Source organism: Rhinoderma darwinii, unplaced genomic scaffold (assembly GCF_050947455.1).
Source record: "Rhinoderma darwinii isolate aRhiDar2 unplaced genomic scaffold, aRhiDar2.hap1 Scaffold_114, whole genome shotgun sequence".
Classification (NCBI taxonomy): Eukaryota; Metazoa; Chordata; class Amphibia; order Anura; family Rhinodermatidae; genus Rhinoderma; species Rhinoderma darwinii.
In genome coordinates, this window is record NW_027461951.1 from 478,798 (window position 1) to 550,886 (window position 72,089).

Below are 72,089 nucleotides of genomic sequence, written 5' to 3' on the forward strand. Positions count from 1 at the left end.
GTACAGACAGTAACATCAAGGGATCCTCCAGGAGCAGAATCCATATATGGACAGTGACGTCAGGGGCTCCCTCCAGGAGTGGAATCCCCAGCCAGTGCAATGCCAGTGTTCTGGCCTAGGATTTTGGCATCTTAAAGCTCCTAACGTCAGTGTCCATTTATGGACAGTGTTGTCAGGGGCTTCCCTAGGAGCAGAATCCCCAGTCAGAGCGCTGCTAACGTCAGGGGCTTTCCGAGCCTAGTGCTTAAAGTAACGCTGTGCCCGGGGAGTTCAGGTGATATATCCCACTCTATGCCTATACAGCCTTCCGTTGGAGGTATACGTAGAGACTTCTCCCAACGCATACCTCTGACGAAAAGAAAAAATTGAATGTGAACATACTCCAAGAAGCCCACAGCTCTGAATAAATATGGCGCAACTTGGGTTGTCAGTGCTGCACAAACTGACATCTACACCAGTTAGCATAGATGTCAGCTATAATATCCGCAGGTGTAAATTAAATATGTCATGCAGGAGATCTGCTCTCCCGCTGGTCCCGACTTACTAGCTGAAAAGACGCGAAAACAGCATAATGTCTCAAAAAGCTAAAATTTTTACTCAAAACGGGCATGCGCCAAAATTTCCCATTACATTACTTTACAATATCATGTATTATAAAGACATTTACTTTTGAGCTACTTTGACTAAATCGTTAGCAAATAGAAAAAAAAAACACCAAGGAAAAAGATGTAATTAAAAAACTACGGCCTCCTCCATTTCCCCTCTAGCCGTCCTTTCCATCTCCAAAATGGTGTGTTTTCTGCCATTTTAGGTAGAAAAATTTATATTTGCTCACCATTTAGGCAAAGTAGCAGGAGGGTATATTATGCAGCTTCTCAAACTCTACCTTGAAGAGCTGTGTGGTTTGTATTTTAATAGTAACTTTTTAATCTAAATGTACTTTTTACTCTGCCTGACTTGGTATTTATTTCTTCAGAGTTTCAAGCTCACATTGACTTGGTCCTCCCCTATAGGACCTCTCTATCTGTTGAACTAAGTATCATTACAAAAACTTATCTGAATCTGATTCTTAAACATCTAGTTACTACTTCTGATCATACAGTACAGTCAGCCAAGCATACCAAGTTACCAAGTTCAATCACACAATATTAAAATGAGTAAGGAGCATGGATACATATCAGCATTAGATACACATGGGTAGAACTTACCATTGTCAAACCTTGTTCTTAAAGCTTAAAAAAATGTTTTCAATTTATTAAAGATCATATCCGACTACTACCATAACAATTGACAGACATCAGGGGCTCCTTCCAGGAGAGTAATCACTAACCAGAGCATTGCCGACGCTCTGGCCATGGATTCCTGTGTTTTTAAACTCCTAACATCACTGTCCATATAGTGAAAGTGACATCAAGGGCTTTCCCAAGTCATGAGTTCCCGGCCCGTGAGTGCTTGCGATGCTCTGGCCGGGGACTCCAGAGTTTAAAGCCAAATATGGATATTTAAAGCCATATATGCACAGTAAAGTGAGAGGCTTTCTCTACAAGCGTAATTCCCGGCCACAGCGCTGCCAACGCTCCGACTTGGAATTCTCACATTACAAAGCCCCTAATGTTACTGTCTATGTACAGACAGTAACATCAAGGGATCCTCCAGGAGCAGAATCCATATATGGACAGTGACGTCAGGGGCTCCCTCCAGGAGTGGAATCCCCAGCCAGTGCAATGCCAGTGTTCTGGCCTAGGATTTTGGCATCTTAAAGCTCCTAACGTCAGTGTCCATTTATGGACAGTGTTATCAGGGGCTTCCTTAGGAGCAGAATCCCCAGTCAGAGCGTTCCTAACGTCAGGGGCTTTCCGAGCCTAGTGCTTAAAGTAACGCTGTGCCCGGGGAGTTCAGGTGATATATCCCACTCTATGCCTATACAGCCTTCCGTTGGAGGTATACGTAGAGACTTCTCCCGACGCATACCTCTGACGAAAAGAAAAAATTGAATGTGAACATACTCCAAGAAGCCCACAGCTCTGAATAAATATGGCGCAACTTGGGTTGTCAGTGCTGCACAAACTGACATCTACACCAGTTAGCATAGATGTCAGCTATAATATCCGCAGGTGTAAATTAAATATGTCATGCAGGAGATCTGCTCTCCCGCTGGTCCCGACTTACTAGCTGAAAAGACGCGAAAACAGCATAATGTCTCAAAAAGCTAAAATTTTTACTCAAAACGGGCATGCGCCAAAATTTCCCATTACATTACTTTACAATATCATGTATTATAAAGACATTTACTTTTGAGCTACTTTGACTAAATCGTTAGCAAATAGAAAAAAAAAACACCAAGGAAAAAGATGTAATTAAAAAACTACGGCCTCCTCCATTTCCCCTCTAGCCGTCCTTTCCATCTCCAAAATGGTGTGTTTTCTGCCATTTTAGGTAGAAAAATTTATATTTGCTCACCATTTAGGCAAAGTAGCAGGAGGGTATATTATGCAGCTTCTCAAACTCTACCTTGAAGAGCTGTGTGGTTTGTATTTTAATAGTAACTTTGTAATCTAAATTTACTTTTTACTCTGCCTGACTTGGTATTTATTTGTTCAGAGTTTCAAGCTCACATTGACTTGGTCCTCCCCTATAGGACCTCTCTATCTGTTGAACTAAGTATCATTACTAAAACTTATCTGAATCTGATTCTTAAACATCTAGTTACTACTTCTGATCATACAGTACAGTCAGCCAAGCATACCAAGTTACCAAGTTCAATCACACAATATTAAAATGAGTAAGGAGCATGGATACATATCAGCATTAGATACACATGGGTAGAACTTATCATTGTCAAACCTTGTTCTTAAAGCTTAAAAAAAATGGTTTCAATTTATTAAAGATCATATCCGACTACTACCATAACAATTGACAGACATCAGGGGCTCCTTCCAGGAGAGTAATCACTAACCAGAGCATTGCCGACGCTCTGGCCATGGATTCCTGGGTTTTTAAACTCCTAACATCACTGTCCATATAGTGAAAGTGACATCAAGGGCTTTCCCAAGTCAGGAGTTCCCGGCCAGTGAGTGCTTGCGATGCTCTGGCCGGGGACTCCAGAGTTTAAAGAAAAAAATATGGATATTTAAAGCCATATATGCACAGTAAAGTGAGAGGCTTTCTCTACAAGCGTAATTCCCGGCCACAGCGCTGCCAACGCTCCGACTTGGAATTCTCACATTACAAAGCCCCTAAAGTCACTGTCTATGTACAGACAGTAACATCAAGGGATCCTCCAGGAGCAGAATCCATATATGGACAGTGACGTCAGGGGCTCCCTCCAGGAGTGGAATCAGCAGCCAGTGCAATGCCAGTGTTCTGGCCTAGGATTTTGCCATCTTAAAGCTCCTAACGTCAGTGTCCATTTATGGACAGTGTTGTCAGGGGCTTCCCTAGGAGCAGAATCCCCAGTCAGAGTGTTGCTAACGTCAGGGGCTTTCCGAGCCTAGTGCTTAAAGTAACGCTGTGCCCGAGGAGTTCAGGTGATATATCCCACTCTATGCCTATACAGCCTTCCGTTGGAGGTATACGTGGAGACTTCTCCCAACGCATACCTCTGACGAAAAGAAAAAATTGAATGTGAACATACTCCAAGAAGCCCACAGCTCTGAAAAAATATAGCGCAACTTGGGTTGTCAGTGCTGCACAAACTGACATCTACACCAGTTAGCATAGATGTCAGCTATAATATCCGCAGGTGTAAATTAAATATGTCATGCAGGAGATCTGCTCTCCCGCTGGTCCCGACTTACTAGTTGAAAAGACGCGAAAACAGCATAAAGTCTCAAAAAGCTAAAATTTTTACTCAAAACGGGCATGCGCCAAAATTTCCCATTACATTACTTTACAATATCATGTATTATAAAGACATTTACTTTTGAGCTACTTTGACTAAATCGTTAGCAAATGGAAAAAAAAAAACACCAAGGAAAAAAATGTCATTAAAAAACTACGGCCTCCTCCATTTCCCCTCTAGCCGTCCTTTCCATCTCCAAAATGGTGTGTTTTCTGCCATTTTAGGTAGAAAAATTTCTATTTGCTCACCATTTAGGCAAAGTAGCAGGAGGGTATATTATGCAGCTTCTCAAACTCTACCTTGAAGAGCTGTGTGGTTTGTATTTTAATAGTAACTTTGTAATCTAAATTAACTTTTTACTCTGCCTGACTTGGTATTTATTTGTTCAGAGTTTCAAGCTCACATTGACTTGGTCCTCCCCTATAGGACCTCTCTATCTGTTGAACTAAGTATCATTACTAAAACTTATCTGAATCTGATTCTTAAACATCTAGTTACTACTTCTGATCATACAGTACAGTCAGCCAAGCATACCAAGTTACCAAGTTCAATCACACAATATTAAAATGAGTAAGGAGCATGGATACATATCAGCATTAGATACACATGGGTAGAACTTATCATTGTCAAACCTTGTTCTTAAAGCTTAAAAAAATGGTTTCAATTTATTAAAGATCATATCCGACTACTACCATAACAATTGACAGACATCAGGGGCTCCTTCCAGGAGAGTAATCACTAACCAGAGCATTGCCGACGCTCTGGCCATGGATTCCTGCGTTTTTAAACTCCTAACATCACTGTCCATATAGTGAAAGTGACATCAAGGGCTTTCCCAAGTCAGGAGTTCCCGGCCAGTGAGTGCTTGCGATGCTCTGGCCGGGGACTCCAGAGTTTAAAGAAAAAAATATGGATATTTAAAGCCATATATGCACAGTAAAGTGAGAGGCTTTCTCTACAAGCGTAATTCCCGGCCACAGCGCTGCCAACGCTCCGACTTGGAATTCTCACATTACAAAGCCCCTAATGTCACTGTCTATGTACAGACAGTAACATCAAGGGATCCTCCAGGAGCAGAATCCATATATGGACAGTGACATCAGGGGCTCCCTCCAGGAGTGGAATCCACAGCCAGTGCAATGCCAGTGTTCTGGCCTAGGATTTTGGCATCTTAAAGCTCCTAAAGTCAGTGTCCATTTATGGACAGTGTTGTCAGGGGCTTCCCTAGGAGCAGAATCCCCAGTCAGAGTGTTGCTAACGTCAGGGGCTTTCCGAGCCTAGTGCTTAAAGTAACGCTGTGCCTGGGGAGTTCAGGTGATATATCCCACTCTATGCCTATACAGCCTTCCGTTGGAGGTATACGTAGAGACTTCTCCCAATGCATACCTCTGACGAAAAGAAAAAATTGAATGTGAACATACTCCAAGAAGCCCACAGCTCTGAATAAATATGGCGCCACTTGGGTTGTCAGTGCTGCACAAACTGACATCTACACCAGTTAGCATAGATGTCAGCTATAATATCCGCAGGTGTAAATTAAATATGTCATGCAGGAGATCTGCTCTCCCGCTGGTCCCGACTTACTAGCTGAAAAGACGCGAAAACAGCATAATGTCTCAAAAAGCTAAAATGTTTACTCAAAACGGGCATGCGCCAAAATTTCCCATTACATTACTTTACAATATCATGTATTATAAAGACATTTACTTTTGAGCTACTTTGACTAAATCGTTAGCAAATAGAAAAAAAAAACACCAAGGAAAAAGATGTCATTAAAAACTACGGCCTCCTCCATTTCCCCTCTAGCCGTCCTTTCCATCTCCAAAATGGTGTGTTTTCTGCCATTTTAGGTAGAAAAATTTATATTTGCTCACCATTTAGGCAAAGTAGCAGGAGGGTATATTATGCAGCTTCTCAAACTCTACCTTGAAGAGCTGTGTGGTTTGTATTTTAATAGTAACTTTTTAATCTAAATGTACTTTTTACTCTGCCTGACTTGGTATTTATTTGTTCAGAGTTTCAAGCTCACATTGACTTGGTCCTCCCCTATAGGACCTCTCTATCTGTTGAACTAAGTATCATTACTAAAACTTATCTGAATCTGATTCTTAAACATCTAGTTACTACTTCTGATCATACAGTACAGTCAGCCAAGCATACCAAGTTACCAAGTTCAATCACACAATATTAAAATGAGTAAGGAGCATGGATACATATCAGCATTAGATACACATGGGTAGGGGGCGTGGCAAGCAGCGAGACCGGACGGACTCACTCACAGGGAGCTCCTGATCAGCGAGCCTCATACCGGGTAATCCGGACCTCTTCCACTGCAAACCCGGGGCCCCCATCGGTGTCACGGTCCTCCTCGCCCCTCGCTGATCACTTTGACGCCGGTCTCAGCCGCCTCGGCCGACTTCTGGTTTTGCGGCCTGCTGGCGGGACCGAAGCCGCGGCCTCGATTTGTACAGCAGGCGCGGCCCGGAACGGTGCGGGCCTGACAAGTGACCGGAGACCTGAAGAGTGCAGGGCTACTTCCTGGTCCCCGCCTCCGGCACTCAGCCGCATAAGAGCACGTCCCAGAGGATCGGGGAACTCCACTGAGACGACTGGGGCCGCCAGTTTAGTCTCCTCTCAGCCTGGACGTCTTTAGGGGTCGGTGAGTAGCCTCAGGGAGGCAACTGATTGTGCACACTCCAGCTGCAACATACACAGCACCAGCCTCACGCCCAACCTCACCTTACCTCACCCAAGCCCCATCCTCACCTTTCATAACTCCAGCTACACCAGCCTCCGCCTGGACATTGAAGTCCGCCAATTGAATTAAAAAAAAAAAAAGTAAAGCAGGTTTCCTCCAATTAAAGGGCCCTCGACCCAATTTTTTTTCAGGTGCTGGTCCGTCGATCAGTACCGACTGTACCTGCCGGAACTCGCTTAGAAATGACCCCCTCTGCAGAGCCAGAGGGGTATCAAGGGACAGCTCAACTTCTCCGGTGTCAAGCTAAGATTACCGCAGCGATACCAATCGCTTCTTCTACACGCACTTCAAGACCACCGACGAATATGTAATATACTTACAACAGTGGCGAGCTTAAATAGAGAAAATTCTTCCGCTACGATATCTTCTTAGTTAATATGGGTAAAATCGGTCCGAAACAAACAGCTACGGTTTCGGGCCCACATCCGCAAACTCCACAAGCAGAGATGGACAAATTTGTAAAAAAACAAGGGGGAAAGTCGAGTCACTCCAAGTCAATCTCACCCTTAAAAGCTACGCAAAAACGGGGAGAACCCGAGCTGGAGCAAATGAGTGAAGACGACCAAAATATAGAGGATAAGGAACTTCCAGTCTCAAGATCCTTTATGAAGCGAATTTTAGCTAAAGCACTTGAACCACTTGCCAACGATCTTTCTGAAATCAAACAAGAGCTCTTACAAGTGGGTAATAGAGTCGATGCACTGGAAAAGACGCAAACGACCTTGCTTTCCTCCTCTTCTGATCTTACAACCTGTCTACAGTCACAAGAAGGACACATTAATAAAATGTATTCCATACTAGAAGACCATGAAAACAGGGATAGGAGAAACAACCTGCGCATCAAGGGACTGCCTGAGTAAATTGCCAACGAAGATATTCTTACCGCTCTGACCGAGACGTTCCGGAAATTCCTAGACCCTGAAGATTACCCAAACCTAGTTATTGAGAGGGCTCACAGGTCACTCCGACCAAAGCCATCCCCCTCAGATCCCCCGAGGGATATTATTTGCAGAATATTGGATTACAGAATTAAAGATCGCATCATACAGAAAAGCCGACTCTCAACAAACATACTCTATGGAGAGGCCCAAATTGCTATTTTCCAGGACTTGGCTTCCACCACTTTATACAAACGTAGGCTCCTGAAACCCTTTACGTCTACATTGAGACAGAGGCAGATCCCATTTCGTTGGCTCTTCCCGTTTGGTCTCTCCTTCTCTGTTAATGGAAAGAGATTCACAGCTAGATCCTCGTCATACATCAGAAATATCTGCTCTGAACTTGACATATCTCTGGAGGCTTATCCCGACCTAGAAATGGTGCATGACGCTGCTCGTCTTCAACATATCCCTCAACTACCTCAATGGGAAACAGTTCAGGCACCCGAAGGTCAAAGGGCAAGACGGCGATCCCACAAAGCTCCAAGGTCCCCTTCATTGTCGGACCCTTCTTGAATATAAAGTATTTATTGTCTTATGCTCCAATCAACAGATTACACCCAGAGGTATCCTTTCAAAGGACTGTACCGAGTGTGAACGGAGACTAGTTTTTTATGTGGTTATTTTGCATAGCTAGTCTTAATTGAATCTGAGATTTAGCCAAATCTGTGTTTTTCTTTTGTTTTTTTGCATTTATTACCGGTTTTCTGGAATACATATATGTGATACTATATAGAGACGTCTACTCGATGCAACTCATACCTGCTTTGCTTACGCAATATTGATGTCGACTAAGTTACATTTTGTTTCTTCTATTAGGGTTTATATATGTAGGGGGATTTATATCCACAGTCAGAAGATTACTCACCTCATATATAAGATATATCTACTTCGACCAATTCGAGAGCCTCAAAAAGCCCTAGGTACACTCAGTTCATTCTGTTCACCCAAGTGCCTATACCTGATTAAATACCACCATTCTGTTAACATTCACCTAACATTTTCTCTATTGCTCTTCTACGTCAAATGACGATTGTTCACTTGCATCATCTGTTCATGGTGACACGATTCACCGATGATGCATTTACAGTACTGATACAAGATACCCTAGTTATAGCTATGTTACTTATTCCCCTGTCCCATTTTCTAGGACACATCCCCGAGAGAGACCCCGCTCTTTACGGATCCAATTTGCAACGTCATTATGACTGACTCACATATAACATGGTCAATAGTTTCTTATAACGTCAGAGGCCTAAACTCTCCGGTCAAACGATCACAAATACTTCAATATCTTAAAAACACAAAAGCAGACATTATATTGTTTCAGGAAACCCATCTACGAGCCCAAAAATTGCCATCTTTTCATAAATCATATTACAATACATGGTTTCACTCGCATTCCCCGTTCAAAAATTCATGTGGAGTTGCAATAGCCCTTGCTAAACATGTACCCTTTGTCTTACAAGATTCACTCTCTGACAGCGAAGGCAGATATATATTCATAAAGGGTCTCTTAGCGGGATCCTTAGTTACGTTGGGTAATCTATATGTAACTAATATCAATCAGGCGTCATGGATCCCATCCGCACTTGACACAGTTAGGCCCTTTATGGAAGGTATATGTCTGGCGGGGGTAGACTTAAACGTGGCTCTGGAGCCGGACCTCGATTCTTCTACAAAGAAATCCTCGCTTTCACACAGAGCCCTTTCGCGAATTAAAAAATCACTGCAATCCTTCCCCTTAATCGATACCTGGCGATATATGCACCCAAATGCGATTGATTATACGCAATTCTCATCTCCGCACAATTCGTATCATAGACTAGACTACCTCTTTCTTCCTCTTTCGTTATTGCCTAACATTGTGGAAGTACGAATTCTGACCGCTATACACTCCGATCACTCTCCCCTACTGCTCCGAGCCTCGCTGACTCACAGACTGGCTGGACAAAAGGCATGGTCCCTGAACGAAAGTTTACTCAACTCAGAAACAAATAAGAAACGTGTTGCCTCGGCTATACTATCTTATTTCCAAATCAATACTATAGAGCAATGTCCTATGCCGGTGATCTGGGAGGCCCACAAGGCAGTGATTAGAGGTGAATTCATTTCTATTGGCTCGTATCAAAATAGCAGTAGAAGACGGAAACTTTCGGCGTTATATGAGGAAATATCTCAGCTGGAGAGGCAACACAAAAATGTACAAACACTAGATGTCCTCGCCTCGCTCACGGTCAAAAGACAGGCCTAAAAGATTTACTCAATAAGCAGTCTGCCAAATTCTATTCTAATTGGAAAAATCAAATATTCATACGCGGAGATAAAGTCTCCAAACTCATGATTTCGTTGATAAAGAAGAGGAAATCCAGGTCTTATATTCACTCCCTGAAATTGCCTAATGGTTTGAAAACTAGCGACACTGATCTGATTTCAGAGGCTTTTGTAAATTATTACTCCTCCCTCTATCAAATTCGATCTCAAGAGACTGATGGAGAGCGGAGCAGTAGGAAACAAATCATTAACTCATTTCTTGCGTCCCTAACTTTGCCCCAACTTTCCCCTACACAACAAGCCACTCTGCAGAAATCGGTCACGGAGTCTGAGCTCCAGTCTATCCTGTCGAAGTGCCCTTCGGGAAAAAGTCCAGGACCAGACGGACTTCCCATACATTACTATAAAGTATTTCAGAAAGAACTACTACCTCATCTCCTTGGTTTGTGTAACTCTATACTACAAGGTTCTAGCTTTCCTAGACAGACTCTAGAAGCGCATATTACCCTGATTCACAAAGACGGTAAGGACCCTGACTTATGTAGTAACTACAAACCTATCTCACTTTTAAATACTGACCTAAAAATATTCGCAAAACTCTTAGCCAATCGATTAAGTCCGATACTACCGGACTTGATTGCTCCGGAACAAGTGGGATTCGTTTCCGGCAGGGAAGGGAAAGATAACTCTCTACGACTATTGCATTTACTACAGTTAGCTAAGGAGAAGAACAGATCTATGACATTCCTGAGCACTGATGAAGAGAAGGCCTTCGACAGGGTAGACTGGACCTTTATGGAAGAAACCTTAGACCGATTTGGAATTCCTAAAATTTTCACCCAAGCTATACTACAAATGTATATCACCCCAACAGCTAAACTCCGTATTAACGGAACCCTCTCATCTAGCTTTCAAATCCTAAATGGAACTAGACAAGGCTGCCCGCTATCACCACTTCTGTTTGTCCTTGTGATGGAGTCATTAATCCAAACTATCAGACAACACCCAGATATAAAAGGTATCACAACTCAATCAACACATCACAAGACAGCAGTATTTGCAGATGATTTACTCATAATCATGTCTGACCCGATTTCAGAAATACCGGCAGTCCTCGAAATTTTTTCTAAATTTAGTGCTCTGTCCAATTTCAAAATCAACGCAGAAAAATCTGAAGCCTTAGGGATCAATGTTTCTAACTCTACGACACGATTACTAGAATCCCGATATCCAATTAAGTGGCCTCCAAAATGCATTACGTACTTGGGAGTCAAATTGTGTAAACATTGGCCTGACCACTTCGCCTTAAACTATCTCCCTCTCTTGGCCGGCACTAAAGTCATTATAGAATCCTGGTTAGCTCCCTTTATTTCCTGGATGGGCAGGAAAAACTTGATTAAAGGGTTAATCCTCCCCAAATTTAACTACCTATTCCAAATGTTACCTATTCACATTCCACAATCTTACTTCACGAAACTTCGCTCAATGATATTTCAATATATTTGGAATGGCAGGCACCCCAAAATTAGTGCAGAGACGCTTTCACTGCCTAAATCCCTGGGAGGAATTGGGGCTCCTGATTTTAAGAACTATTACCACACGGCTTCGATATCCAGGACTGTAGACTGGTTTCGGAAACCGGAGAATAAATTATGGGTCTCAATTGAGGAACTCCTAGCCCCTGTTCCTCTCAGAGCATTGCTACTTGCACACCCAGACAGCATAACAAACCTTTCATTTAAAAATGCTCTGACCAAGTTAACAATAAAATCACTCTCTCTCTTTAGGGACCTACTGGTTCCCACACCATCCCCACTGACACGTATCTCAGACTTGGTGGATTTATACCAAGAGGGTTTGGGAAGTCACACTAGTAACCCTTCGGTCATATTGACTGATACTCTAGACTCCATACTAGCTGATGGGACGATCATATCCTTACAGACTTGGACCGAAAATCCAAACCTTCCGAATCTCCATTTAATGCACTATATGTCCCTAAAACAAGCAAACCTACCATACCTCACAGCAGGTTCCTTGGAAAGACCCTTGACTATCTTTGAATCCTTCCTCGGACAAGTAAAAAACCCACGGAAATTTGTTTCTCAGATTTATAAATTGTTAATTAATAGTAACGTCCCTTTCAAAAGATCATATATCGCACTCTGGAAAAAGGATCTCTCCATTACCTTAAATAAAAAAGATACAAATATCCTTTACAGGAATTCCCATGTTCCCTCCCAGTGTATTAAAACACAAGAAAACTCTTATAAGTTAGTGTCACGATGGTATACCACACCGGATAAAACACATCTCTGGTACCCTTCCATCCCAGACACATGTTGGAGATGTTTGGGGGAAACCGGATCTTACATCCATATCTGGTGGTCATGCGCTAAGATCCAACGTTATTGGATACCTGTATTAGATCTTATAGCAAGAATCTGTGACATCTCAATCCATCTCAATACCCCCAGCTACCATCTTTCTTAACCTTCCATTGGCAAAAATAAGTAAATCCACAAACACTCTCGTTAAACACCTCTTATCGGGGGCCAAACTTCTCATCCCCCCAAACTGGAGATCGATGCAAGTCCCCACGCTCTCTCAATGGATAACCAAGGTAGAGCAAATTTACTATATAGAAGAAATAGCAGCACTCTCTAACCGCTCATATACTAAATTTATAGAGATCTGGAGACCCTGGACAATATTCCGCTCCTCAGATCAGTTCTTGGACGTAGCCTTGAATACACAATAGCCAGATCCGATGGGTCACCTTGTTGGATTTGTTAGTTTGCGACTAAGTTGTATAACTGTAACCGATATTTCTTGTCTTAGAAAAAATTATCTTGTAAATCTCTCTCAACCCCTTCCCCTCCTACTCCCTCTCGTTCATTTTTCCCCCTACCCTCCCCCCATTTGGCCCATTTACAACCGAGTACTATTATTATACTCTTATAATGTATTGTTCCAAATTTGTATCTTAACCTGAATGTTACAGCATAGCTGCGTATGCAATGTTACACTGTATAAATTGACACTTATCATTTGCTTGATTGTACCTTCATATGCTGTTAAATCAACCTTTTGCTATTCAGTTGTATGATTCACTTTTGTTTAAAACAATAAAAAGAAAATTGAAAAGAAAAGATACACATGGGTAGAACTTATCATTGTCAAACCTTGTTCTTAAAGCTTAAAAAAATGGTTTAAATTTATTAAAGATCATATCCGACTACTACCATAACAATTGACAGACATCAGGGGCTCCTTCCAGGAGAGTAATCACTAACCAGAGCATTGCCGACGCTCTGGCCATGGATTCCTGGGTTTTTAAACTCCTAACATCACTGTCCATATAGTGAAAGTGACATCAAGGGCTTTCCCAAGTCAGGAGTTCCCGGCCAGTGAGTGCTTGCGATGCTCTGGCCGGGGACTCCAGATTTTAAAGCCAAATATGGATATTTAAAGCCATATATGCACAGTAAAGTGAGAGGCTTTCTCTACAAGCGTAATTCCCGGCCACAGCGCTGCCAACGCTCCGACTTGGAATTCTCACATTACAAAGCCCCTAATGTCACTGTCTATGTACAGACAGTAACATCAAGGGATCCTCCAGGAGCAGAATCCATATATGGACAGTGACGTCAGGGGCTCCCTCCAGGAGTGGAATCCCCAGCCAGTGCAATGCCAGTGTTCTGGCCTAGGATTTTGGCATCTTAAAGCTCCTAACGTCAGTGTCCATTTATGGACAGTGTTGTCAGGGGCTTCCCTAGGAGCAGAATCCCCAGTCAGAGCGTTGCTAACGTCAGGGGCTTTCCGAGCCTAGTGCTTAAAGTAACGCTGTGCCCCGGGAGTTCAGGTGATATATCCCACTCTATGCCTATACAGCCTTCCGTTGGAGGTATACGTAGAGACTTCTCCCAACGCATACCTCTGACGAAAAGAAAAAATTGAATGTGAACATACTCCAAGAAGCCCACAGCTCTGAATAAATATGGCGCAACTTGGGTTGTCAGTGCTGCACAAACTGACATCTACACCAGTTAGCATAGATGTCAGCTATAATATCCGCAGGTGTAAATTAAATATGTCATGCAGGAGATCTGCTCGCCCGCTGGTCCCGACTTACTAGCTGAAAAGACGCGAAAACAGCATAATGTCTCAAAAAGCTACAATTTTTACTCAAAACGGGCATGCGCCAAAATTTCCCATTACATTACTTTACAATATCATGTATTATAAAGACATTTACTTTTGAGCTACTTTGACTAAATCGTTAGCAAATGGAAAAAAAAAAACACCAAGGAAAAAAATGTAATTAAAAAACTACGGCCTCCTCCATTTCCCCTCTAGCCGTCCTTTCCATCTCCAAAATGGTGTGTTTTCTGCCATTTTAGGTAGAAAAATTTCTATTTGCTCACCATTTAGGCAAAGTAGCAGGAGGGTATATTATGCAGCTTCACAAACTCTAACTTGAAGAGCTGTGTGGTTTGTATTTTAATAGTAACTTTTTAATCTAAATTTACTTTTTACTCTGCCTGACTTGGTATTTATTTGTTCAGAGTTTCAAGCTCACATTGACTTGGTCCTCCCCTATAGGACTTCTCTATCTGTTGAACTAAGTATCATTACTAAAACTTATCTGAATCTGATTCTTAAACTTCTAGTTACTACTTCTGATCATACAGTACAGTCAGCCAAGCATACCAAGTTACCAAGTTCAATCACACAATATTAAAATGAGTAAGGACCATGGATACATATCAGCATTAGATATACACGGGTAGAACTTATCATTGTCAAACCTTGTTCTTAAAGCTTAAAAAAGATTGTTTAAATTTATTAAAGATCCTATCCGACTACTACCATAACAATTGACAGACATCAGGGGCTCCTTCCAGGAGAGTAATCACTAACCAGAGCATTGCCGACGCTCTGGCCATGGATTCCTGGGTTTTTAAACTCCTAACATCACTGTCCATATAGTGAAAGTGACATCAAGGGCTTTCCCAAGTCAGGAGTTCCCGGCCAGTGAGTGCTTGCGATGCTCTGGCCGGGGACTCCAGAGTTTAAAGCCAAATATGGATATTTAAAGCCATATATGCACAGTAAAGTGAGAGGCTTTCTCTACAAGCGTAATTCCCGGCCACAGCGCTGCCAACGCTCCGACTTGGAATTCTCACATTACAAAGCCCCTAATGTCACTGTCTATGTACAGACAGTAACATCAAGGGATCCTCCAGGAGCAGAATCCATATATGGACAGTGACGTCAGGGGCTCCCTCCAGGAGTGGAATCCCCAGCCAGTGCAATGCCAGTGTTCTGGCCTAGGATTTTGGCATCTTAAAGCTCCTAACGTCAGTGTCCATTTATGGACAGTGTTGTCAGGGGCTTCCCTAGGAGCAGAATCCCCAGTCAGAGCGTTGCTAACGTCAGGGGCTTTCCGAGCCTAGTGCTTAAAGTAACGCTGTGCCCGGGGAGTTCAGGTGATATATCCCAGTCTATGCCTATACAGCCTTCTATTGGAGGTATACGTAGAGACTTCTCCCAACGCATACCTCTGACGAAAAGAAAAAATTGAATGTGAACATACTCCAAGAAGCCCACAGCTCTGAATAAATATGGCGCAACTTGGGTTGTCAGTGCTGCACAAACTGACATCTACACCAGTTAGCATAGATGTCAGCTATAATATCCGCAGGTGTAAATTAAATATGTCATGCAGGAGATCTGCTCTCCCACTGGTCCCGACTTACTAGCTGAAAAGACGCGAAAACAGCATAATGTCTCAAAAAGCTAAAATTTTTACTCAAAACGGGCATGCGCCAAAATTTCCCATTACATTACTTTACAATATCATGTATTATTAAGACATTTACTTTTGAGTTACTTTGACTAAATCGTTAGCAAATGGAAAAAAAAAACACCAAGGAAAAAAATGTAATTAAAAAACTACGGCCTCCTCCATTTCCCCTCTAGCCGTCCTTTCCATCTCCAAAATGGTGTGTTTTCTGCCATTTTAGGTAGAAAAATTTATATTTGCTCACCATTTAGGCAAAGAAGCAGGAGGGTATATTATGCAGCTTCTCAAACTCTACCTTGAAGAGCTGTGTGGTTTGTATTTTAATAGTAACTTTTTAATCTAAATGTACTTTTTACTCTGCCTGACTTGGTATTTATTTGTTCAGAGTTTCAAGCTCACATTGACTTGGTCCTCCCCTATAGGACCTCTCTATCTGTTGAACTAAGTATCATTACTAAAACTTATCTGAATCTGATTCTTAAACATCTAGTTACTACTTCTGATCATACAGTACAGTCAGCCAAGCATACCAAGTTACCAAGTTCAATCACACAATATTAAAATGAGTAAGGAGCATGGATACATATCAGCATTAGATACACATGGGTAGAACTTATCATTGTCAAACCTTGTTCTTAAAGCTTTAAAAAATGGTTTAAATTTATTAAAGGTCATATCCGACTACTACCATAACAATTGACAGACATCAGGGGCTCCTTCCAGGAGAGTAATCACTAACCAGAGCATTGCCGACGCTCTGGCCATGGATTCCTGGGTTTTTAAACTCTTAACATCACTGTCCATATAGTGAAAGTGACATCAAGGGCTTTCCCAAGTCAGGAGTTCCCGGCCAGTGAGTGCTTGCGATGCTCTGGCCGGGGACTCCAGAGTTTAAAGCCAAATATGGATATTTAAAGCCATATATGCACAGTAAAGTGAGAGGATTTCTCTACAAGCGTAATTCCTGGCCACAGCGCTGCCAACGCTCCGACTTGGAATTCTCACATTACAAAGAACCTAATGTCACTGTCTATGTACAGACAGTAACATCAAGGGATCCACCAGAAGCAGAATCCATATATGGACAGTGACGTCAGGGGCTCCCTCCAGGAGTGGAATCCCCAGCCAGTGCAATGCCAGTGTTCTGGCCTAGGATTTTGGCATCTTAAAGCTCCTAAAGTCAGTATCCATTTATGGACAGTGTTGTCAGGGGCTTCCCTAGGAGCAGAATCCCCAGTCAGAGCGTTGCTAACGTCAGGGGCTTTCCGAGCCTAGTGCTTAAAGTAACGCTGTGCCCGGGGAGTTCAGGTGATATATCCCACTCTATGCCTATACAGCCTTCCATTGGAGGTATACGTAGAGACTTCTCCCAACGCATACCTCTGCCGAAAAGAAAAAATTGAATGTGAACATACTCCAAGAAGCCCACAGCTCTGAATAAATATGGCGCAACTTGGGTTGTCAGTGCTGCACAAACTGACATCTACACCAGTTAGCATAGATGTCAGCTATAATATCCGCAGGTGTAAATTAAATATGTCATGCAGGAGATCTGATCTCCCGCTGGTCCCGACTTACTAGCTGAAAAGACGCGAAAACAGCATAATGTCTCAAAAAGCTAACATTTTTACTCAAAACGGGCATGCACCAAAATTTCCCATTACATTACTTTACAATATCATGTATTATAAAGACATTTACTTTTGAGCTACTTTGACTAAATCGTTAGCAAATGGGAAAAAAAAAACACCAAGGAAAAAAATTTAATTAAAAAACTACGGCCTCCTCCATTTCCCCTCTAGCCGTCCTTTCCATCTCCAAAATGGTGTGTTTTCTGCCATTTTAGGTAGAAAAATTTCTATTTGCTCACCATTTAGGCAAAGTAGCAGGAGGGTATATTATGCAGCTTCTCAAACTCTACCTTGAAGAGCTGTGTGGTTTGTATTTTAATAGTAACTTTTTCATCTAAATGTACTTTTTACTCTGCCTGACTTGGTATTTATTTGTTCAGAGTTTCAAGCTCACATTGACTTGGTCCTTCACTATAGGACCTCTCTATCTGTTGAACTAAGTATCATTACTAAAACTTATCTGAATCTGATTCTTAAACATCTAGTTACTACTTCTGATCATACAGTACAGTCAGCCAAGCATACCAAGTTACCAAGTTCAATCACACAATATTAAAATGAGTAAGGAGCATGGATACATATCAGCATTAGATACACATGGGTAGAACTTATCATTGTCAAACCTTGTTCTTAAAGCTTAAAAAATGGTTTACATTTATTAAAGGTCCTATCCGACTACTACCATCACAATTGACAGACATCAGGGGCTCCTTCCAGGAGAGTAATCACTAACCAGAGCATTGCCGACGCTCTGGCCATGGATTCCTGGGTTTTAAACTCCTAACATCACTGTCCATATAGTGAAAGTGACATCAAGGGCTTTCCCAAGTCAGGAGTTCCCGGCCAGTGAGTGCTTGCGATGCTCTGGCCGGGGACTCCAGAGTTTAAAGCCAAATATGGATATTTAAAGCCATATATGCACAGTAAAGTGAGAGGCTTTCTCTACAAGCGTAATTCCCGACCACAGCGCTGCCAACTCTCCGACTTGGAATTCTCACATTACAAAGCCCCTAATGTCACCTTCTATGTACAGACAGTAACATCAAGGGATCCTCCAGGAGCAGAATCCATATATGGACAGTGACGTCAGGGGCTCCCTCCAGGAGTGGAATCCCCAGCCAGTGCAATGCCAGTGTTCTGGCCTAGGATTTTGGCATCTTAAAGCTCCTAAAGTCAGTGTCCATTTATGGACAGTGTTGTCAGGGGCTTCCCTAGGAGCAGAATCCCCAGTCAAAGCGTTGCTAACGTCAGGGGCTTTCCGAGCCTAGTGCTTAAAGTAACGCTGTGCCCGGGGAGTTCAGGTGATATATCCCACTCTATGCCTATACAGCCTTCCGTTGGAGGTATACGTAGAGACTTCTCCCAACGCATACCTCTGACGAAAAGAAAAAATTTAATGTGAACATACTCCAAGAAGCCCACAGCTCTGAATAAATATGGCGCAACTTGGGTTGTCAGTGCTGCACAAACTGACATCTACACCAGTTAGCATAGATGTCAGCTATAATATCCGCAGGTGTAAATTAAATATGTCATGCAGGAGATCTGCTCTGAAAAGACGCGAAAACAGCATAATGTCTCAAAAAGCTAAAATTTTTACTCAAAACGGGCATGCGCCAAAATTTCCCATTACATTACTTTACAATATCATGTATTATAAAGACATTTACTTTTGAGCTACTTTGACTAAATCGTTAGCAAATGGGGAAAAAAAAAACACCAAGGAAAAAAATTTAATTAAAAAACTACGGCCTCCTCCATTTCCCCTCTAGCCGTCCTTTCCATCTCCAAAATGGTGTGTTTTCTGCCATTTTAGGTAGAAAAATTTCTATTTGCTCACCATTTAGGCAAAGTAGCAGGAGGGTATATTATGCAGCTTCTCAAACTCTACCTTGAAGAGCTGTGTGGTTTGTATTTTAATAGTAACTTTTTAATCTAAATGTACTTTTTACTCTGCCTGACTTGGTATTTATTTGTTCAGAGTTTCAAGCTCACATTGACTTGGTCCTCCCCTATAGGACCTCTCTATCTGTTGAACTAAGTATCATTACTAAAACTTATCTGAATCTGATTCTTAAACATCTAGTTACTACTTCTGATCATACAGTACAGTCAGCCAAGCATACCAAGTTACCAAGTTCAATCACACAATATTAAAATGAGTAAGGAGCATGGATACATATCAGCATTAGATACACATGGGTAGGGGGCGTGGCAAGCAGCGAGACCGGACGGACACACTCACAGGAAGCTCCTGATCAGCGAGCCTCATACCGGGTAATCCGGACCTCTTCCACTGCATACCCGGGGCCCCCATCGGTGTCACGGTCCTCCTCGCCCCTCGCTGATCACTTTGACGCCGGTCTCAGCCGCCTCGGCCGACTTCCGGTTTTGCGGCCTGCTGGCGGGACCGAAGCCGCGGCCTCGATTTGTACAGCAGGCGCGGCCCAGAACGGTGCGGGCCTGACAAGTGACCGGAGACCTGAAGAGTGCAGGGCTACTTCCTGGTCCCCGCCTCCGGCCCTCAGCCGCATAAGAGCATGTCCCAGAGGATCTGGGAACTCCACTGAGACGACTGGGGCCGCCAGTTTAGTCTCCTCTCAGCCTGGACGTCTTTAGGGGTCGGTGAGTAGCCTCAGTGAGGCAACTGATTGTGCACACTCCAGCTGCAACATACACAGCACCAGCCTCACCCCCAACCACACCTTACCTCACCCAAGCCCCATCCACACCTTTCATAAATCCAGCTACACCAGCCTCCGCCTGGACATTGAAGTCCGCCAATTGAATTAAAAAGAAAAAAAAAGCAAAGCAGGTTTCCTCCAATTAAAGGGCCCTCGACCCAATTTTTTTTCAGGTGCTGGTCCGTCGATCAGTACCGACTGTACCTGCCGGAACTCGCTTAGACCTGACCCCCTCTGCAGAGCCAGAGGGGTATCAAGGGACAGCTCAACTTCTCCGGTGTCAAGCTAAGATTACCGCAGCGATACCAATCGTTTCTTCTACACGCACTTCAAGACCACCGACGAATATGTAATATACTTACAACAGTGGCGAGCTTAAATAGAGAAAATTCTTCTGCTACGATATCTTCTTAGTTAATATGGGTAAAATCGGTCCGAAACAAACAGCTACGGTTTCGGGCCCACATCCGCAAACTCCACAAGCAGAGATGGACAAATTTGTAAAAAAACAAGGGGGGAAGTCGTTTCACTCCAAGTCAATCTCACCCTTAAAAGCTACGCAAAAACGGGGAGAACCCGAGCTGGAGCAAATGAGTGAAGACGACCAAAATATAGAGGATAAGGAACTCCCAGTCTTAAGATCCTTTATGAAGCGAATTTTAGCTAAAGCACTTGAGCCACTTGCCAACGATCTTTCTGAAATCAAACAAGAGCTCTTACAAGTGGGTAATAGAGTCGATGCACTGGAAAAGACGCAAACAACCTTGCTTTCCTCCTCTTCTGATCTCACAACCTGTCTACAGTCACAAGAAGGACACATTAATAAAATGTATTCCATACTAGAAGACCATGAAAACAGGGATAGGAGAAACAACCTGCGCATCAAGGGACTGCCTGAGTAAATTGCCAACGAAGATATTCTTACCGCTCTGACCGAGACGTTCCGGAAATTCCTAGACCCTGAAGATTACCCAAACCTAGTTATTGAGAGGGCTCACAGGTCACTCCGACCAAAGCCATCCCCCTCAGATCCCCCGAGGGATATTATTTGCAGAATATTGGATTACAGAATTAAAGATCGCATCATACAGAAAAGCCGACTCTCAACAAACATACTCTATGGAGAGGCCCAAATAGCTATTTTCCAGGACTTGGCTTCCACCACTTTATACAAACGTAGGCTCCTGAAACCCTTTACGTCTACATTGAGACAGAGGCAGATCCCATTTTGTTGGCTCTTCCCGTTTGGTCTCTCCTTCTCTGTTAATGGAAAGAGATTCACAGCTAGATCCTCGTCAGACATCAGAAATATCTGCTCTGAACTTGACATATCTCTGGAGGCTTATCCCGACCTAGAAATGGTGCATGACGCTGCTCGTCTTCAACATATCCCTCAACTACCTCAATGGGAAACAGTTCAGGCACCCGAAGGTCAAAGGGCAAGACTGCGATCCCACAAAGCTCCAAGGTCCCCTTCATTGTCGGACCCTTCTTGAATATAAAGTATTTATTGTCTTATGCTCCAATCAACGGATTACACCCAGATGTATCCTTTCAAAGGACTGTACCGAGTATGAACGGAGACTAGTTTTTTATGTGGTTATTTTGCATAGCTAGTCTTAATTGAATCTGAGATTTAGCCAAATCTGTGTTTTTCTTTTGGTTTTTTGCATTTATTACCGGTTTTCTGGAATACATATATGTGATACTATATAGAGACGTCTACTCGATGCAACTCATACCTGCTTTGCTTACGCAATATTGATGTCGACTAAGTTACATTTTGTTTCTTCTATTAGGGTTTATATATGTAGGGGGATTTATATCCACAGTCAGAAGATTACTCACCTCATATATAAGATATATCTACTTCGACCAATTCGAGAGCCTCAAAAAGCCCTAGGTACACTCAGTTCATTCTGTTCACCCAAGTGCCTATACCTGATTAAATACCACCATTCTGTTAACATTCACCTAACATTTTCTCTATTGCTCTTCTACGTCAAATGACGATTGTTCACTTGCATCATCTGTTCATGGTGACACGATTCACCGATGATGCATTTACAGTACTGTTACAAGATACCCTAGTTATAGCTATGTTACTTATTCCCCTGTCCCATTTTCTAGGACACATCCCCGAGAGAGACCCCGCTCTTTACGGATCCAATTTGCAACGTCACTATGACTGACTCACATACAACATGGTCAATTGTTTCTTATAACGTCAGAGGCCTAAACTCTCCGGTCAAACGATCACAAATCCTTCAATATCTTAAAAACACAAAAGCAGACATTATATTGTTTCAGGAAACCCATCTACGAGCCCAAAAATTGCCATCTTTTCATAAATCATATTACAATACATGGTTTCACTCGCATTCCCCGTTCAAAAATTCATGTGGAGTTGCAATAGCCCTTGCTAAACATGTACCCTTTGTCTTACAAGATTCACTCTCTGACAGCGAAGGCAGATATATATTCATAAAGGGTCTCTTAGCGGGATCCTTAGTTACGTTGGGTAATCTATATGTAACTAATATCAATCAGGCGTCATGGATCCCATCCGCACTTGACACAGTTAGGCCCTTTATGGAAGGTATATGTCTGGCGGGGGGAGACTTAAACGTGGCTCTGGAGCCGGACCTCGATTCTTCTGCAAAGAAATCCTCGCTTTCACGCAGAGCCCTTTCGCGAATTAAAAAATCACTGCAATCCTTCCCCTTAATTGATACCTGGCAATATATGCACCCAAATGCGATTGATTATACGCACTTCTCATCTCCGCACAATTCGTATCAGAGACTAGACTACCTCTTTCTTCCTCTTTCGTTATTGCCTAACATTGTGGAAGTACGAATTCTGACCGCTATACACTCCGATCACTCTCCCCTACTGCTCCGAGCCTCGCTAACACACAGACCGGCTGGACAAAAGGCATGGTCCCTGAACGAAAGTTTACTCAACTCAGAAACAAATAAGAAACGTGTTGCCTCGGCTATACTATCTTATTTCCAAATCAATACTATAGAGCAATGTCCTATGCCGGTGATCTGGGAGGCCCACAAGGCAGTGATTAGAGGTGAATTCATTTCTATTGGCTCGTATCAAAATAGCAGTAGAAGACGGAAACTTTCGGCGTTATATGAGGAAATCTCTCAGCTGGAGAGGCAACACAAAAATGTACAAACACTAGATGTCCTTGCCTCGCTCACGGCCAAAAGACAGGCCCTAAAAGATTTACTCAATAAGCAGTCTGCCAAATTCTATTCTAATTGGAAAAATCAAATATTCATACACGGAGATAAAGTCTCCAAACTCATGATTTCGTTGATAAAGAAGAGGAAATCCAGGTCTTATATTCACTCCCTGAAATTGCCTAATGGTTTGAAAACTAGCGACACTGATCTGATTTCAGAGGCTTTTGTAAATTATTACTCCTCCCTCTATCAAATTCGATCTCAAGAGACTGATGGAGAGCGGAGCAGTAGGAAACAAATCATTAACTCATTTCTTGCGTCCCTAACTTTGCCCCAACTTTCCCCTACACAACAAGCCACTCTGCAGAAATCGGTCACGGAGTCTGAGCTCCAGTCTATCCTGTCGAAGTGCCCTTCGGGAAAAAGTCCAGGACCAGACGGACTTCCCATACATTACTATAAAGTATTTCAGAAAGAACTACTACCTCATCTCCTTGGTTTGTGTAACTCTATACTACAAGGTTCTAGCTTTCCTAGACAGACTCTAGAAGCGCATATTACCCTGATTCACAAAGACGGTAAGGACCCTGACTTATGTAGTAACTACAAACCTATCTCACTTTTAAATACTACTCTTAGCCAATCGATTAAGTCCGATACTACCGGACTTGATTTCTCCGGAACAAGTGGGATTAGTTTCGGGCAGGGAAGGGAAAGATAACTCTCTACGACTATTGCATTTACTACAGTTAGCTAAGGAGAAGAACAGATCTATGACATTCCTGAGCACTGATGCAGAGAAGGCCTTCGACAGGGTAGACTGGACCTTTATGGAAGAAACCTTAGACCGATTTGGAATTCCTAAAATTTTCACCCAAGCTATACTACAAATGTATATCACCCCAACAGCTAAACTCCGTATTAACGGAACCCTCTCATCTAGCTTTCAAATCCTAAATGGAACTAGACAAGGCTGCCCGCTATCACCACTTCTGTTTGTCCTTGTGATGGAGTCATTAATCCAAACTATCAGACAACACCCAGATATAAAAGGTATCACAACTCAATCAACACATCACAAGACAGCAGTATTTGCAGATGATTTACTCATAATCATGTCTGACCCGATTTCAGAAATACCGGCAGTCCTCGAAATTTTTTCTAAATTTAGTGCTCTGTCCAATTTCAAAATCAACGCAGAAAAATCCGAAGCCTTAGGGATCAATGTTTCTAACTCTACGACACGATTACTAGAATCCCGATATCCAATTAAGTGACCTCCAAAATGCATTACCTACTTGGGAGTCAAATTGTGTAAACATTGGCCTGACAACTTCGCCTTAAACTATCTCCCTCTCTTGGCCGGCACTAAAGTCATTATAGAATCTTGGTTAGCTCCCTTTATTTCCTGGATGGGCAGGAAAAACTTGATTAAAGGGTTAATCCTCCCCAAATTTAACTACCTATTCCAAATGTTACCTATTCACATTCCACAATCTTACTTCACGAAACTTCGCTCAATGATATTTCAATATATTTGGAATGGCAGGCACCCCAAAATTAGTGCAGAGACGCTTTCACTGCCTAAATCCCTGGGAGGAATTGGGGCTCCTGATTTTAAGAACTATTACCACACGGCTTCGATATCCAGGACTGTAGACTGGTTTCGGAAACCGGAGAATAAATTATGGGTCTCAATTGAGGAACTCCTAGCCCCTGTTCCTCTCAGAGCATTGCTACTTGCACACCCAGACAGCATAACAAACCTTTCATTTAAAAATGCTCTGACCAAGTTAACAATAAAATCACTCTCTCTCTTTAGGGACCTACTGGTTCCCACACCATCCCCACTGACACGTATCTCAGACTTGGTGGATTTATACCAAGAGGGTTTGGGAAGTCACACTAGTAACCCTTCGGTCAGATTGACTGATACTCTAGACTCCATACTAGCTGATGGGACGATCATATCCTTACAGACTTGGACCGAAAATCCAAACCTTCCGAATCTCCATTTAATGCACTATATGTCCATAAAACAAGCAAACCTACCATACCTCACAGCAGGTTCCTTGGAAAGACCCTTGACTATCTTTGAATCCTTCCTCGGACAAGTAAAAAACCCACGGAAATGTGTTTCTCAGATTTATAAATTGTTAATTAATAGGAACGTCCCTTTCAAAAGATCATATATCGCACTCTGGGAAAAGGATCTCTCCATTACCTTAAATAAAAAAGATACAAATATCCTTTACAGGAATTCCCATGGTCCCTCCCAGTGTATTAAAACACAAGAAAACTCTTATAAGTTAGTGTCACGATGGTATACCACACCGGATAAAACACATCTCTGGTACCCTTCCATCCCAGACACATGTTGGAGATGTTTGGGGGAAACCGGATCTTACATCCATATCTGGTGGTCATGCGCTAAGATCCAACGTTATTGGATACCTGTATTAGATCTTATAGCAAGAATCTGTGACATCTCAATCCAAATACCCCCAGCTACCATCTTTCTTAACCTTCCATTGGCAAAAATAAGTAAATCCACAAACACTCTCGTTAAACACCTCTTATCGGGGGCCAAACTTCTCATCCCCCCAAACTGGAGATCGATGCAAGTCCCCACGCTCTCTCAATGGATAACCAAGGTAGAGCAAATTTACTATATAGAAGAATTAGCAGCACTCTCTAACCGCTCATATACTAAATTTATAGAGATCTGGAGACCCTGGACAATATTCCGCTCCTCAGATCAGTTCTTGGACGTAGCCTTGAATACACAATAGCCAGATCCGATGGGTCACCTTGTTGGATTTGTTAGTTTGCGACTAAGTTGTATAACTGTAACCGATATTTCTTGTCTTAGAAAAAATTATCTTGTAAATCTCTCTCAACCCCTTCCCCTCCTACTCCCTCTCGTTCATTTTTCCCCCTACCCTCCCCCCATTTGGCCCCTTTACAACCGAGTACTATTATTATACTCTTATAATGTATTGTTCCAAATTTGTATCTTAACCTGAATGTTACGGCATAGCTGCGTATGCAATGTTACACTGTATAAATTGACACTTATCATTTGCTTGATTGTACCTTCATATGCTGTTAAATCAACCTTTTGCTATTCAGTTGTATGATTCACTTTTGTTTAAAACAATAAAAAGAAAATTGAAAAGAAAAGATACACATGGGTAGAACTTATCATTGTCAAACCTTGTTCTTAAAGCTTAAAAAAATGGTTTAAATTTATTAAAGATCATATCCGACTACTACCATAACAATTGACAGACATCAGGGGCTCCTTCCAGGAGAGTAATCACTAACCAGAGCATTGCCGACGCTCTGGCCATGGATTCCTGGGTTTTTAAACTCCTAACATCACTGTCCATATAGTGAAAGTGACATCAAGGGCTTTCCCAAGTCAGGAGTTCCCGGCCAGTGAGTGCTTGCGATACTCTGGCCGGGGACTCCAGAGTTTAAAGCCAAATATGGATATTTAAAGCCATATATGCACAGTAAAGTGAGAGGCTTTCTCTACAAGCGTAATTCCCGGCCACAGCGCTGCCAACGCTCCGACTTGGAATTCTCACATTACAAAGCCCCTAATGTCACTGTCTATGTACAGACAGTAACATCAAGGGATCCTCCAGGAGCAAGCAGAATCCATATATGGAAAGTGACGTCAGGGGCTCCCTCCAGGAGTGGAATCCCCAGCCAGTGCAATGCCAGTGTTCTGGCCTAGGATTTTGGCATCTTAAAGCTCCTAACGTCAGTGTCCATTTATGGACAGTGTTGTCAGGGGCTTCCCTAGGAGCAGAATCCCCAGTCAGAGCGTTGGTAACGTCAGGGGCTTTCCGAGCCTAGTGCTTAAAGTAACGCTGTGCCCGGGGAGTTCAGGTGATATATCCCACTCTATGCCTATACAGCCTTCCGTTGGAGATATACGTAGAGACTTCTCCCAATGCATACCTCTGACGAAAATAAAAAATTGAATGTGAACATACTCCAAGAAGCCCACAGCTCTGAATAAATATGGCACAACTTGGGTTGTCAGTGCTGCACAAACTGACATCTACACCAGTTAGCATAGATGTCAGCTATAATATCCGCAGGTGTAAATTAAATATGTCATGCAGGAGATCTGCTCTCCCGCTGGTCCCGACTTACTAGCTGAAAAGACGCGAAAACAGCATAATGTCTCAAAAAGCTAACATTTTTACTCAAAACGGGCATTCGCCAAAATTTCCCATTACATTACTTTACAATATCATGTATTATAAAGACATTTACTTTTGAGCTACTTTGACTAAATCGTTAGCAAATGGAAAAAAAAAAACACCATGGAAAAAAATTTAATTAAAAAACTACGGCCTCCTCCATTTCCCCTCTAGCCGTCCTTTCCATCTCCAAAATGGTGTGTTTTCTGCCATTTTAGGTAGAAAAATTTCTATTTGTTCACCATTTAGGCAAAGTAGCAGGAGGGTATATTATGCAGCTTCTCAAACTCTACCTTGAAGAGCTGTGTGGTTTGTATTTTAATAGTAACTTTTTAATCTAAATTTACTTTTTACTCTGCCTGACTTGGTATTTATTTGTTCAAAGTTTCAAGCTCACATTGACTTGGTCCTCCCCTATAGGACCTCTCTATCTGTTGAACTAAGTATCATTACAAAAACTTATCTGAATCTGATTCTTAAACATCTAGTTACTACTTCTGATCATACAGTACAGTCAGCCAAGCATACCAAGTTACCAAGTTCAATCACACAATATTAAAATGAGTAAGGAGCATGGATACATATCAGCATTAGATACACATGGGTAGAACGTATCATTGTCAAACCTTGTTCTTAAAGCTTAAAAAAATGGTTTCAATTTATTAAAGATCATATCCGACTACTACCATAACAATTGACAGACATCAGGGGCTCCTTCCAGGAGAGTAATCACTAACCAGAGCATTGCCGACGCTCTGGCCATGGATTCCTGGGTTTTTAAACTCCTAACATCACTGTCCATATAGTGAAAGTGACATCAAGGGCTTTCCCAAGTCAGGAGTTCCCGGCCAGTGAGTGCTTGCTTTGCTCTGGCCGGGGGACTCCAGAGTTTAAAGCCAAATATGGATATATAAAGCTATATATGCACAGTAAAGCGAGAGGCTTTCTCTACAAGCGTAATTCCCGGCCACAGCGCTGCCAACGCTCCGACTTGGAATTCTCACATTACAAAGCCCCTAATGTCACTGTCTATGTACAGACAGTAACATCAAGGGATCCACCAGGAGCAGAATCCATATATGGACAGTGACGTCAGGGGCTCCCTCCAGGAGTGGAATCCCCAGCCAGTGCAATGCCAGTGTTCTGGCCTAGGATTTTGGCATCTTAAAGCTCCTAAAGTCAGTGTCCATTTATGGACAGTGTTGTCAGGGGCTTCCCTAGGAGCAGAATCCCCAGTCAGAGCGTTGCTAACGTCAGGGGCTTTCCGAGCCTAGTGCTTAAAGTAACGCTGTGCCCGGGGAGTTCAGGTGATATATCCCACTCTATGCCTATACAGCCTTCCATTGGAGGTATACGTAGAGACTTCTCCCAACGCATACCTCTGACGAAAAGAAAAAATTGAATGTGAACATACTCCAAGAAGCCCACAGCTCTGAATAAATATGGCGCAACTTGGGTTGTCAGTGCTGCACAAACTGACATCTACACCAGTTAGCATAGATGTCAGCTATAATATCCGCAGGTGTAAATTAAAGATGTCATGCAGGAGATCTGCTCTCCCGCTGGTCCCGACTTACTAGCTGAAAAGACGCGAAAACAGCATAATGTCTCAAAAAGCTAAAATTTTTACTCAAAACCGGCATGCGCCAAAATTTCCCATTACATTTCTTTACAATATCATGTATTATAAAGACATTAACTTTTGAGCTACTTTGACTAAATCGTTAGCAAATGGAAAAAAAAAAGACCAAGGAAAAAAATGTAATTAAAAAACTACGGCCTCCTCCATTTCCCCTCTAGCCGCCTTTCCATCTCCAAAATGATGTGTTTTCTGCCATTTTAGGTAGAAAAATTTCTATTTGCTCACCATTTACGCAAAGTAGCAGGAGGGTATATTATGCAGCTTCTCAAACTCTACCTTGAAGAGCTGTGTGATTTGTATTTTAATAGTAACTTTTTAATCTAAATTTACTTTTTACTCTGCCTGACTTGGTATTTATTTGTTCAGAGTTTCAAGCTCACATTGACTTGGTCCTCCCCTATAGGACCTCTCTATCTGTTGAACTAAGTATCATTACTAAAACTTATCTGAATCTGATTCTTAAACATCTAGTTACTACTTCTGATCATACAGTACAGTCAGCCAAGCATACCAAGTTCAATCACACAATATTAAAATGAGTAAGGATCATGGATACATATCAGCATTAAAAACACATGGGTAGAACTTATCATTGTCAAACCTTGTTCTTAAAGCTTAAAAAAATGGTTTAAATTTATTAAAGATCATATCCGACTACTACCATAACAAATGACAGACATCAGGGGCTCCTTCCAGGAGAGTAATCACTAACCAGAGCATTGCCGACGCTCTGGCCATGGATTCCTGGGTTTTTAAACTCCTAACATCACTGTCCATATAGTGAAAGTGACATCAAGGGCTTTCCCAAGTCAGGAGTTCCCGGCCAGTGAGTGCTTGCAATGCTCTGGCCGGGGACTCCAGAGTTTAAAGCCAAATATGGATATTTAAAGCCATATATGCACAGTAAAGTGAGAGGCTTTCTCTACAAGCGTAATTCCCGGCCACAGCGCTGCCAACGCTCCGACTTTGAATTCTCACATTACAAAGCCCCTAATGTCACTGTCTATGTACAGACAGTAACATCAAGGGATCCTCCAGGAGCAAGCAGAATCCATATATGGAAAGTGACGTCAGGGGCTCCCTCCAGGAGTGGAATCCCCAGCCAGTGCAATGCCAGTGTTCTGGCCTAGGATTTTGGCATCTTAAAGCTCCTAACGTCAGTGTCCATTTATGGACAGTGTTGTCAGGGGCTTCCCTAGGAGCAGAATCCCCAGTCAGAGCGTTGGTAACGTCAGGGGCTTTCCGAGCCTAGTGCTTAAAGTAACGCTGTGCCCGGGGAGTTCAGGTGATATATCCCACTCTATGCCTATACAGCCTTCCGTTGGAGATATACGTAGAAACTTCTCCCAATGCATACCTCTGACGAAAAGAAAAAATTGAATGTGAACATACTCCAAGAAGCCCACAGCTCTGAATAAATATGGCGCAACTTGGGTTGTCAGTGCTGCACAAACTGACATCTACACCAGTTAGCATAGATGTCAGCTATAATATCCGCAGGTGTAAATTAAATATGTCATGCAGGAGATCTGCTCTCCCGCTGGTCCCGACTTACTAGCTGAAAAGACGCGAAAACAGCATAATGTCTCAAAAAGCTAACATTTTTACTCAAAACGGGCATTCGCCAAAATTTCCCATTACATTACTTTACAATATCATGTATTATAAAGACATTTACTTTTGAGCTACTTTGACTAAATCGTTAGCAAATGGAAAAAAAAAAAACACCATGGAAAAAAATTTAATTAAAAAACTACGGCCTCCTCCATTTCCCCTCTAGCCGTCCTTTCCATCTCCAAAATGGTGTGTTTTCTGCCATTTTAGGTAGAAAAATTTCTATTTGCTCACCATTTAGGCAAAGTAGCAGGAGGGTATATTATGCAGCTTCTCAAACTCTACCTTGAAGAGCTGTGTGGTTTGTATTTTAATAGTAACTTTGTAATCTAAATGTACTTTTTACTCTGCCTGACTTGGTAGTTATTTGTTCAGAGTTTCAAGCTCACATTGACTTGGTCCTCCCCTATAGGACCTCTCTATCTGTTGAACTAAGTATCATTACTAAAACTTATCTGAATCTGATTCTTGAACATCTAGTTACTACTTCTGATCATACTGTACAGTCAGCCAAGCATACCAAGTTACCAAGTTCAATCACACAATATTAAAATGAGTAAGGAGCATGGATACATATCAGCATTAGATACACATGGGTAGAACTTATCATTGTTAAACCTTGTTCTTAAAGCTTAAAAAAATGGTTTAAATTTATTAAAGATCATATCCGACTACTACCATAAAAATTGACAGACATCAGGGGCTCCTTCCAGGAGAGTAATCACTAACTAGAGCATTGCCGACGCTCTGGCCATGGATTCCTGGGTTTTTAAACTCCTAACATCACTGTCCATATAGTGAAAGTGACATCAAGGGCTTTCCCAAGTCAGGAGTTCCTGGCCAGTGAGTGCTTGCGATGCTCTGGACGGGGACTCCAGAGTTTAATGAAAAAAATATGGATATTTAAAGCCATATATGCACAGTAAAGTGAGAGGCTTTCTCTACAAGCGTAATTCCCGGCCACAGCGCTGCCAACGCTCCGACTTGGAATTCTCACATTACAAAGCCCCTAATGTCACTGTCTATGTACAGACAGTAACATCAAGGGATCCTCCAGGAGCAGAATCCATATATGGACAGTGACGTCAGGGGCTCCCTCCAGGAGTGGAATCCCCAGCCAGTGCAATGCCAGTGTTCTGGCCTAGGATTTTGGCATCTTAAAGCTCCTAACGTCAGTGTCCATTTATGGACAGTGTTGTCAGGGGCTTCCCTAGGAGCAGAATCCCCAGTCAGAGCGCTGCTAACGTCAGGGGCTTTCCGAGCCTAGTGCTTAAAGTAACGCTGTGCCCGGGGAGTTCAGGTGATATATCCCACTCTATGCCTATACAGCCTTCCGTTGGAGGTATACGTAGAGACTTCTCCCAACGCATACCTCTGACGAAAAGAAAAAATTGAATGTGAACATACTCCAAGAAGCCCACAGCTCTGAATAAATATGGCGCAACTTGGGTTGTCAGTGCTGCACAAACTGACATCTACACCAGTTAGCATAGATGTCAGCTATAATATCCGCAGGTGTAAATTAAATATGTCATGCAGGAGATCTGCTCTCCCGCTGGTCCCGACTTACTAGCTGAAAAGACGCGAAAACAGCATAATGTCTCAAAAAGCTAAAATTTTTACTCAAAACGGGCATGCGCCAAAATTTCCCATTACATTACTTTACAATATCATGTATTATAAAGACATTTACTTTTGAGCTACTTTGACTAAATCGTTAGCAAATAGAAAAAAAAAACACCAAGGAAAAAGATGTAATTAAAAAACTACGGCCTCCTCCATTTCCCCTCTAGCCGTCCTTTCCATCTCCAAAATGGTGTGTTTTCTGCCATTTTAGGTAGAAAAATTTATATTTGCTCACCATTTAGGCAAAGTAGCAGGAGGGTATATTATGCAGCTTCTCAAACTCTACCTTGAAGAGCTGTGTGGTTTGTATTTTAATAGTAACTTTTTAATCTAAATGTACTTTTTACTCTGCCTGACTTGGTATTTATTTCTTCAGAGTTTCAAGCTCACATTGACTTGGTCCTCCCCTATAGGACCTCTCTATCTGTTGAACTAAGTATCATTACAAAAACTTATCTGAATCTGATTCTTAAACATCTAGTTACTACTTCTGATCATACAGTACAGTCAGCCAAGCATACCAAGTTACCAAGTTCAATCACACAATATTAAAATGAGTAAGGAGCATGGATACATATCAGCATTAGATACACATGGGTAGAACTTACCATTGTCAAACCTTGTTCTTAAAGCTTAAAAAAATGTTTTCAATTTATTAAAGATCATATCCGACTACTACCATAACAATTGACAGACATCAGGGGCTCCTTCCAGGAGAGTAATCACTAACCAGAGCATTGCCGACGCTCTGGCCATGGATTCCTGTGTTTTTAAACTCCTAACATCACTGTCCATATAGTGAAAGTGACATCAAGGGCTTTCCCAAGTCATGAGTTCCCGGCCCGTGAGTGCTTGCGATGCTCTGGCCGGGGACTCCAGAGTTTAAAGCCAAATATGGATATTTAAAGCCATATATGCACAGTAAAGTGAGAGGCTTTCTCTACAAGCGTAATTCCCGGCCACAGCGCTGCCAACGCTCCGACTTGGAATTCTCACATTACAAAGCCCCTAATGTTACTGTCTATGTACAGACAGTAACATCAAGGGATCCTCCAGGAGCAGAATCCATATATGGACAGTGACGTCAGGGGCTCCCTCCAGGAGTGGAATCCCCAGCCAGTGCAATGCCAGTGTTCTGGCCTAGGATTTTGGCATCTTAAAGCTCCTAACGTCAGTGTCCATTTATGGACAGTGTTATCAGGGGCTTCCTTAGGAGCAGAATCCCCAGTCAGAGCGTTCCTAACGTCAGGGGCTTTCCGAGCCTAGTGCTTAAAGTAACGCTGTGCCCGGGGAGTTCAGGTGATATATCCCACTCTATGCCTATACAGCCTTCCGTTGGAGGTATACGTAGAGACTTCTCCCGACGCATACCTCTGACGAAAAGAAAAAATTGAATGTGAACATACTCCAAGAAGCCCACAGCTCTGAATAAATATGGCGCAACTTGGGTTGTCAGTGCTGCACAAACTGACATCTACACCAGTTAGCATAGATGTCAGCTATAATATCCGCAGGTGTAAATTAAATATGTCATGCAGGAGATCTGCTCTCCCGCTGGTCCCGACTTACTAGCTGAAAAGACGCGAAAACAGCATAATGTCTCAAAAAGCTAAAATTTTTACTCAAAACGGGCATGCGCCAAAATTTCCCATTACATTACTTTACAATATCATGTATTATAAAGACATTTACTTTTGAGCTACTTTGACTAAATCGTTAGCAAATAGAAAAAAAAAACACCAAGGAAAAAGATGTAATTAAAAAACTACGGCCTCCTCCATTTCCCCTCTAGCCGTCCTTTCCATCTCCAAAATGGTGTGTTTTCTGCCATTTTAGGTAGAAAAATTTATATTTGCTCACCATTTAGGCAAAGTAGCAGGAGGGTATATTATGCAGCTTCTCAAACTCTACCTTGAAGAGCTGTGTGGTTTGTATTTTAATAGTAACTTTGTAATCTAAATTTACTTTTTACTCTGCCTGACTTGGTATTTATTTGTTCAGAGTTTCAAGCTCACATTGACTTGGTCCTCCCCTATAGGACCTCTCTATCTGTTGAACTAAGTATCATTACTAAAACTTATCTGAATCTGATTCTTAAACATCTAGTTACTACTTCTGATCATACAGTACAGTCAGCCAAGCATACCAAGTTACCAAGTTCAATCACACAATATTAAAATGAGTAAGGAGCATGGATACATATCAGCATTAGATACACATGGGTAGAACTTATCATTGTCAAACCTTGTTCTTAAAGCTTAAAAAAAATGGTTTCAATTTATTAAAGATCATATCCGACTACTACCATAACAATTGACAGACATCAGGGGCTCCTTCCAGGAGAGTAATCACTAACCAGAGCATTGCCGACGCTCTGGCCATGGATTCCTGGGTTTTTAAACTCCTAACATCACTGTCCATATAGTGAAAGTGACATCAAGGGCTTTCCCAAGTCAGGAGTTCCCGGCCAGTGAGTGCTTGCGATGCTCTGGCCGGGGACTCCAGAGTTTAAAGAAAAAAATATGGATATTTAAAGCCATATATGCACAGTAAAGTGAGAGGCTTTCTCTACAAGCGTAATTCCCGGCCACAGCGCTGCCAACGCTCCGACTTGGAATTCTCACATTACAAAGCCCCTAAAGTCACTGTCTATGTACAGACAGTAACATCAAGGGATCCTCCAGGAGCAGAATCCATATATGGACAGTGACGTCAGGGGCTCCCTCCAGGAGTGGAATCAGCAGCCAGTGCAATGCCAGTGTTCTGGCCTAGGATTTTGCCATCTTAAAGCTCCTAACGTCAGTGTCCATTTATGGACAGTGTTGTCAGGGGCTTCCCTAGGAGCAGAATCCCCAGTCAGAGTGTTGCTAACGTCAGGGGCTTTCCGAGCCTAGTGCTTAAAGTAACGCTGTGCCCGAGGAGTTCAGGTGATATATCCCACTCTATGCCTATACAGCCTTCCGTTGGAGGTATACGTGGAGACTTCTCCCAACGCATACCTCTGACGAAAAGAAAAAATTGAATGTGAACATACTCCAAGAAGCCCACAGCTCTGAAAAAATATAGCGCAACTTGGGTTGTCAGTGCTGCACAAACTGACATCTACACCAGTTAGCATAGATGTCAGCTATAATATCCGCAGGTGTAAATTAAATATGTCATGCAGGAGATCTGCTCTCCCGCTGGTCCCGACTTACTAGTTGAAAAGACGCGAAAACAGCATAAAGTCTCAAAAAGCTAAAATTTTTACTCAAAACGGGCATGCGCCAAAATTTCCCATTACATTACTTTACAATATCATGTATTATAAAGACATTTACTTTTGAGCTACTTTGACTAAATCGTTAGCAAATGGAAAAAAAAAAACACCAAGGAAAAAAATGTCATTAAAAAACTACGGCCTCCTCCATTTCCCCTCTAGCCGTCCTTTCCATCTCCAAAATGGTGTGTTTTCTGCCATTTTAGGTAGAAAAATTTCTATTTGCTCACCATTTAGGCAAAGTAGCAGGAGGGTATATTATGCAGCTTCTCAAACTCTACCTTGAAGAGCTGTGTGGTTTGTATTTTAATAGTAACTTTGTAATCTAAATTAACTTTTTACTCTGCCTGACTTGGTATTTATTTGTTCAGAGTTTCAAGCTCACATTGACTTGGTCCTCCCCTATAGGACCTCTCTATCTGTTGAACTAAGTATCATTACTAAAACTTATCTGAATCTGATTCTTAAACATCTAGTTACTACTTCTGATCATACAGTACAGTCAGCCAAGCATACCAAGTTACCAAGTTCAATCACACAATATTAAAATGAGTAAGGAGCATGGATACATATCAGCATTAGATACACATGGGTAGAACTTATCATTGTCAAACCTTGTTCTTAAAGCTTAAAAAAATGGTTTCAATTTATTAAAGATCATATCCGACTACTACCATAACAATTGACAGACATCAGGGGCTCCTTCCAGGAGAGTAATCACTAACCAGAGCATTGCCGACGCTCTGGCCATGGATTCCTGCGTTTTTAAACTCCTAACATCACTGTCCATATAGTGAAAGTGACATCAAGGGCTTTCCCAAGTCAGGAGTTCCCGGCCAGTGAGTGCTTGCGATGCTCTGGCCGGGGACTCCAGAGTTTAAAGAAAAAAATATGGATATTTAAAGCCATATATGCACAGTAAAGTGAGAGGCTTTCTCTACAAGCGTAATTCCCGGCCACAGCGCTGCCAACGCTCCGACTTGGAATTCTCACATTACAAAGCCCCTAATGTCACTGTCTATGTACAGACAGTAACATCAAGGGATCCTCCAGGAGCAGAATCCATATATGGACAGTGACATCAGGGGCTCCCTCCAGGAGTGGAATCCACAGCCAGTGCAATGCCAGTGTTCTGGCCTAGGATTTTGGCATCTTAAAGCTCCTAAAGTCAGTGTCCATTTATGGACAGTGTTGTCAGGGGCTTCCCTAGGAGCAGAATCCCCAGTCAGAGTGTTGCTAACGTCAGGGGCTTTCCGAGCCTAGTGCTTAAAGTAACGCTGTGCCTGGGGAGTTCAGGTGATATATCCCACTCTATGCCTATACAGCCTTCCGTTGGAGGTATACGTAGAGACTTCTCCCAATGCATACCTCTGACGAAAAGAAAAAATTGAATGTGAACATACTCCAAGAAGCCCACAGCTCTGAATAAATATGGCGCCACTTGGGTTGTCAGTGCTGCACAAACTGACATCTACACCAGTTAGCATAGATGTCAGCTATAATATCCGCAGGTGTAAATTAAATATGTCATGCAGGAGATCTGCTCTCCCGCTGGTCCCGACTTACTAGCTGAAAAGACGCGAAAACAGCATAATGTCTCAAAAAGCTAAAATGTTTACTCAAAACGGGCATGCGCCAAAATTTCCCATTACATTACTTTACAATATCATGTATTATAAAGACATTTACTTTTGAGCTACTTTGACTAAATCGTTAGCAAATAGAAAAAAAAAACACCAAGGAAAAAGATGTCATTAAAAACTACGGCCTCCTCCATTTCCCCTCTAGCCGTCCTTTCCATCTCCAAAATGGTGTGTTTTCTGCCATTTTAGGTAGAAAAATTTATATTTGCTCACCATTTAGGCAAAGTAGCAGGAGGGTATATTATGCAGCTTCTCAAACTCTACCTTGAAGAGCTGTGTGGTTTGTATTTTAATAGTAACTTTTTAATCTAAATGTACTTTTTACTCTGCCTGACTTGGTATTTATTTGTTCAGAGTTTCAAGCTCACATTGACTTGGTCCTCCCCTATAGGACCTCTCTATCTGTTGAACTAAGTATCATTACTAAAACTTATCTGAATCTGATTCTTAAACATCTAGTTACTACTTCTGATCATACAGTACAGTCAGCCAAGCATACCAAGTTACCAAGTTCAATCACACAATATTAAAATGAGTAAGGAGCATGGATACATATCAGCATTAGATACACATGGGTAGGGGGCGTGGCAAGCAGCGAGACCGGACGGACTCACTCACAGGGAGCTCCTGATCAGCGAGCCTCATACCGGGTAATCCGGACCTCTTCCACTGCAAACCCGGGGCCCCCATCGGTGTCACGGTCCTCCTCGCCCCTCGCTGATCACTTTGACGCCGGTCTCAGCCGCCTCGGCCGACTTCTGGTTTTGCGGCCTGCTGGCGGGACCGAAGCCGCGGCCTCGATTTGTACAGCAGGCGCGGCCCGGAACGGTGCGGGCCTGACAAGTGACCGGAGACCTGAAGAGTGCAGGGCTACTTCCTGGTCCCCGCCTCCGGCACTCAGCCGCATAAGAGCACGTCCCAGAGGATCGGGGAACTCCACTGAGACGACTGGGGCCGCCAGTTTAGTCTCCTCTCAGCCTGGACGTCTTTAGGGGTCGGTGAGTAGCCTCAGGGAGGCAACTGATTGTGCACACTCCAGCTGCAACATACACAGCACCAGCCTCACGCCCAACCTCACCTTACCTCACCCAAGCCCCATCCTCACCTTTCATAACTCCAGCTACACCAGCCTCCGCCTGGACATTGAAGTCCGCCAATTGAATTAAAAAAAAAAAAAGTAAAGCAGGTTTCCTCCAATTAAAGGGCCCTCGACCCAATTTTTTTTCAGGTGCTGGTCCGTCGATCAGTACCGACTGTACCTGCCGGAACTCGCTTAGAAATGACCCCCTCTGCAGAGCCAGAGGGGTATCAAGGGACAGCTCAACTTCTCCGGTGTCAAGCTAAGATTACCGCAGCGATACCAATCGCTTCTTCTACACGCACTTCAAGACCACCGACGAATATGTAATATACTTACAACAGTGGCGAGCTTAAATAGAGAAAATTCTTCCGCTACGATATCTTCTTAGTTAATATGGGTAAAATCGGTCCGAAACAAACAGCTACGGTTTCGGGCCCACATCCGCAAACTCCACAAGCAGAGATGGACAAATTTGTAAAAAAACAAGGGGGAAAGTCGAGTCACTCCAAGTCAATCTCACCCTTAAAAGCTACGCAAAAACGGGGAGAACCCGAGCTGGAGCAAATGAGTGAAGACGACCAAAATATAGAGGATAAGGAACTTCCAGTCTCAAGATCCTTTATGAAGCGAATTTTAGCTAAAGCACTTGAACCACTTGCCAACGATCTTTCTGAAATCAAACAAGAGCTCTTACAAGTGGGTAATAGAGTCGATGCACTGGAAAAGACGCAAACGACCTTGCTTTCCTCCTCTTCTGATCTTACAACCTGTCTACAGTCACAAGAAGGACACATTAATAAAATGTATTCCATACTAGAAGACCATGAAAACAGGGATAGGAGAAACAACCTGCGCATCAAGGGACTGCCTGAGTAAATTGCCAACGAAGATATTCTTACCGCTCTGACCGAGACGTTCCGGAAATTCCTAGACCCTGAAGATTACCCAAACCTAGTTATTGAGAGGGCTCACAGGTCACTCCGACCAAAGCCATCCCCCTCAGATCCCCCGAGGGATATTATTTGCAGAATATTGGATTACAGAATTAAAGATCGCATCATACAGAAAAGCCGACTCTCAACAAACATACTCTATGGAGAGGCCCAAATTGCTATTTTCCAGGACTTGGCTTCCACCACTTTATACAAACGTAGGCTCCTGAAACCCTTTACGTCTACATTGAGACAGAGGCAGATCCCATTTCGTTGGCTCTTCCCGTTTGGTCTCTCCTTCTCTGTTAATGGAAAGAGATTCACAGCTAGATCCTCGTCATACATCAGAAATATCTGCTCTGAACTTGACATATCTCTGGAGGCTTATCCCGACCTAGAAATGGTGCATGACGCTGCTCGTCTTCAACATATCCCTCAACTACCTCAATGGGAAACAGTTCAGGCACCCGAAGGTCAAAGGGCAAGACGGCGATCCCACAAAGCTCCAAGGTCCCCTTCATTGTCGGACCCTTCTTGAATATAAAGTATTTATTGTCTTATGCTCCAATCAACAGATTACACCCAGAGGTATCCTTTCAAAGGACTGTACCGAGTGTGAACGGAGACTAGTTTTTTATGTGGTTATTTTGCATAGCTAGTCTTAATTGAATCTGAGATTTAGCCAAATCTGTGTTTTTCTTTTGTTTTTTTGCATTTATTACCGGTTTTCTGGAATACATATATGTGATACTATATAGAGACGTCTACTCGATGCAACTCATACCTGCTTTGCTTACGCAATATTGATGTCGACTAAGTTACATTTTGTTTCTTCTATTAGGGTTTATATATGTAGGGGGATTTATATCCACAGTCAGAAGATTACTCACCTCATATATAAGATATATCTACTTCGACCAATTCGAGAGCCTCAAAAAGCCCTAGGTACACTCAGTTCATTCTGTTCACCCAAGTGCCTATACCTGATTAAATACCACCATTCTGTTAACATTCACCTAACATTTTCTCTATTGCTCTTCTACGTCAAATGACGATTGTTCACTTGCATCATCTGTTCATGGTGACACGATTCACCGATGATGCATTTACAGTACTGATACAAGATACCCTAGTTATAGCTATGTTACTTATTCCCCTGTCCCATTTTCTAGGACACATCCCCGAGAGAGACCCCGCTCTTTACGGATCCAATTTGCAACGTCATTATGACTGACTCACATATAACATGGTCAATAGTTTCTTATAACGTCAGAGGCCTAAACTCTCCGGTCAAACGATCACAAATACTTCAATATCTTAAAAACACAAAAGCAGACATTATATTGTTTCAGGAAACCCATCTACGAGCCCAAAAATTGCCATCTTTTCATAAATCATATTACAATACATGGTTTCACTCGCATTCCCCGTTCAAAAATTCATGTGGAGTTGCAATAGCCCTTGCTAAACATGTACCCTTTGTCTTACAAGATTCACTCTCTGACAGCGAAGGCAGATATATATTCATAAAGGGTCTCTTAGCGGGATCCTTAGTTACGTTGGGTAATCTATATGTAACTAATATCAATCAGGCGTCATGGATCCCATCCGCACTTGACACAGTTAGGCCCTTTATGGAAGGTATATGTCTGGCGGGGGTAGACTTAAACGTGGCTCTGGAGCCGGACCTCGATTCTTCTACAAAGAAATCCTCGCTTTCACACAGAGCCCTTTCGCGAATTAAAAAATCACTGCAATCCTTCCCCTTAATCGATACCTGGCGATATATGCACCCAAATGCGATTGATTATACGCAATTCTCATCTCCGCACAATTCGTATCATAGACTAGACTACCTCTTTCTTCCTCTTTCGTTATTGCCTAACATTGTGGAAGTACGAATTCTGACCGCTATACACTCCGATCACTCTCCCCTACTGCTCCGAGCCTCGCTGACTCACAGACTGGCTGGACAAAAGGCATGGTCCCTGAACGAAAGTTTACTCAACTCAGAAACAAATAAGAAACGTGTTGCCTCGGCTATACTATCTTATTTCCAAATCAATACTATAGAGCAATGTCCTATGCCGGTGATCTGGGAGGCCCACAAGGCAGTGATTAGAGGTGAATTCATTTCTATTGGCTCGTATCAAAATAGCAGTAGAAGACGGAAACTTTCGGCGTTATATGAGGAAATATCTCAGCTGGAGAGGCAACACAAAAATGTACAAACACTAGATGTCCTCGCCTCGCTCACGGTCAAAAGACAGGCCTAAAAGATTTACTCAATAAGCAGTCTGCCAAATTCTATTCTAATTGGAAAAATCAAATATTCATACGCGGAGATAAAGTCTCCAAACTCATGATTTCGTTGATAAAGAAGAGGAAATCCAGGTCTTATATTCACTCCCTGAAATTGCCTAATGGTTTGAAAACTAGCGACACTGATCTGATTTCAGAGGCTTTTGTAAATTATTACTCCTCCCTCTATCAAATTCGATCTCAAGAGACTGATGGAGAGCGGAGCAGTAGGAAACAAATCATTAACTCATTTCTTGCGTCCCTAACTTTGCCCCAACTTTCCCCTACACAACAAGCCACTCTGCAGAAATCGGTCACGGAGTCTGAGCTCCAGTCTATCCTGTCGAAGTGCCCTTCGGGAAAAAGTCCAGGACCAGACGGACTTCCCATACATTACTATAAAGTATTTCAGAAAGAACTACTACCTCATCTCCTTGGTTTGTGTAACTCTATACTACAAGGTTCTAGCTTTCCTAGACAGACTCTAGAAGCGCATATTACCCTGATTCACAAAGACGGTAAGGACCCTGACTTATGTAGTAACTACAAACCTATCTCACTTTTAAATACTGACCTAAAAATATTCGCAAAACTCTTAGCCAATCGATTAAGTCCGATACTACCGGACTTGATTGCTCCGGAACAAGTGGGATTCGTTTCCGGCAGGGAAGGGAAAGATAACTCTCTACGACTATTGCATTTACTACAGTTAGCTAAGGAGAAGAACAGATCTATGACATTCCTGAGCACTGATGAAGAGAAGGCCTTCGACAGGGTAGACTGGACCTTTATGGAAGAAACCTTAGACCGATTTGGAATTCCTAAAATTTTCACCCAAGCTATACTACAAATGTATATCACCCCAACAGCTAAACTCCGTATTAACGGAACCCTCTCATCTAGCTTTCAAATCCTAAATGGAACTAGACAAGGCTGCCCGCTATCACCACTTCTGTTTGTCCTTGTGATGGAGTCATTAATCCAAACTATCAGACAACACCCAGATATAAAAGGTATCACAACTCAATCAACACATCACAAGACAGCAGTATTTGCAGATGATTTACTCATAATCATGTCTGACCCGATTTCAGAAATACCGGCAGTCCTCGAAATTTTTTCTAAATTTAGTGCTCTGTCCAATTTCAAAATCAACGCAGAAAAATCTGAAGCCTTAGGGATCAATGTTTCTAACTCTACGACACGATTACTAGAATCCCGATATCCAATTAAGTGGCCTCCAAAATGCATTACGTACTTGGGAGTCAAATTGTGTAAACATTGGCCTGACCACTTCGCCTTAAACTATCTCCCTCTCTTGGCCGGCACTAAAGTCATTATAGAATCCTGGTTAGCTCCCTTTATTTCCTGGATGGGCAGGAAAAACTTGATTAAAGGGTTAATCCTCCCCAAATTTAACTACCTATTCCAAATGTTACCTATTCACATTCCACAATCTTACTTCACGAAACTTCGCTCAATGATATTTCAATATATTTGGAATGGCAGGCACCCCAAAATTAGTGCAGAGACGCTTTCACTGCCTAAATCCCTGGGAGGAATTGGGGCTCCTGATTTTAAGAACTATTACCACACGGCTTCGATATCCAGGACTGTAGACTGGTTTCGGAAACCGGAGAATAAATTATGGGTCTCAATTGAGGAACTCCTAGCCCCTGTTCCTCTCAGAGCATTGCTACTTGCACACCCAGACAGCATAACAAACCTTTCATTTAAAAATGCTCTGACCAAGTTAACAATAAAATCACTCTCTCTCTTTAGGGACCTACTGGTTCCCACACCATCCCCACTGACACGTATCTCAGACTTGGTGGATTTATACCAAGAGGGTTTGGGAAGTCACACTAGTAACCCTTCGGTCATATTGACTGATACTCTAGACTCCATACTAGCTGATGGGACGATCATATCCTTACAGACTTGGACCGAAAATCCAAACCTTCCGAATCTCCATTTAATGCACTATATGTCCCTAAAACAAGCAAACCTACCATACCTCACAGCAGGTTCCTTGGAAAGACCCTTGACTATCTTTGAATCCTTCCTCGGACAAGTAAAAAACCCACGGAAATTTGTTTCTCAGATTTATAAATTGTTAATTAATAGTAACGTCCCTTTCAAAAGATCATATATCGCACTCTGGAAAAAGGATCTCTCCATTACCTTAAATAAAAAAGATACAAATATCCTTTACAGGAATTCCCATGTTCCCTCCCAGTGTATTAAAACACAAGAAAACTCTTATAAGTTAGTGTCACGATGGTATACCACACCGGATAAAACACATCTCTGGTACCCTTCCATCCCAGACACATGTTGGAGATGTTTGGGGGAAACCGGATCTTACATCCATATCTGGTGGTCATGCGCTAAGATCCAACGTTATTGGATACCTGTATTAGATCTTATAGCAAGAATCTGTGACATCTCAATCCATCTCAATACCCCCAGCTACCATCTTTCTTAACCTTCCATTGGCAAAAATAAGTAAATCCACAAACACTCTCGTTAAACACCTCTTATCGGGGGCCAAACTTCTCATCCCCCCAAACTGGAGATCGATGCAAGTCCCCACGCTCTCTCAATGGATAACCAAGGTAGAGCAAATTTACTATATAGAAGAAATAGCAGCACTCTCTAACCGCTCATATACTAAATTTATAGAGATCTGGAGACCCTGGACAATATTCCGCTCCTCAGATCAGTTCTTGGACGTAGCCTTGAATACACAATAGCCAGATCCGATGGGTCACCTTGTTGGATTTGTTAGTTTGCGACTAAGTTGTATAACTGTAACCGATATTTCTTGTCTTAGAAAAAATTATCTTGTAAATCTCTCTCAACCCCTTCCCCTCCTACTCCCTCTCGTTCATTTTTCCCCCTACCCTCCCCCCATTTGGCCCATTTACAACCGAGTACTATTATTATACTCTTATAATGTATTGTTCCAAATTTGTATCTTAACCTGAATGTTACAGCATAGCTGCGTATGCAATGTTACACTGTATAAATTGACACTTATCATTTGCTTGATTGTACCTTCATATGCTGTTAAATCAACCTTTTGCTATTCAGTTGTATGATTCACTTTTGTTTAAAACAATAAAAAGAAAATTGAAAAGAAAAGATACACATGGGTAGAACTTATCATTGTCAAACCTTGTTCTTAAAGCTTAAAAAAATGGTTTAAATTTATTAAAGATCATATCCGACTACTACCATAACAATTGACAGACATCAGGGGCTCCTTCCAGGAGAGTAATCACTAACCAGAGCATTGCCGACGCTCTGGCCATGGATTCCTGGGTTTTTAAACTCCTAACATCACTGTCCATATAGTGAAAGTGACATCAAGGGCTTTCCCAAGTCAGGAGTTCCCGGCCAGTGAGTGCTTGCGATGCTCTGGCCGGGGACTCCAGAGTTTAAAGCCAAATATGGATATTTAAAGCCATATATGCACAGTAAAGTGAGAGGATTTCTCTACAAGCGTAATTCCTGGCCACAGCGCTGCCAACGCTCCGACTTGGAATTCTCACATTACAAAGAACCTAATGTCACTGTCTATGTACAGACAGTAACATCAAGGGATCCACCAGAAGCAGAATCCATATATGGACAGTGACGTCAGGGGCTCCCTCCAGGAGTGGAATCCCCAGCCAGTGCAATGCCAGTGTTCTGGCCTAGGATTTTGGCATCTTAAAGCTCCTAAAGTCAGTATCCATTTATGGACAGTGTTGTCAGGGGCTTCCCTAGGAGCAGAATCCCCAGTCAGAGCGTTGCTAACGTCAGGGGCTTTCCGAGCCTAGTGCTTAAAGTAACGCTGTGCCCGGGGAGTTCAGGTGATATATCCCACTCTATGCCTATACAGCCTTCCATTGGAGGTATACGTAGAGACTTCTCCCAACGCATACCTCTGCCGAAAAGAAAAAATTGAATGTGAACATACTCCAAGAAGCCCACAGCTCTGAATAAATATGGCGCAACTTGGGTTGTCAGTGCTGCACAAACTGACATCTACACCAGTTAGCATAGATGTCAGCTATAATATCCGCAGGTGTAAATTAAATATGTCATGCAGGAGATCTGATCTCCCGCTGGTCCCGACTTACTAGCTGAAAAGACGCGAAAACAGCATAATGTCTCAAAAAGCTAACATTTTTACTCAAAACGGGCATGCACCAAAATTTCCCATTACATTACTTTACAATATCATGTATTATAAAGACATTTACTTTTGAGCTACTTTGACTAAATCGTTAGCAAATGGGAAAAAAAAAACACCAAGGAAAAAAATTTAATTAAAAAACTACGGCCTCCTCCATTTCCCCTCTAGCCGTCCTTTCCATCTCCAAAATGGTGTGTTTTCTGCCATTTTAGGTAGAAAAATTTCTATTTGCTCACCATTTAGGCAAAGTAGCAGGAGGGTATATTATGCAGCTTCTCAAACTCTACCTTGAAGAGCTGTGTGGTTTGTATTTTAATAGTAACTTTTTCATCTAAATGTACTTTTTACTCTGCCTGACTTGGTATTTATTTGTTCAGAGTTTCAAGCTCACATTGACTTGGTCCTTCACTATAGGACCTCTCTATCTGTTGAACTAAGTATCATTACTAAAACTTATCTGAATCTGATTCTTAAACATCTAGTTACTACTTCTGATCATACAGTACAGTCAGCCAAGCATACCAAGTTACCAAGTTCAATCACACAATATTAAAATGAGTAAGGAGCATGGATACATATCAGCATTAGATACACATGGGTAGAACTTATCATTGTCAAACCTTGTTCTTAAAGCTTAAAAAATGGTTTACATTTATTAAAGGTCCTATCCGACTACTACCATCACAATTGACAGACATCAGGGGCTCCTTCCAGGAGAGTAATCACTAACCAGAGCATTGCCGACGCTCTGGCCATGGATTCCTGGGTTTTAAACTCCTAACATCACTGTCCATATAGTGAAAGTGACATCAAGGGCTTTCCCAAGTCAGGAGTTCCCGGCCAGTGAGTGCTTGCGATGCTCTGGCCGGGGACTCCAGAGTTTAAAGCCAAATATGGATATTTAAAGCCATATATGCACAGTAAAGTGAGAGGCTTTCTCTACAAGCGTAATTCCCGACCACAGCGCTGCCAACTCTCCGACTTGGAATTCTCACATTACAAAGCCCCTAATGTCACCTTCTATGTACAGACAGTAACATCAAGGGATCCTCCAGGAGCAGAATCCATATATGGACAGTGACGTCAGGGGCTCCCTCCAGGAGTGGAATCCCCAGCCAGTGCAATGCCAGTGTTCTGGCCTAGGATTTTGGCATCTTAAAGCTCCTAAAGTCAGTGTCCATTTATGGACAGTGTTGTCAGGGGCTTCCCTAGGAGCAGAATCCCCAGTCAAAGCGTTGCTAACGTCAGGGGCTTTCCGAGCCTAGTGCTTAAAGTAACGCTGTGCCCGGGGAGTTCAGGTGATATATCCCACTCTATGCCTATACAGCCTTCCGTTGGAGGTATACGTAGAGACTTCTCCCAACGCATACCTCTGACGAAAAGAAAAAATTTAATGTGAACATACTCCAAGAAGCCCACAGCTCTGAATAAATATGGCGCAACTTGGGTTGTCAGTGCTGCACAAACTGACATCTACACCAGTTAGCATAGATGTCAGCTATAATATCCGCAGGTGTAAATTAAATATGTCATGCAGGAGATCTGCTCTGAAAAGACGCGAAAACAGCATAATGTCTCAAAAAGCTAAAATTTTTACTCAAAACGGGCATGCGCCAAAATTTCCCATTACATTACTTTACAATATCATGTATTATAAAGACATTTACTTTTGAGCTACTTTGACTAAATCGTTAGCAAATGGGGAAAAAAAAAACACCAAGGAAAAAAATTTAATTAAAAAACTACGGCCTCCTCCATTTCCCCTCTAGCCGTCCTTTCCATCTCCAAAATGGTGTGTTTTCTGCCATTTTAGGTAGAAAAATTTCTATTTGCTCACCATTTAGGCAAAGTAGCAGGAGGGTATATTATGCAGCTTCTCAAACTCTACCTTGAAGAGCTGTGTGGTTTGTATTTTAATAGTAACTTTTTAATCTAAATGTACTTTTTACTCTGCCTGACTTGGTATTTATTTGTTCAGAGTTTCAAGCTCACATTGACTTGGTCCTCCCCTATAGGACCTCTCTATCTGTTGAACTAAGTATCATTACTAAAACTTATCTGAATCTGATTCTTAAACATCTAGTTACTACTTCTGATCATACAGTACAGTCAGCCAAGCATACCAAGTTACCAAGTTCAATCACACAATATTAAAATGAGTAAGGAGCATGGATACATATCAGCATTAGATACACATGGGTAGGGGGCGTGGCAAGCAGCGAGACCGGACGGACACACTCACAGGAAGCTCCTGATCAGCGAGCCTCATACCGGGTAATCCGGACCTCTTCCACTGCATACCCGGGGCCCCCATCGGTGTCACGGTCCTCCTCGCCCCTCGCTGATCACTTTGACGCCGGTCTCAGCCGCCTCGGCCGACTTCCGGTTTTGCGGCCTGCTGGCGGGACCGAAGCCGCGGCCTCGATTTGTACAGCAGGCGCGGCCCAGAACGGTGCGGGCCTGACAAGTGACCGGAGACCTGAAGAGTGCAGGGCTACTTCCTGGTCCCCGCCTCCGGCCCTCAGCCGCATAAGAGCATGTCCCAGAGGATCTGGGAACTCCACTGAGACGACTGGGGCCGCCAGTTTAGTCTCCTCTCAGCCTGGACGTCTTTAGGGGTCGGTGAGTAGCCTCAGTGAGGCAACTGATTGTGCACACTCCAGCTGCAACATACACAGCACCAGCCTCACCCCCAACCACACCTTACCTCACCCAAGCCCCATCCACACCTTTCATAAATCCAGCTACACCAGCCTCCGCCTGGACATTGAAGTCCGCCAATTGAATTAAAAAGAAAAAAAAAGCAAAGCAGGTTTCCTCCAATTAAAGGGCCCTCGACCCAATTTTTTTTCAGGTGCTGGTCCGTCGATCAGTACCGACTGTACCTGCCGGAACTCGCTTAGACCTGACCCCCTCTGCAGAGCCAGAGGGGTATCAAGGGACAGCTCAACTTCTCCGGTGTCAAGCTAAGATTACCGCAGCGATACCAATCGTTTCTTCTACACGCACTTCAAGACCACCGACGAATATGTAATATACTTACAACAGTGGCGAGCTTAAATAGAGAAAATTCTTCTGCTACGATATCTTCTTAGTTAATATGGGTAAAATCGGTCCGAAACAAACAGCTACGGTTTCGGGCCCACATCCGCAAACTCCACAAGCAGAGATGGACAAATTTGTAAAAAAACAAGGGGGGAAGTCGTTTCACTCCAAGTCAATCTCACCCTTAAAAGCTACGCAAAAACGGGGAGAACCCGAGCTGGAGCAAATGAGTGAAGACGACCAAAATATAGAGGATAAGGAACTCCCAGTCTTAAGATCCTTTATGAAGCGAATTTTAGCTAAAGCACTTGAGCCACTTGCCAACGATCTTTCTGAAATCAAACAAGAGCTCTTACAAGTGGGTAATAGAGTCGATGCACTGGAAAAGACGCAAACAACCTTGCTTTCCTCCTCTTCTGATCTCACAACCTGTCTACAGTCACAAGAAGGACACATTAATAAAATGTATTCCATACTAGAAGACCATGAAAACAGGGATAGGAGAAACAACCTGCGCATCAAGGGACTGCCTGAGTAAATTGCCAACGAAGATATTCTTACCGCTCTGACCGAGACGTTCCGGAAATTCCTAGACCCTGAAGATTACCCAAACCTAGTTATTGAGAGGGCTCACAGGTCACTCCGACCAAAGCCATCCCCCTCAGATCCCCCGAGGGATATTATTTGCAGAATATTGGATTACAGAATTAAAGATCGCATCATACAGAAAAGCCGACTCTCAACAAACATACTCTATGGAGAGGCCCAAATAGCTATTTTCCAGGACTTGGCTTCCACCACTTTATACAAACGTAGGCTCCTGAAACCCTTTACGTCTACATTGAGACAGAGGCAGATCCCATTTTGTTGGCTCTTCCCGTTTGGTCTCTCCTTCTCTGTTAATGGAAAGAGATTCACAGCTAGATCCTCGTCAGACATCAGAAATATCTGCTCTGAACTTGACATATCTCTGGAGGCTTATCCCGACCTAGAAATGGTGCATGACGCTGCTCGTCTTCAACATATCCCTCAACTACCTCAATGGGAAACAGTTCAGGCACCCGAAGGTCAAAGGGCAAGACTGCGATCCCACAAAGCTCCAAGGTCCCCTTCATTGTCGGACCCTTCTTGAATATAAAGTATTTATTGTCTTATGCTCCAATCAACGGATTACACCCAGATGTATCCTTTCAAAGGACTGTACCGAGTATGAACGGAGACTAGTTTTTTATGTGGTTATTTTGCATAGCTAGTCTTAATTGAATCTGAGATTTAGCCAAATCTGTGTTTTTCTTTTGGTTTTTTGCATTTATTACCGGTTTTCTGGAATACATATATGTGATACTATATAGAGACGTCTACTCGATGCAACTCATACCTGCTTTGCTTACGCAATATTGATGTCGACTAAGTTACATTTTGTTTCTTCTATTAGGGTTTATATATGTAGGGGGATTTATATCCACAGTCAGAAGATTACTCACCTCATATATAAGATATATCTACTTCGACCAATTCGAGAGCCTCAAAAAGCCCTAGGTACACTCAGTTCATTCTGTTCACCCAAGTGCCTATACCTGATTAAATACCACCATTCTGTTAACATTCACCTAACATTTTCTCTATTGCTCTTCTACGTCAAATGACGATTGTTCACTTGCATCATCTGTTCATGGTGACACGATTCACCGATGATGCATTTACAGTACTGTTACAAGATACCCTAGTTATAGCTATGTTACTTATTCCCCTGTCCCATTTTCTAGGACACATCCCCGAGAGAGACCCCGCTCTTTACGGATCCAATTTGCAACGTCACTATGACTGACTCACATACAACATGGTCAATTGTTTCTTATAACGTCAGAGGCCTAAACTCTCCGGTCAAACGATCACAAATCCTTCAATATCTTAAAAACACAAAAGCAGACATTATATTGTTTCAGGAAACCCATCTACGAGCCCAAAAATTGCCATCTTTTCATAAATCATATTACAATACATGGTTTCACTCGCATTCCCCGTTCAAAAATTCATGTGGAGTTGCAATAGCCCTTGCTAAACATGTACCCTTTGTCTTACAAGATTCACTCTCTGACAGCGAAGGCAGATATATATTCATAAAGGGTCTCTTAGCGGGATCCTTAGTTACGTTGGGTAATCTATATGTAACTAATATCAATCAGGCGTCATGGATCCCATCCGCACTTGACACAGTTAGGCCCTTTATGGAAGGTATATGTCTGGCGGGGGGAGACTTAAACGTGGCTCTGGAGCCGGACCTCGATTCTTCTGCAAAGAAATCCTCGCTTTCACGCAGAGCCCTTTCGCGAATTAAAAAATCACTGCAATCCTTCCCCTTAATTGATACCTGGCAATATATGCACCCAAATGCGATTGATTATACGCACTTCTCATCTCCGCACAATTCGTATCAGAGACTAGACTACCTCTTTCTTCCTCTTTCGTTATTGCCTAACATTGTGGAAGTACGAATTCTGACCGCTATACACTCCGATCACTCTCCCCTACTGCTCCGAGCCTCGCTAACACACAGACCGGCTGGACAAAAGGCATGGTCCCTGAACGAAAGTTTACTCAACTCAGAAACAAATAAGAAACGTGTTGCCTCGGCTATACTATCTTATTTCCAAATCAATACTATAGAGCAATGTCCTATGCCGGTGATCTGGGAGGCCCACAAGGCAGTGATTAGAGGTGAATTCATTTCTATTGGCTCGTATCAAAATAGCAGTAGAAGACGGAAACTTTCGGCGTTATATGAGGAAATCTCTCAGCTGGAGAGGCAACACAAAAATGTACAAACACTAGATGTCCTTGCCTCGCTCACGGCCAAAAGACAGGCCCTAAAAGATTTACTCAATAAGCAGTCTGCCAAATTCTATTCTAATTGGAAAAATCAAATATTCATACACGGAGATAAAGTCTCCAAACTCATGATTTCGTTGATAAAGAAGAGGAAATCCAGGTCTTATATTCACTCCCTGAAATTGCCTAATGGTTTGAAAACTAGCGACACTGATCTGATTTCAGAGGCTTTTGTAAATTATTACTCCTCCCTCTATCAAATTCGATCTCAAGAGACTGATGGAGAGCGGAGCAGTAGGAAACAAATCATTAACTCATTTCTTGCGTCCCTAACTTTGCCCCAACTTTCCCCTACACAACAAGCCACTCTGCAGAAATCGGTCACGGAGTCTGAGCTCCAGTCTATCCTGTCGAAGTGCCCTTCGGGAAAAAGTCCAGGACCAGACGGACTTCCCATACATTACTATAAAGTATTTCAGAAAGAACTACTACCTCATCTCCTTGGTTTGTGTAACTCTATACTACAAGGTTCTAGCTTTCCTAGACAGACTCTAGAAGCGCATATTACCCTGATTCACAAAGACGGTAAGGACCCTGACTTATGTAGTAACTACAAACCTATCTCACTTTTAAATACTACTCTTAGCCAATCGATTAAGTCCGATACTACCGGACTTGATTTCTCCGGAACAAGTGGGATTAGTTTCGGGCAGGGAAGGGAAAGATAACTCTCTACGACTATTGCATTTACTACAGTTAGCTAAGGAGAAGAACAGATCTATGACATTCCTGAGCACTGATGCAGAGAAGGCCTTCGACAGGGTAGACTGGACCTTTATGGAAGAAACCTTAGACCGATTTGGAATTCCTAAAATTTTCACCCAAGCTATACTACAAATGTATATCACCCCAACAGCTAAACTCCGTATTAACGGAACCCTCTCATCTAGCTTTCAAATCCTAAATGGAACTAGACAAGGCTGCCCGCTATCACCACTTCTGTTTGTCCTTGTGATGGAGTCATTAATCCAAACTATCAGACAACACCCAGATATAAAAGGTATCACAACTCAATCAACACATCACAAGACAGCAGTATTTGCAGATGATTTACTCATAATCATGTCTGACCCGATTTCAGAAATACCGGCAGTCCTCGAAATTTTTTCTAAATTTAGTGCTCTGTCCAATTTCAAAATCAACGCAGAAAAATCCGAAGCCTTAGGGATCAATGTTTCTAACTCTACGACACGATTACTAGAATCCCGATATCCAATTAAGTGACCTCCAAAATGCATTACCTACTTGGGAGTCAAATTGTGTAAACATTGGCCTGACAACTTCGCCTTAAACTATCTCCCTCTCTTGGCCGGCACTAAAGTCATTATAGAATCTTGGTTAGCTCCCTTTATTTCCTGGATGGGCAGGAAAAACTTGATTAAAGGGTTAATCCTCCCCAAATTTAACTACCTATTCCAAATGTTACCTATTCACATTCCACAATCTTACTTCACGAAACTTCGCTCAATGATATTTCAATATATTTGGAATGGCAGGCACCCCAAAATTAGTGCAGAGACGCTTTCACTGCCTAAATCCCTGGGAGGAATTGGGGCTCCTGATTTTAAGAACTATTACCACACGGCTTCGATATCCAGGACTGTAGACTGGTTTCGGAAACCGGAGAATAAATTATGGGTCTCAATTGAGGAACTCCTAGCCCCTGTTCCTCTCAGAGCATTGCTACTTGCACACCCAGACAGCATAACAAACCTTTCATTTAAAAATGCTCTGACCAAGTTAACAATAAAATCACTCTCTCTCTTTAGGGACCTACTGGTTCCCACACCATCCCCACTGACACGTATCTCAGACTTGGTGGATTTATACCAAGAGGGTTTGGGAAGTCACACTAGTAACCCTTCGGTCAGATTGACTGATACTCTAGACTCCATACTAGCTGATGGGACGATCATATCCTTACAGACTTGGACCGAAAATCCAAACCTTCCGAATCTCCATTTAATGCACTATATGTCCATAAAACAAGCAAACCTACCATACCTCACAGCAGGTTCCTTGGAAAGACCCTTGACTATCTTTGAATCCTTCCTCGGACAAGTAAAAAACCCACGGAAATGTGTTTCTCAGATTTATAAATTGTTAATTAATAGGAACGTCCCTTTCAAAAGATCATATATCGCACTCTGGGAAAAGGATCTCTCCATTACCTTAAATAAAAAAGATACAAATATCCTTTACAGGAATTCCCATGGTCCCTCCCAGTGTATTAAAACACAAGAAAACTCTTATAAGTTAGTGTCACGATGGTATACCACACCGGATAAAACACATCTCTGGTACCCTTCCATCCCAGACACATGTTGGAGATGTTTGGGGGAAACCGGATCTTACATCCATATCTGGTGGTCATGCGCTAAGATCCAACGTTATTGGATACCTGTATTAGATCTTATAGCAAGAATCTGTGACATCTCAATCCAAATACCCCCAGCTACCATCTTTCTTAACCTTCCATTGGCAAAAATAAGTAAATCCACAAACACTCTCGTTAAACACCTCTTATCGGGGGCCAAACTTCTCATCCCCCCAAACTGGAGATCGATGCAAGTCCCCACGCTCTCTCAATGGATAACCAAGGTAGAGCAAATTTACTATATAGAAGAATTAGCAGCACTCTCTAACCGCTCATATACTAAATTTATAGAGATCTGGAGACCCTGGACAATATTCCGCTCCTCAGATCAGTTCTTGGACGTAGCCTTGAATACACAATAGCCAGATCCGATGGGTCACCTTGTTGGATTTGTTAGTTTGCGACTAAGTTGTATAACTGTAACCGATATTTCTTGTCTTAGAAAAAATTATCTTGTAAATCTCTCTCAACCCCTTCCCCTCCTACTCCCTCTCGTTCATTTTTCCCCCTACCCTCCCCCCATTTGGCCCCTTTACAACCGAGTACTATTATTATACTCTTATAATGTATTGTTCCAAATTTGTATCTTAACCTGAATGTTACGGCATAGCTGCGTATGCAATGTTACACTGTATAAATTGACACTTATCATTTGCTTGATTGTACCTTCATATGCTGTTAAATCAACCTTTTGCTATTCAGTTGTATGATTCACTTTTGTTTAAAACAATAAAAAGAAAATTGAAAAGAAAAGATACACATGGGTAGAACTTATCATTGTCAAACCTTGTTCTTAAAGCTTAAAAAAATGGTTTAAATTTATTAAAGATCATATCCGACTACTACCATAACAATTGACAGACATCAGGGGCTCCTTCCAGGAGAGTAATCACTAACCAGAGCATTGCCGACGCTCTGGCCATGGATTCCTGGGTTTTTAAACTCCTAACATCACTGTCCATATAGTGAAAGTGACATCAAGGGCTTTCCCAAGTCAGGAGTTCCCGGCCAGTGAGTGCTTGCGATACTCTGGCCGGGGACTCCAGAGTTTAAAGCCAAATATGGATATTTAAAGCCATATATGCACAGTAAAGTGAGAGGCTTTCTCTACAAGCGTAATTCCCGGCCACAGCGCTGCCAACGCTCCGACTTGGAATTCTCACATTACAAAGCCCCTAATGTCACTGTCTATGTACAGACAGTAACATCAAGGGATCCTCCAGGAGCAAGCAGAATCCATATATGGAAAGTGACGTCAGGGGCTCCCTCCAGGAGTGGAATCCCCAGCCAGTGCAATGCCAGTGTTCTGGCCTAGGATTTTGGCATCTTAAAGCTCCTAACGTCAGTGTCCATTTATGGACAGTGTTGTCAGGGGCTTCCCTAGGAGCAGAATCCCCAGTCAGAGCGTTGGTAACGTCAGGGGCTTTCCGAGCCTAGTGCTTAAAGTAACGCTGTGCCCGGGGAGTTCAGGTGATATATCCCACTCTATGCCTATACAGCCTTCCGTTGGAGATATACGTAGAGACTTCTCCCAATGCATACCTCTGACGAAAATAAAAAATTGAATGTGAACATACTCCAAGAAGCCCACAGCTCTGAATAAATATGGCACAACTTGGGTTGTCAGTGCTGCACAAACTGACATCTACACCAGTTAGCATAGATGTCAGCTATAATATCCGCAGGTGTAAATTAAATATGTCATGCAGGAGATCTGCTCTCCCGCTGGTCCCGACTTACTAGCTGAAAAGACGCGAAAACAGCATAATGTCTCAAAAAGCTAACATTTTTACTCAAAACGGGCATTCGCCAAAATTTCCCATTACATTACTTTACAATATCATGTATTATAAAGACATTTACTTTTGAGCTACTTTGACTAAATCGTTAGCAAATGGAAAAAAAAAAACACCATGGAAAAAAATTTAATTAAAAAACTACGGCCTCCTCCATTTCCCCTCTAGCCGTCCTTTCCATCTCCAAAATGGTGTGTTTTCTGCCATTTTAGGTAGAAAAATTTCTATTTGTTCACCATTTAGGCAAAGTAGCAGGAGGGTATATTATGCAGCTTCTCAAACTCTACCTTGAAGAGCTGTGTGGTTTGTATTTTAATAGTAACTTTTTAATCTAAATTTACTTTTTACTCTGCCTGACTTGGTATTTATTTGTTCAAAGTTTCAAGCTCACATTGACTTGGTCCTCCCCTATAGGACCTCTCTATCTGTTGAACTAAGTATCATTACAAAAACTTATCTGAATCTGATTCTTAAACATCTAGTTACTACTTCTGATCATACAGTACAGTCAGCCAAGCATACCAAGTTACCAAGTTCAATCACACAATATTAAAATGAGTAAGGAGCATGGATACATATCAGCATTAGATACACATGGGTAGAACGTATCATTGTCAAACCTTGTTCTTAAAGCTTAAAAAAATGGTTTCAATTTATTAAAGATCATATCCGACTACTACCATAACAATTGACAGACATCAGGGGCTCCTTCCAGGAGAGTAATCACTAACCAGAGCATTGCCGACGCTCTGGCCATGGATTCCTGGGTTTTTAAACTCCTAACATCACTGTCCATATAGTGAAAGTGACATCAAGGGCTTTCCCAAGTCAGGAGTTCCCGGCCAGTGAGTGCTTGCTTTGCTCTGGCCGGGGGACTCCAGAGTTTAAAGCCAAATATGGATATATAAAGCTATATATGCACAGTAAAGCGAGAGGCTTTCTCTACAAGCGTAATTCCCGGCCACAGCGCTGCCAACGCTCCGACTTGGAATTCTCACATTACAAAGCCCCTAATGTCACTGTCTATGTACAGACAGTAACATCAAGGGATCCACCAGGAGCAGAATCCATATATGGACAGTGACGTCAGGGGCTCCCTCCAGGAGTGGAATCCCCAGCCAGTGCAATGCCAGTGTTCTGGCCTAGGATTTTGGCATCTTAAAGCTCCTAAAGTCAGTGTCCATTTATGGACAGTGTTGTCAGGGGCTTCCCTAGGAGCAGAATCCCCAGTCAGAGCGTTGCTAACGTCAGGGGCTTTCCGAGCCTAGTGCTTAAAGTAACGCTGTGCCCGGGGAGTTCAGGTGATATATCCCACTCTATGCCTATACAGCCTTCCATTGGAGGTATACGTAGAGACTTCTCCCAACGCATACCTCTGACGAAAAGAAAAAATTGAATGTGAACATACTCCAAGAAGCCCACAGCTCTGAATAAATATGGCGCAACTTGGGTTGTCAGTGCTGCACAAACTGACATCTACACCAGTTAGCATAGATGTCAGCTATAATATCCGCAGGTGTAAATTAAAGATGTCATGCAGGAGATCTGCTCTCCCGCTGGTCCCGACTTACTAGCTGAAAAGACGCGAAAACAGCATAATGTCTCAAAAAGCTAAAATTTTTACTCAAAACCGGCATGCGCCAAAATTTCCCATTACATTTCTTTACAATATCATGTATTATAAAGACATTAACTTTTGAGCTACTTTGACTAAATCGTTAGCAAATGGAAAAAAAAAAGACCAAGGAAAAAAATGTAATTAAAAAACTACAGCCTCCTCCATTTCCCCTCTAGCCGCCTTTCCATCTCCAAAATGATGTGTTTTCTGCCATTTTAGGTAGAAAAATTTCTATTTGCTCACCATTTACGCAAAGTAGCAGGAGGGTATATTATGCAGCTTCTCAAACTCTACCTTGAAGAGCTGTGTGATTTGTATTTTAATAGTAACTTTTTAATCTAAATTTACTTTTTACTCTGCCTGACTTGGTATTTATTTGTTCAGAGTTTCAAGCTCACATTGACTTGGTCCTCCCCTATAGGACCTCTCTATCTGTTGAACTAAGTATCATTACTAAAACTTATCTGAATCTGATTCTTAAACATCTAGTTACTACTTCTGATCATACAGTACAGTCAGCCAAGCATACCAAGTTCAATCACACAATATTAAAATGAGTAAGGATCATGGATACATATCAGCATTAAAAACACATGGGTAGAACTTATCATTGTCAAACCTTGTTCTTAAAGCTTAAAAAAATGGTTTAAATTTATTAAAGATCATATCCGACTACTACCATAACAATTGACAGACATCAGGGGCTCCTTCCAGGAGAGTAATCACTAACCAGAGCATTGCCGACGCTCTGGCCATGGATTCCTGGGTTTTTAAACTCCTAACATCACTGTCCATATAGTGAAAGTGACATCAAGGGCTTTCCCAAGTCAGGAGTTCCCGGCCAGTGAGTGCTTGCAATGCTCTGGCCGGGGACTCCAGAGTTTAAAGCCAAATATGGATATTTAAAGCCATATATGCACAGTAAAGTGAGAGGCTTTCTCTACAAGCGTAATTCCCGGCCACAGCGCTGCCAACGCTCCGACTTGGAATTCTCACATTACAAAGCCCCTAAAGTCACTGTCTATGTACAGACAGTAACATCAAGGGATCCTCCAGGAGCAAGCAGAATCCATATATGGAAAGTGACGTCAGGGGCTCCCTCCAGGAGTGGAATCCCCAGCCAGTGCAATGCCAGTGTTCTGGCCTAGGATTTTGGCATCTTAAAGCTCCTAACGTCAGTGTCCATTTATGGACAGTGTTGTCAGGGGCTTCCCTAGGAGCAGAATCCCCAGTCAGAGCGTTGGTAACGTCAGGGGCTTTCCGAGCCTAGTGCTTAAAGTAACGCTGTGCCCGGGGAGTTCAGGTGATATATCCCACTCTATGCCTATACAGCCTTCCGTTGGAGATATACGTAGAAACTTCTCCCAATGCATACCTCTGACGAAAAGAAAAAATTGAATGTGAACATACTCCAAGAAGCCCACAGCTCTGAATAAATATGGCGCAACTTGGGTTGTCAGTGCTGCACAAACTGACATCTACACCAGTTAGCATAGATGTCAGCTATAATATCCGCAGGTGTAAATTAAATATGTCATGCAGGAGATCTGCTCTCCCGCTGGTCCCGACTTACTAGCTGAAAAGACGCGAAAACAGCATAATGTCTCAAAAAGCTAACATTTTTACTCAAAACGGGCATTCGCCAAAATTTCCCATTACATTACTTTACAATATCATGTATTATAAAGACATTTACTTTTGAGCTACTTTGACTAAATCGTTAGCAAATGGAAAAAAAAAAACACCATGGAAAAAAATTTAATTAAAAAACTACGGCCTCCTCCATTTCCCCTCTAGCCGTCCTTTCCATCTCCAAAATGGTGTGTTTTCTGCCATTTTAGGTAGAAAAATTTCTATTTGCTCACCATTTAGGCAAAGTAGCAGGAGGGTATATTATGCAGCTTCTCAAACTCTACCTTGAAGAGCTGTGTGGTTTGTATTTTAATAGTAACTTTGTAATCTAAATGTACTTTTTACTCTGCCTGACTTGGTATTTATTTGTTCAGAGTTTCAAGCTCACATTGACTTGGTCCTCCCCTATAGGACCTCTCTATCTGTTGAACTAAGTATCATTACTAAAACTTATCTGAATCTCATTCTTAAACATCTAGTTACTACTTCTGATCATACAGTACAGTCAGCCAAGCATACCAAGTTACCAAGTTCAATCACACAATATTAAAATGAGTAAGGAGCATGGATACATATCAGCATTAGATACACATGGGTAGAACTTATCATTGTCAAACCTTGTTCTTAAAGCTTAAAAAAATGGTTTCAAATTTATTAAAGATCATATCCGACTACTACCATAACAATTGACAGACATCAGGGGCTCCTTCCAGGAGAGTAATCACTAACCAGAGCATTGCCGACGCTCTGGCCATGGATTCCTGGGTTTTTAAACTCCTAACATCACTGTCCATATAGTGAAAGTGACATCAAGGGCTTTCCCAAGTCAGGAGTTCCCGGCCAGTGAGTGCTTGCGATGCTCTGGCCGGGGACTCCAGAGTTTAAAGAAAAAAATATGGATATTTAAAGCCATATATGCACAGTAAAGTGAGAGGCTTTCTCTACAAGCGTAATTCCCGGCCACAGCGCTGCCAACGCTCCGACTTGGAATTCTCACATTACAAAGCCCCTAATGTCACTGTCTATGTACAGACAGTAACATCAAGGGATCCTCCAGGAGCAGAATCCATATATGGACAGTGACGTCAGGGGCTCCCTCCAGGAGTGGAATCCCCAGCCAGTGCAATGCCAGTGTTCTGGCCTAGGATTTTGGCATCTTAAAGCTTCTAACCTCAGTGTCCATTTATGGACAGTGTTGTCAGAGGGCTTCCCTAGGAGCAGAATCCCCAGTCAGAGCATTGCTAACGTCAGGGGTTTTCCGAGCCTAGTGCTTAAAGTAACGCTGTGCTCGGGGAGTTCAGGTGATATATCCCACTCTATGCCTATACAGCCTTCCGTTGGAGGTATACGTAGAGACTTCCCCAACGCATACCTCTGACGAAAAGAAAAAATTGAATGTGAACATACTCCAAGAAGCCCACAGCTCTGAATAAATATGGCGCAACTTGGGTTGTCAGTGCTGCACAAACTGACATCTACACCAGTTAGCATAGATGTCAGCTATAATATCCGCAGGTGTAAATTAAATATGTCATGCAGGAGATCTGCTCTCCCGCTGGTCCCGACTTACTAGCTGAAAAGACGCGAAAACAGCATAATGTCTCAAAAGCTAAAATTTTTACTCAAAACGGGCATGCGCCAAAATTTCCCATTACATTACTTTACAATATCATGTATTATAAAGACATTTACTTTTGAGCTACTTTGACTAAATCGTTAGCAAATGGAAAAAAAAAAACACCAAGGAAAAAAATGTAATTAAAAAACTACGGCCTCCTCCATTTCCCCTCTAGCCGTCCTTTCCATCTCCAAAATGGTGTGTTTTCTGCCATTTTAGGTAGAAAAATTTATATTTGCTCACCATTTAGGCTAAGTAGCAGGAGGGTATATTATGCAGCTTCTCAAACTCTACCTTGAAGAGCTGTGTGGTTTGTATTTTAATAGTAACTTTTTAATCTAAATGTACTTTTTACTCTGCCTGACTTGGTATTTATTTGTTCAGAGTTTCAAGCTCACATTGACTTGGTCCTCCCCTATAGGACCTCTCTATCTGTTGAACTAAGTATCATTACTAAAACTTATCTGAATCTGATTCTTATTCATCTAGTTACTACTTCTGATCATACAGTACAGTCAGCCAAGCATACCAAGTTACCAAGTTCAATCACACAATATTAAAATGAGTAAGGAGCATGGATACATATCAGCATTAGATACACATGGGTAGAACTTATCATTGTCAAACCTTGTTCTTAAAGCTTAAAAAAATGGTTTCAATTTATTAAAGATCATATCCGACTACTACCATAACAATTGACAGACATCAGGGGCTCCTTCCAGGAGAGTAATCACTAACCAGAGCATTGCCGACGCTCTGGCCATGGATTCCTGGGTTTTTAAACTCCTAACATCACTGTCCATATAGTGAAAGTGACATCAAGGGCTTTCCCAAGTCAGGAGTTCCCGGCCAGTGAGTGCTTGCGATGCTCTGGCCGGGGACTCCAGAGTTTAAAGAAAAAAATATGGATATTTAAAGCCATATATGCACAGTAAAGTGAGAGGCTTTCTCTACAAGCGTAATTCCCGGCCACAGCGCTGCCAACGCTCCGACTTGGAATTCTCACATTACAAAGCCCCTAAAGTCACTGTCTATGTACAGACAGTAACATCAAGGGATCCTCCAGGAGCAGAATCCATATATGGACAGTGACGTCAGGGGCTCCCTCCAGGAGTGGAATCCCCAGCCAGTGCAATGCCAGTGTTCTGGCCTAGGATTTTGGCATCTTAAAGCTCCTAACGTCAGTGTCCATTTATGGACAGTGTTGTCAGGGGCTTCCCTAGGAGCAGAATCCCCAGTCAGAGTGTTGCTAACGTCAGGGGCTTTCCGAGCCTAGTGCTTAAAGTAACGCTGTGCCCGAGGAGTTCAGGTGATATATCCCACTCTATGCCTATACAGCCTTCCGTTGGAGGTATACGTGGAGACTTCTCCCAACGCATACCTCTGACGAAAAGAAAAAATTGAATGTGAACATACTCCAAGAAGCCCACAGCTCTGAAAAAATATAGCGCAACTTGGGTTGTCAGTGCTGCACAAACTGACATCTACACCAGTTAGCATAGATGTCAGCTATAATATCCGCAGGTGTAAATTAAATATGTCATGCAGGAGATCTGCTCTCCCGCTGGTCCCGACTTACTAGCTGAAAAGACGCGAAAACAGCATAATGTCTCAAAAGCTAAAATTTTTACTCAAAACGGGCATGCGCCAAAATTTCCCATTACATTACTTTACAATATCATGTATTATAAAGACATTTATTTTTGAGCTACTTTGACTAAATCGTTAGCAAATGGAAAAAAAAAAACACCAAGGAAAAAAATGTAATTAAAAAACTACGACCTCCTCCATTTCCCCTCTAGCCGTCCTTTCCATCTCCAAAATGGTGTGTTTTCTGCCATTTTAGGTAGAAAAATTTATATTTGCTCACCATTTAGGCAAAGTAGCAGGAGGGTATATTATGCAGCTTCTCAAACTCTACCTTGAAGAGCTGTGTGGTTTGTATTTTAATAGTAACTTTGTAATCTAAATTTACTTTTTACTCTGCCTGACTTGGTATTTATTTGTTCAGAGTTTCAAGCTCACATTGACTTGGTCCTCCCCTATAGGACCTCTCTATCTGTTGAACTAAGTATCATTACTAAAACTTATCTGAATCTGATTCTTATTCATCTAGTTACTACTTCTGATCATACAGTACAGTCAGCCAAGCATACCAAGTTACCAAGTTCAATCACACAATATTAAAATGAGTAAGGAGCATGGATACATATCAGCATTAGATACACATGGGTAGAACTTATCATTGTCAAACCTTGTTCTTAAAGCTTAAAAAAATGGTTTCAATTTATTAAAGATCATATCCGACTACTACCATAACAATTGACAGACATCAGGGGCTCCTTCCAGGAGAGTAATCACTAACCAGAGCATTGCCGACGCTCTGGCCATGGATTCCTGGGTTTTTAAACTCCTAACATCACTGTCCATATAGTGAAAGTGACATCAAGGGCTTTCCCAAGTCAGGAGTTCCCGGCCAATGAGTGCTTGCGATGCTCTGGCCGGGGACTCCAGAGTTTAAAGCCAAATATGGATATTTAAAGCCATATATGCACAGTAAAGTGAGAGGCTTTCTCTACAAGCGTAATTCCCGGCCACAGCGCTGCCAACGCTCCGACTTGGAATTCTCACATTACAAAGCCCCTAAAGTCACTGTCTATGTACAGACAGTAACATCAAGGGATCCTCCAGGAGCAGAATCCATATATGGACAGTGACGTCAGGGGCTCCCTCCAGGAGTGGAATCAGCAGCCAGTGCAATGCCAGTGTTCTGGCCTAGGATTTTGGCATCTTAAAGCTCCTAACGTCAGTGTCCATTTATGGACAGTGTTGTCAGGGGCTTCCCTAGGAGCAGAATCCCCAGTCAGAGTGTTGCTAACGTCAGGGGCTTTCCGAGTCTAGTGCTTAAAGTAACGCTGTGCCCGAGGAGTTCAGGTGATATATCCCACTCTATGCCTATACAGCCTTCCGTTGGAGGTATACGTGGAGACTTCTCCCAACGCATACCTCTGACGAAAAGAAAAAATTGAATGTGAACATACTCCAAGAAGCCCACAGCTCTGAAAAAATATAGCGCAACTTGGGTTGTCAGTGCTGCACAAACTGACATCTACACCAGTTAGCATAGATGTCAGCTATAATATCCGCAGGTGTAAATTAAATATGTCATGCAGGAGATCTGCTCTCCCGCTGGTCCCGACTTACTAGTTGAAAAGACGCGAAAACAGCATAAAGTCTCAAAAAGCTAAAATTTTTACTCAAAACGGGCATGCACCAAAATTTCCCATTACATTACTTTACAATATCATGTATTATAAAGACATTTACTTTTGAGCTACTTTGACTAAATCGTTAGCAAATGGAAAAAAAAAAAAACACCAAGGAAAAAAATGTAATTAAAAAACTACGGCCTCCTCCATTTCCCCTCTAGCCGTCCTTTCCATCTCCAAAATGGTGTGTTTTCTGCCATTTTAGGTAGAAAAATTTCTATTTGCTCACCATTTAGGCAAAGTAGCAGGAGGGTATATTATGCAGCTTCTCAAACTCTACCTTGAAGAGCTGTGTGGTTTGTATTTTAATAGTAACATTGTAATCTAAATTTACTTTTTACTCTGCCTGACTTGGTATTTATTTGTTCAGAGTTTCAAGCTCACATTGACTTGGTCCTCCCCTATAGGACCTCTCTATCTGTTGAACTAAGTATCATTACTAAAACTTATCTGAATCTGATTCTTAAACATCTAGTTACTACTTCTGATCATACAGTACAGTCAGCCAAGCATACCAAGTTACCAAGTTCAATCACACAATATTAAAATGAGTAAGGAGCATGGATACATATCAGCATTAGATACACATGGGTAGAACTTATCATTGTCAAACCTTGTTCTTAAAGCTTAAAAAAATGGTTTCAATTTATTAAAGATCATATCCGACTACTACCATAACAATTGACAGACATCAGGGGCTCCTTCCAGGAGAGTAATAACTAACCAGAGCATTGCCGACGCTCTGGCCATGGATTCCTGGGTTTTTAAACTCCTAACATCACTGTCCATATAGTGAAAGTGACATCAAGGGCTTTCCCAAGTCAGGAGTTCCCGGCCAGTGAGTGCTTGCGATGCTCTGGCCGGGGACTCCAGAGTTTAAAGAAAAAAATATGGATATTTAAAGCCATATATGCACAGTAAAGTGAGAGGCTTTCTCTACAAGCGTAATTCCCGGCCACAGCGCTGCCAACGCTCCGACTTGGAATTCTCACATTACAAAGCCCCTAAAGTCACTGTCTATGTACAGACAGTAACATCAAGGGATCCTCCAGGAGCAGAATCCATATATGGACAGTGACGTCAGGGGCTCCCTCCAGGAGTGGAATCCCCAGCCAGTGCAATGCCAGTGTTCTGGCCTAGGATTTTGGCATCTTAAAGCTCCTAACGTCAGTGTCCATTTATGGACAGTGTTGTCAGGGGCTTCCCTAGGAGCAGAATCCCCAGTCAGAGTGTTGCTAACGTCAGGGGCTTTCCGAGCCTAGTGCTTAAAGTAACGCTGTGCCCGAGGAGTTCAGGTGATATATCCCACTCTATGCCTATACAGCCTTCCGTTGGAGGTATACGTGGAGACTTCTCCCAACGCATACCTCTGACGAAAAGAAAAAATTGAATGTGAACATACTCCAAGAAGCCCACAGCTCTGAAAAAATATAGCGCAACTTGGGTTGTCAGTGCTGCACAAACTGACATCTACACCAGTTAGCATAGATGTCAGCTATAATATCCGCAGGTGTAAATTAAATATGTCATGCAGGAGATCTGCTCTCCCGCTGGTCCCGACTTACTAGTTGAAAAGACGCGAAAACAGCATAAAGTTTCAAAAAGCTAACATTTTTACTCAAAACGGGCATGCGCCAAAATTTCCCATTACATTACTTTACAATATCATGTATTATAAAGACATTTATTTTTGAGCTACTTTGACTAAATCGTTAGCAAATGGAAAAAAAAAAACACCAAGGAAAAAAATGTAATTAAAAAACTACGACCTCCTCCATTTCCCCTCTAGCCGTCCTTTCCATCTCCAAAATGGTGTGTTTTCTGCCATTTTAGGTAGAAAAATTTATATTTGCTCACCATTTAGGCAAAGTAGCAGGAGGGTATATTATGCAGCTTCTCAAACTCTACCTTGAAGAGCTGTGTGGTTTGTATTTTAATAGTAACTTTGTAATCTAAATTTACTTTTTACTCTGCCTGACTTGGTATTTATTTGTTCAGAGTTTCAAGCTCACATTGACTTGGTCCTCCCCTATAGGACCTCTCTATCTGTTGAACTAAGTATCATTACTAAAACTTATCTGAATCTGATTCTTATTCATCTAGTTACTACTTCTGATCATACAGTACAGTCAGCCAAGCATACCAAGTTACCAAGTTCAATCACACAATATTAAAATGAGTAAGGAGCATGGATACATATCAGCATTAGATACACATGGGTAGAACTTATCATTGTCAAACCTTGTTCTTAAAGCTTAAAAAAATGGTTTCAATTTATTAAAGATCATATCCGACTACTACCATAACAATTGACAGACATCAGGGGCTCCTTCCAGGAGAGTAATCACTAACCAGAGCATTGCCGACGCTCTGGCCATGGATTCCTGGGTTTTTAAACTCCTAACATCACTGTCCATATAGTGAAAGTGACATCAAGGGCTTTCCCAAGTCAGGAGTTCCCGGCCAATGAGTGCTTGCGATGCTCTGGCCGGGGACTCCAGAGTTTAAAGCCAAATATGGATATTTAAAGCCATATATGCACAGTAAAGTGAGAGGCTTTCTCTACAAGCGTAATTCCCGGCCACAGCGCTGCCAACGCTCCGACTTGGAATTCTCACATTACAAAGCCCCTAAAGTCACTGTCTATGTACAGACAGTAACATCAAGGGATCCTCCAGGAGCAGAATCCATATATGGACAGTGACGTCAGGGGCTCCCTCCAGGAGTGGAATCAGCAGCCAGTGCAATGCCAGTGTTCTGGCCTAGGATTTTGGCATCTTAAAGCTCCTAACGTCAGTGTCCATTTATGGACAGTGTTGTCAGGGGCTTCCCTAGGAGCAGAATCCCCAGTCAGAGTGTTGCTAACGTCAGGGGCTTTCCGAGTCTAGTGCTTAAAGTAACGCTGTGCCCGAGGAGTTCAGGTGATATATCCCACTCTATGCCTATACAGCCTTCCGTTGGAGGTATACGTGGAGACTTCTCCCAACGCATACCTCTGACGAAAAGAAAAAATTGAATGTGAACATACTCCAAGAAGCCCACAGCTCTGAAAAAATATAGCGCAACTTGGGTTGTCAGTGCTGCACAAACTGACATCTACACCAGTTAGCATAGATGTCAGCTATAATATCCGCAGGTGTAAATTAAATATGTCATGCAGGAGATCTGCTCTCCCGCTGGTCCCGACTTACTAGTTGAAAAGACGCGAAAACAGCATAAAGTCTCAAAAAGCTAAAATTTTTACTCAAAACGGGCATGCACCAAAATTTCCCATTACATTACTTTACAATATCATGTATTATAAAGACATTTACTTTTGAGCTACTTTGACTAAATCGTTAGCAAATGAAAAAAAAAAAAAACACCAAGGAAAAAAATGTAATTAAAAAACTACGGCCTCCTCCATTTCCCCTCTAGCCGTCCTTTCCATCTCCAAAATGGTGTGTTTTCTGCCATTTTAGGTAGAAAAATTTCTATTTGCTCACCATTTAGGCAAAGTAGCAGGAGGGTATATTATGCAGCTTCTCAAACTCTACCTTGAAGAGCTGTGTGGTTTGTATTTTAATAGTAACATTGTAATCTAAATTTACTTTTTACTCTGCCTGACTTGGTATTTATTTGTTCAGAGTTTCAAGCTCACATTGACTTGGTCCTCCCCTATAGGACCTCTCTATCTGTTGAACTAAGTATCATTACTAAAACTTATCTGAATCTGATTCTTAAACATCTAGTTACTACTTCTGATCATACAGTACAGTCAGCCAAGCATACCAAGTTACCAAGTTCAATCACACAATATTAAAATGAGTAAGGAGCATGGATACATATCAGCATTAGATACACATGGGTAGAACTTATCATTGTCAAACCTTGTTCTTAAAGCTTAAAAAAATGGTTTCAATTTATTAAAGATCATATCCGACTACTACCATAACAATTGACAGACATCAGGGGCTCCTTCCAGGAGAGTAATAACTAACCAGAGCATTGCCGACGCTCTGGCCATGGATTCCTGGGTTTTTAAACTCCTAACATCACTGTCCATATAGTGAAAGTGACATCAAGGGCTTTCCCAAGTCAGGAGTTCCCGGCCAGTGAGTGCTTGCGATGCTCTGGCCGGGGACTCCAGAGTTTAAAGAAAAAAATATGGATATTTAAAGCCATATATGCACAGTAAAGTGAGAGGCTTTCTCTACAAGCGTAATTCCCGGCCACAGCGCTGCCAACGCTCCGACTTGGAATTCTCACATTACAAAGCCCCTAAAATCACTGTCTATGTACAGACAGTAACATCAAGGGATCCTCCAGGAGCAGAATCCATATATGGACAGTGACGTCAGGGGCTCCCTCCAGGAGTGGAATCCCCAGCCAGTGCAATGCCAGTGTTCTGGCCTAGGATTTTGGCATCTTAAAGCTCCTAACGTCAGTGTCCATTTATGGACAGTGTTGTCAGGGGCTTCCCTAGGAGCAGAATCCCCAGTCAGAGTGTTGCTAACGTCAGGGGCTTTCCGAGCCTAGTGCTTAAAGTAACGCTGTGCCCGAGGAGTTCAGGTGATATATCCCACTCTATGCCTATACAGCCTTCCGTTGGAGGTATACGTGGAGACTTCTCCCAACGCATACCTCTGACGAAAAGAAAAAATTGAATGTGAACATACTCCAAGAAGCCCACAGCTCTGAAAAAATATAGCGCAACTTGGGTTGTCAGTGCTGCACAAACTGACATCTACACCAGTTAGCATAGATGTCAGCTATAATATCCGCAGGTGTAAATTAAATATGTCATGCAGGAGATCTGCTCTCCCGCTGGTCCCGACTTACTAGTTGAAAAGACGCGAAAACAGCATAAAGTTTCAAAAAGCTAACATTTTTACTCAAAACGGGCATGCGCCAAAATTTCCCATTACATTACTTTACAATATCATGTATTATAAAGACATTTATTTTTGAGCTACTTTGACTAAATCGTTAGCAAATGGAAAAAAAAAAACACCAAGGAAAAAAATGTAATTAAAAAACTACGACCTCCTCCATTTCCCCTCTAGCCGTCCTTTCCATCTCCAAAATGGTGTGTTTTCTGCCATTTTAGGTAGAAAAATTTATATTTGCTCACCATTTAGGCAAAGTAGCAGGAGGGTATATTATGCAGCTTCTCAAACTCTACCTTGAAGAGCTGTGTGGTTTGTATTTTAATAGTAACTTTGTAATCTAAATTTACTTTTTACTCTGCCTGACTTGGTATTTATTTGTTCAGAGTTTCAAGCTCACATTGACTTGGTCCTCCCCTATAGGACCTCTCTATCTGTTGAACTAAGTATCATTACTAAAACTTATCTGAATCTGATTCTTATTCATCTAGTTACTACTTCTGATCATACAGTACAGTCAGCCAAGCATACCAAGTTACCAAGTTCAATCACACAATATTAAAATGAGTAAGGAGCATGGATACATATCAGCATTAGATACACATGGGTAGAACTTATCATTGTCAAACCTTGTTCTTAAAGCTTAAAAAAATGGTTTCAATTTATTAAAGATCATATCCGACTACTACCATAACAATTGACAGACATCAGGGGCTCCTTCCAGGAGAGTAATCACTAACCAGAGCATTGCCGACGCTCTGGCCATGGATTCCTGGGTTTTTAAACTCCTAACATCACTGTCCATATAGTGAAAGTGACATCAAGGGCTTTCCCAAGTCAGGAGTTCCCGGCCAATGAGTGCTTGCGATGCTCTGGCCGGGGACTCCAGAGTTTAAAGCCAAATATGGATATTTAAAGCCATATATGCACAGTAAAGTGAGAGGCTTTCTCTACAAGCGTAATTCCCGGCCACAGCGCTGCCAACGCTCCGACTTGGAATTCTCACATTACAAAGCCCCTAAAGTCACTGTCTATGTACAGACAGTAACATCAAGGGATCCTCCAGGAGCAGAATCCATATATGGACAGTGACGTCAGGGGCTCCCTCCAGGAGTGGAATCAGCAGCCAGTGCAATGCCAGTGTTCTGGCCTAGGATTTTGGCATCTTAAAGCTCCTAACGTCAGTGTCCATTTATGGACAGTGTTGTCAGGGGCTTCCCTAGGAGCAGAATCCCCAGTCAGAGTGTTGCTAACGTCAGGGGCTTTCCGAGTCTAGTGCTTAAAGTAACGCTGTGCCCGAGGAGTTCAGGTGATATATCCCACTCTATGCCTATACAGCCTTCCGTTGGAGGTATACGTGGAGACTTCTCCCAACGCATACCTCTGACGAAAAGAAAAAATTGAATGTGAACATACTCCAAGAAGTCCACAGCTCTGAAAAAATATAGCGCAACTTGGGTTGTCAGTGCTGCACAAACTGACATCTACACCAGTTAGCATAGATGTCAGCTATAATATCCGCAGGTGTAAATTAAATATGTCATGCAGGAGATCTGCTCTCCCGCTGGTCCCGACTTACTAGTTGAAAAGACGCGAAAACAGCATAAAGTCTCAAAAAGCTAAAATTTTTACTCAAAACGGGCATGCACCAAAATTTCCCATTACATTACTTTACAATATCATGTATTATAAAGACATTTACTTTTGAGCTACTTTGACTAAATCGTTAGCAAATGAAAAAAAAAAAAAACACCAAGGAAAAAAATGTAATTAAAAAACTACGGCCTCCTCCATTTCCCCTCTAGCCGTCCTTTCCATCTCCAAAATGGTGTGTTTTCTGCCATTTTAGGTAGAAAAATTTCTATTTGCTCACCATTTAGGCAAAGTAGCAGGAGGGTATATTATGCAGCTTCTCAAACTCTACCTTGAAGAGCTGTGTGGTTTGTATTTTAATAGTAACATTGTAATCTAAATTTACTTTTTACTCTGCCTGACTTGGTATTTATTTGTTCAGAGTTTCAAGCTCACATTGACTTGGTCCTCCCCTATAGGACCTCTCTATCTGTTGAACTAAGTATCATTACTAAAACTTATCTGAATCTGATTCTTAAACATCTAGTTACTACTTCTGATCATACAGTACAGTCAGCCAAGCATACCAAGTTACCAAGTTCAATCACACAATATTAAAATGAGTAAGGAGCATGGATACATATCAGCATTAGATACACATGGGTAGAACTTATCATTGTCAAACCTTGTTCTTAAAGCTTAAAAAAATGGTTTCAATTTATTAAAGATCATATCCGACTACTACCATAACAATTGACAGACATCAGGGGCTCCTTCCAGGAGAGTAATAACTAACCAGAGCATTGCCGACGCTCTGGCCATGGATTCCTGGGTTTTTAAACTCCTAACATCACTGTCCATATAGTGAAAGTGACATCAAGGGCTTTCCCAAGTCAGGAGTTCCCGGCCAGTGAGTGCTTGCGATGCTCTGGCCGGGGACTCCAGAGTTTAAAGAAAAAAATATGGATATTTAAAGCCATATATGCACAGTAAAGTGAGAGGCTTTCTCTACAAGCGTAATTCCCGGCCACAGCGCTGCCAACGCTCCGACTTGGAATTCTCACATTACAAAGCCCCTAAAATCACTGTCTATGTACAGACAGTAACATCAAGGGATCCTCCAGGAGCAGAATCCATATATGGACAGTGACGTCAGGGGCTCCCTCCAGGAGTGGAATCCCCAGCCAGTGCAATGCCAGTGTTCTGGCCTAGGATTTTGGCATCTTAAAGCTCCTAACGTCAGTGTCCATTTATGGACAGTGTTGTCAGGGGCTTCCCTAGGAGCAGAATCCCCAGTCAGAGTGTTGCTAACGTCAGGGGCTTTCCGAGCCTAGTGCTTAAAGTAACGCTGTGCCCGAGGAGTTCAGGTGATATATCCCACTCTATGCCTATACAGCCTTCCGTTGGAGGTATACGTGGAGACTTCTCCCAACGCATACCTCTGACGAAAAGAAAAAATTGAATGTGAACATACTCCAAGAAGCCCACAGCTCTGAAAAAATATAGCGCAACTTGGGTTGTCAGTGCTGCACAAACTGACATCTACACCAGTTAGCATAGATGTCAGCTATAATATCCGCAGGTGTAAATTAAATATGTCATGCAGGAGATCTGCTCTCCCGCTGGTCCCGACTTACTAGTTGAAAAGACGCGAAAACAGCATAAAGTTTCAAAAAGCTAACATTTTTACTCAAAACGGGCATGCGCCAAAATTTCCCATTACATTACTTTACAATATCATGTATTATAAAGACATTTATTTTTGA